We start from the raw sequence: 71,452 nt of genomic DNA, 5'->3' as shown, positions 1-71,452 counted from the left end.
AAATGTTATGGCGCTCTAAACTGCGTGCGCCTTCAGTGAAAAACGTTAACTTTCTTCTGACCTGATAGGTCTCAACTGCGTGCAATTTTAATTGAATCGCTTGTTTGTTTGTTTTTTTTGTTAAGTAAAACTAGGAGGCCTTACCTTGTCTTATGAAGAGATAGACCTCAAACAAATGGCTGCGTTCGGACCAACAGATGCTTGCCTTGCATGAAATAGCAGACTTATTTGCTGGCGGATATTTATAAAGCCGGCAACCGGACAACCGTGTATCCTGCTCAAAGGCAGTGTTCGCTCGGCAGGGAGCGACGATAAGCGTCTAGCGCACTGTTTTTGCAGGCGACGAAGCGTGATGCGAACGTGAATGGCTCACGAACAAAATGTAGGCTGCGTGCTGACGTCTCTTATTTCTTTGGATATGAGGGAATACGCCGCCGGGCACGTTTTGCCTCCAAAAACGGACATGCAACCAAAGCAAATACGAGCGCCTGTATTCATTTGATAACGTTTACGATTAGTGCGCGCGTCTTAAATTTGAGACTGTACCTTGTAGGTATAGACTTATCAGTTACGCTTGAAGAAAACGAAAACAATCTTTATCGTAATCGAATCTGACTGATGACAGCAATTGAATGCTCTCTTTACATATGAAAATCAAGGGCGCATTCATTAGTGATCATTTAAAACGTTGGTCAGCGGTGAACCGTGATGCGAAAATTGAGTGACTCACGCAAGTTAGACTGCGTGGCACGCGTAACTATTTTTCCCCCTTCCCATCTTACCATTAGGACACCCTCCCTCGCCATGTTGTTTAATTACGAGAGTTAAAAGTATTTTTCTGAGTTTTTCCACGTAGGCATGCCAGGGGAACAATTTTGGGAAACAATGTTTCCACGGCAGTGTTTGCGCCAAGCAAACAATTTTGTTCCTCTTTTGTGGGGGCCTTAGGGCAAAACGTTAGCAGTCACGTGTGTTATATTATTAAAGGGGCTATGTCACGCATTTTACGCAATTTCGGCACTGACCAACTGGTCATAGAATTAACTAAAACATCACAATAACGGCTTAAAACTGTAGACGAACTCAAAAGAAACACAGAAAGGCCAAAAAGGGGCATGGATGGGGAAAATTCGAGAAGATTAAAACGAATTGCGTTCGGGTAAACTTGAAAAACGTCGGCCCGACCTTTTTCAAGTTAGTGTATAATTTAATAATTTGTATAAAAGTGTCATTTACAATGCTCGGAAATCATCTTTGTTTGTTATGTGGCCGTGATTTTGTCAATTTAAGACTTTTGCTCTGCCAATTTAAACGTTACTTTATAGCTCTTGATTAACGAAAATAAATAGAATTGTCTAAAATATCGTGACTTAGCCCCTTTCAGTTTCCGATTCTTCTTAGTAATGAAAACCCTTATAAAACACTGTGTAACGAAAATCCATTTTTTTTTTTTAATAAGAATACTATTTAAAAGGATATGGAGACTAAAATATGCGAAATTTAAGAATATTTTAAGACTAAACCCAAGGCTAAGATTTTGAAAAGAATATAACTTTGTGTGTTAAAAATTTGTAAACGCAATGCTATTTTATGTTTTCGACTAAAATTCTTCCTTTCTCTAAATGGAAAAAGTAGCCAAAAGCAGCACTAACTGTATGTTTGATGCTTATAACGTTTCTGCAAGAAGTTAAACCCCAAATATTTGTAATTGATACCCCAATACATTTTGAAACGGAAATGTCATACGCTGTAATCTGAAAATGTTCACAAGAATATTTTCAGCCTAAAATTAATCGGCAGAAAAATAAGAATATTCAGCTTGGGTCGGAAAAACAATTTTCTTATATATGTACAGTTGAACTGCTCTAATAGCAAACTGTCTGTATTAGCGAGGTGTCCGTATTGAGAGGTCACCAATATGTCGTCACTTTCAACTCGAAAAGTTCAGCAACGCAATCAGTGGAGGTAAAAAAATAACTCTTAGTACAAATTTTAAAACGTCTATGATGAATAAAGCAGTTTTCAATTGAGTGTCGTAAAACTAAAGTAATCACTCTAGCCAATCACAAAGAACACAGACAATCCAGTAAACCAATCAGAACTCGTAGCAAATACATGTAGCTGGCACGAAGCGCGGGAAAACGTGCGCGAGCGCGTCATGATTGGTTTTGGTTTTACTTCTGATTGGCTGAGAAAGTGGCGCGAGATTTAAAACCAATGCAAACGCGAATTACTTTCGACACTCAAGTGAAAACCGCTCTAAAGCATTACGTTGTTGTTGTTTTTATACAAAAACAAGAAATTACATTACGAGCACAAAAAATCATCACCTGATCACCGGATCGGAGTGTGAATGAACAGGTTAAGTTTACATGAATTTTTTCCCTGTGACCGAGATTTAGTGTCCGTTGTCCGTATTAGAGAGGGTCCGTATTATAGAGGTTTTTTCTAAAGAGAATATATTCATGAGAATTTTGTTGGGACACCATCCGCAATGGAGAGGTGGCCGTATTAGACAGGTGTCCGTACCGAGAGGTTCGACTGTATATAAAAGAGTGTAGTAATGATTAACATACGCACAAGTCACGCATGAAAATTCAGAGCATTTGAAGACTTTTCGGTAAATTTTTTACTTGAGTGCCTGTGCCCCAATTCGGTTACTGGTGTAGTTTGAAAACGAATTCTGTTTGTCGACAAAGATAACATCAAGCCACTTTTTTTCATCGACATATTTACTCCGTTATTTCGTTTAAAATTATCTTTAATCGAAGGTCCACAATTTAAGATTTGTTTTGTGCCACATTTTGGACTTTTCCAATTACGATTTAAAGTAATAAAGATACCTATTTTGTGCATGATTCTGTCATCGGTTCTCTTTAAAATTATAAATTAGATGTTATTAAAATTTCACAAATATTCGTGTTTTTAGTCCGATTTTAGCCGCCACGTTTATTTCAAACAGCCTTTAAAACGCTCGAGATATCCTGTAAGCTTTTAAAATTTGCCGAAGGAGGTTACCCAGAACTCCCCCCCCCCCCCCCCGACCAAGCTTGTGTCTGTGGCACTCATTACGTCACGCCAACATCGCTTTCACAAAGCAAAACAAAGGAAAAATATTTTAAAAGTTCTTCCGGGTTGTGACAAACAAATTTGGATTAAAAAGTCCTCTTTCTATTTTTACCAAGGCACCACTCATTTCTACATGCCGATCTAACCCTCATTTATATCAATCCCAAAAGCAATGCGTGTCTGAATTTTTTTAAAAAAACTTGTTTCAAGCGGGAAACGACGCGGAAAACCAACTGAGTGCAGACGACGCGCGCTCAGCCAATCAGGTTCAAGTAATCATGCCCTCTTGATAACCAAAAGTGCCCTCGTAATTAAGAAAAAAATGCCCTCTGTCTCAACCAATCAGAATTCAGTAATTTTGCGCCATTTGTGATAAACCAAGAAATTCGTCTTTGAGAGTCAGATACAATGTCATGTAAGATGTTTTTAGTGTTGTGCAGTTCATCGATGTGCGTATAGTCTGCGAAAAGCTGAATGTCTAAACATCGGTTCGACAACGCCTGCTGAGCAATGCTACTTATCCAGTAGCGTCAATTAGCATCAAGGCGCGAATGTAACTAAAATCGGTACTTATTAAAATTAACATTTCCAAAGGTTCGAGTTGTCGGGGGTCAACTTTCCCCACGGGAGCCGAGAATAGGTTAAAATGAATGAATGAAAAACTATTATTAAAGCGTAAAAGGTGTAAAGCTTTGTAAAAAAAATATGTTAGAGGAACTTGTAATAAAAGCAATGTCAAAAAAGTTGAAACTACCTGTTTAATTAATAATGTTAAATATTTAAAATGACTAAAATTTTATTGGTTACACCATTTTTATTCTATAAGAATTTTTTTTGTCAGAATATCGGGGCTGAAATTTGCGAAATGCTGAGAACATTTTTAAGAATAAACCCGAGGCTGAGATGTTGAAAAGAACATAATTCTGTGTGTTAAAAATGTGTAAATACAGTACGTTTTATAACAAGACATTTTATAACAATATAGGAAAAAGGATAAGCTATGCGCGATCAAGAGCTCTGCATGGCGTCGCACTCGTTTGCTGAGGGCTACTTAATGAAACACAGAGTCTTTGGTTGGAGTAAATTTGGCCACCCAAGGTGACGAAGTTTATTTTCAAGATCTGCCGATATACACTTAACAAATATCTACTCAGCAAAGGTGGGGGGAAAACCGCCACCTACTAAAATTGTAAATAAAACACTAAAGCACAAAATATATAGGTAAACTACGGCAGTAATCCACAGGCAGGCGGAAGGGGAGGAGGTGGAAAATTAAAAATTCACTGACAGCGAAGCGATGTGACCAGTGAGATGGTGCGCATCTAAAAGGGGCGAGTGCAATGTAGAACACACTTAAGAACTGTGACATCCCGAGGTCGGTTGATCGTGATTGGTTGGAAACTTAATAGTCATTTTACGTCAAACGCCTTAGCCTGGGGGCGACTGCCTTCAAGGATGCCTTGTCATAAAATCCCATTATGATCTTGTCATAATGGTTTCTTTTTATAACAAGACATTTTATAACAATATAGGAAAAAGGATAAGCTATGCGCGATCAAGAGCTCTGCATGGCGTCGCACTCGTTTGCTGAGGGCTACTTAATGAAACACAGAGTCTTTGGTTGGAGTAAATTTGGCCACCCAAGGTGACGAAGTTTATTTTCAAGATCTGCCGATATACACTTAACAAATATCTACTCAGCAAAGGTGGGGGGAAAACCGCCATAGAGCCACAGAAATGTGGCACCCCCACCAAGACAGCGCAGAGCTCGACCGAAATTTGATCGGAAAGTTGCAGCCCTTGCGTGACCAACTTAACAGACCAAATGGAAAATATATATTATATAAAAGGTAATTGCAAATGCTGAATGGTAATTATATGTGAAAGCACATTGACTGTCGTACCTTCAAATCTAGCAAAGAAATGTAACTGTAATAAATTGCCGTGATCATGCATGCGGCGATGCAGCCCCTGTCTGACCATCGTCGCATACACGAACGGTATTTAAATGGCGTGAAATATTATGTGATACGGTAATACTGAAACCCAATGGTACGGTGCGGCCCCTGCCGACCCTTATCACGACTTACAGGCTTTGATATACACAAACAAGTGTAAACGACACCATAATAAGAAACAAGAACTGATTGAAACGTTCTACATTATAATATACCTAAAAAAGAAGCATGGCAGCCCGTGACTGACCCATGTTCAAAATGAGATACCTTAAAATATAGGGTTTCTAATGTAAACTCGGAAATGTATGGCAGACCGTTGCTGACCCATACAAAACAGAGACTAAAATAGGCAGTTGAAACGCTATGCAGGGCAGCCGTGACTGACCCCTGCTAAATTTAGATAGCTTGTAAAGTAGAATTTCTTATATAAAGTTTAAAGGCATCAGATTTCCATCGACCAAGAGCTCGGATCTGTGCGTCGGAGAAACCTTTGTCTGCCGCGAGGCAGGCCGCTCCTATGCGAAAGCTGTGACTTTTATAGCGTTGTGGGTCCAAACCGCAGAAGTTTAAACAGCGCCTAAGTTCTGTATTGAATTGGGTAACCAGAATGGGACTATTGTCGAGATGACAAAAAAGAGGACCGGGCTTATCACCTCGCATTTCACAGTACTGTAGCAATGACTTTACCGGACAGAATTGTAAAGTGTTGTCGCCCGTGATAATGATATCAACAGGGCGGTTGTTTATATTGTGTTTAAAGTGAGTAATGGTTATCTTAATCGAGTGGATCTTTCCGGCGGATTTTAGGAGCCGCAGGTTATCGTATTGGATGACCGCATTGGAACGCGCGCTCTTGGCCGCTAGTTCACTGATGCGAAAGAAACCGTAGAAGGCTGTCAGAAACATAGCAGAAAAAAGAACACGCTGGGCTGCCGATGAGTTGGTGCGTTGAAGAGAGTTTACGAGGTCATGTAGTATGGGTTTTGATATCGGTAACCTAACATCACTAGATTTCCGACGACTTAGCGAGGTTAATAGTTTTTGGATTAGAAATGCCTTTGTGGGATCACGCAAACCTTTCATCTTATGGACATAGCCGATGGCCGATAGATAAGAAAGAATGGTCGCAGGCGACAATTTTTTACCGTCGAGAAAGGAAATGAAAAGCGCCAAAGAGGCGGTGGACAACGGCAAATGTACTGCGTCTGTCTTATAAAATGTTGCGTGAAATTCTCGAAATAGTGTCCACGCTCTACGATAAGATTGACACGAACCAGATGATAATACAGAGCTCAATAGACTCTCTAAGTTGGCAACCAACTCGTCGGCAAAAGGTTCTCGGGCACAATGGTCGGTAATTTGTCCGCCTGGGGTGAAAGTTCCTTGAAGCGTGCTATCTGAAATCGGGAAAGACAATCGGCCCGAGTGTTGTTAAGACCGGGTATGTGACGCGCACGAAATAAAATGTTATAACTAAGACAAGTCAAAACTAAGTCGCGAATCAATATCATCACTAATTTGTGTTTGGATGTTTGTTGATTGATGATACTAACCAGCGCTGCGTTATCAGTAACAAACACGATACAGTGGTTGGCCATGTGGCGACCCCAAATACGCACTGCGACGGTAATCGGAAATAGTTCGAGAAAGGTGATATTCAAAGATCGCCACGTATCAGGAAAATGGCCATAGAACCATTTATGGTTTAAAATAGCGCCATAGCCCTTGGATCCGGCCGCATCTGTAAACAACTCAAGGGAAGGAGAGGTGTTCCAAATATCGGACAAGAAAAACGACCGGCCATTAAAGTCGGTTAGGAATTTTAGCCAGACCTCCATATCGTGTTTGGTTTCTTTACCAAGCCTAATGCGATGATGTGGGCGACGCACCCCAACAGTGAGATCAATCAAGCGGCGAAGAAAAGCACGTCCCGGGACTATGACGGAACATGTAAAATTTAATAGGCCTATTAGGGACTGTAATTCTCGCAGAGTGACTTTACGACGTTTTCTGAAGCTTTCAAGCAGTAAGCGGCATTTTTGAAGCTTATCTTCCGGCAAACGAGCTTCTTCTTTTATTGAATCGAGTGTTATTCCCGCAAACTGGATGACTTGAGATGAGCCAAAAGTCTTTTCGTGAGCAATCGGCACGCCAATGTAATCACACATGCGAAGAAAATTGCATAAATCATTTTGACATTTATCTTTGGTACTTGCGATAAATAGAAAATCGTCAAGTATGTGTAACACACTCGAAGCGCCAAATCGGTAGACCGAAATCCATTCCAAGCAAGAACTGAAAGCTTCAAAAATTGCACACGAGGAAGACAGTCCCATAGGAAGACAAACGTCAAAATAAAATTGATTATCCCATTTCATGCCAAGTAAAGGGAAATCGGACGGGTGAATTGGAATGATCCTAAAAGCAGATTTTATATCTTTTTTGGCCATGAAGCAACCAGCCCCTAACCTCTTTATAGCTGTAATTGCATCAGAAATTGACGCATAGCGAACCGAAGAATTCGCGTCGGGAATGTGATCGTTTACTGATGTACCAGGCGGGTAAGATAAATGTTGAATCATACGAAATTCCGAAGGGGCTTTTTTGGGGACAATGCCTAAAGGGGAACAGACCAGATTTTGAAATGGAGGGCAAGAAAAAGGACCAATGATTCTCCCGGCCTCGCATTCTTTAGTCAATTTGTTGAGCACTATTTGAGGCTGTTCTAAAGCGCTTTTAAGATTAGGTGATTGCAAAGCGTGCCTTTCCCCGACAAAACCGACTTGAAAACCAAAAGTAAAGCCTTTAACCAAATAAAGGAGAAGTGAAGCGTCATAGCCGCTGAGAAGAAAATTAAGCCGATCCACCTTTACGGGTGTTACTGGCTTGTGGCGCGATATTAGAAATGTTGGCTTTAACGGGGCTTCCTTTTTGTTGACTGAGTGCACACTGTGTGGCAGGGTGTTTTGAGCCACATTTGAAACAAACATGCTCAAACCGACATCCGTTGCACACCTTTCCCGCGTGGAAACGCCAACAAGTGCCCTTGGGAAATGACTGAGAGCGGAAGCGCATTGGTCCTTTGTCAGAGGGAAATTGGGTTTTTGGACGAAAATTCGTTACAGCCTTGAGCCACAGTTCCCAGTGGATGGCATCCCAAGGATACTGTTCCGGGGCTGATTGCCTGATGAAACGAAATTGTTCGTCATAATACAGCCAATCGCCTGGTTTGGCGGCGATATCACGAACAATTTCGCAGTACTTCATGAGCTGGGGCGTGTCATTGGCCTTTTTCTCTGAGTAAATAGCCACAAATATGTTAAAAGCGGAAAGCCACTGCTGTATAGTGTGAACTTTTTTAACTGATTGACTCGGTTCGAGGGTCAATTGAGGGCGGGTTGACTCACCATCCGAAGAGGCGAGGGTAAAAGAAAATTTTTGATTATTTGGTGAAAAGGAGAGTAAAGCCCCGAAATCAATATACTCATGGGACCAGATTTTGGCTTTGATTTTGGAGCTCACTCGACTGCTTAAAGGGACGGCTACACTAGAAAAAATTTGCTTGGGTGCCCGCGAGGCTAGCCCCGGCTCAGCTAACGTTAAGCCATTTGTCGTACTTGGTTGCGTACCTTGGGTTATCCCTGCCAAAGAGACGTTTACGACTTCGTCCACCACGGACTGCTCAGTTGCAGAAGCGGGTGTGGTACTTTGTACGGTTTGTGTCTTTTCCCCAAGGGCCTCAACCACGGCTTGCTTCACCGCCACGGAAATGGAAGCCGAAAGGGCTGTTAAATTTACTGCCATGTGGGGCTGTTCTTGCTGTTCTTCCTGCCCAACTTCGTGACTCTTGCTTTTGTCCGGGCGGGTTTCTGCCATCTCCGACAAACGTGGACGTGCCCGTTTTGCATTACTTCGTGTTGGGTAGGGTCGCTTCTTAGGCGGCATGACTTAAAAAATGAAAATTATGTAGATTAAAGGAAAAGCCGAAGGCTGATTGCCACAGGTTTCCGTTAAGATAAGATAGTAAAAAGGTACCTGACAGGAAACTGAGATTGTGGTTGTAGATTAAGGAAAAAATGTGTCATAGAGGAGCAGATTGAAAGTTGAGCCTTCAGATAAATGATAAAAATGTGTTCGATGGCAGAGAGGCGAGCTCCCCGCATGAAAAGAAATTTCGAGCCACATATATATTGAATAGGACCTCAGTGTCTGGTTGCAGAATACTAAAGTGCATTGAGGACACACCCAAATCGGGCGGCCGAGTATGATTGCACACTCATAATATTCACCAGAACACTAAAGGAACATAAGGCCAACGCCAGCATTCAAACAATTCTGCATAAAACAGATATCAGTTATACAACTGAAAGGGTGCAGCCATAATAAAAACGCTTGCCCACAGATAAGGGGCAGCGAAACATTAAACTGAAAGGCTGTCACAGTAAAATATCAAAGGCATGGCGAGGCACGTACTAAAATGAGGGCTCGATGTTAAAATTCGTTAAAATTCATCAAACAGGAATGATAGGGAACAGGCTCAATGACTCCAAGAATGCTCCTCTAAGACTACGGTAATATTTTTTCTGGCCCAACGAATTTAGATGCACACCATCTCGCGCGTAAACGTTCTGAGTTGGGCGCCAAAAACCCCTATGGCCCCAGAAAAAAGCGTACGGTATGTCCTCCAAGACTACTCTGAGATACTTAGTCAGAAGCTTGGCTTTACGGTTGAACGTTGCCGCGCCCTGACGCATAATAGTCTGGCACACGAAAATGAGGTTAACATTGTACACATCATGCAATAGTCTTACAAAATCATCAATGTTAGAGCCAACGTGTGCGGGGTCAGATGCCGTTAAATCGTTTGAGCCTAACTGCAGAATTACGATATCTGGGCAGAAAGACTTAACGACATTTAAATCGTGTTGGATAGTTTTGGCAACCGTACGGCCACCAATCCCGTGCCATTTAATCGTAGCACGTCGAGAAAGCTGAAAGTCAGCGCTATATTTTCGGGAATGGCCCGATAGAAAATGGCTCAAACGGCGAATAAAAGAGTCCCCAAGAACTAAAACACGTGGCACGGCCATTATTAACTAGAAAATTAAAGTGAAAAGTGTACTTGCCTTAAAGAATTCACTGAAAAATTAAAAATTCACTGACAGCGAAGCGATGTGACCAGTGAGATGGTGCGCATCTAAAAGGGGCGAGTGCAATGTAGAACACACTTAAGAACTGTGACATCCCGAGGTCGGTTGATCGTGATTGGTTGGAAACTTAATAGTCATTTTACGTCAAACGCCTTAGCCTGGGGGCGACTGCCTTCAAGGATGCCTTGTCATAAAATCCCATTATGATCTTGTCATAATGGTTTCTTTTATATATTTTTAAATAAACCGTTTAAATTCTTACCTTCTCTAAATGACAAAACTAGCAACAAAGCAGCACAAGCCGTATTATTGATGCTAATAAAATTTCGGCAAGAAGTTATTTACTTGTAATTGTTACACCAATACATTCTAAAACGGAAATGTCAACGCAATAATCTTCGCATATTCACAAGAATATTTCAGCCTAAAATCGACAGAAAAAAAGGATTTTTCAGCCTGGACCGGAAAAAACAATATTCTTATAAAACGAAAAGAGTGTATACTAAATTAAGAGTACAAATTTTCACACGTAAAAAAAGCTATCTAAAGTAAAGTTTGCGGACTGAAGATTAAAAGTGTTTTTGATCGCGTCCAAAGTGACCATAAAGAAATGGTTTACGGTTTGAGTTCCTTTTTTGACCTGAATTATAAGGAGAAAAAAAACTCGGGATTTTACTGTAATTTTGTAAAAGGGAAAGACAAGTTGAACCGTGATGCCAGTACGTGATGTGTGCGTGATGTGCTTGAACCGTGATGTGAACGCTGGCAAAACTAACAGGAGCGCCTATTTTTACGTTACACTCTATGAGCTCTAGATGCGCTCGTTGTGTGTAACGTTAACTTGTTGACTTCTCATTTAAGCTCTGCACAACAACGCACAAACAGAAGTGCGACTTTAGTTAGTAAAGATAGGAGCCCTTACCTTTATCCTATGCAAGAATAAACTCGTCAGGACGCTGATAGAAAAGAAATGCGATTCGTGTCTCGCAGCAGATGGCAGATCCGACCAATATATTATTTTTTTTTTCTCTTTTTTAGCCTCCTACCATCGTCAGCGCAGGAGGTTAAGGTTTGTTTACACTCTTTTTTTATATATGCAAAAACGTCTATTTTTCGACCAAGACTGAACGTTTTTAATTTTTTTCGAAGATTTAAGCCTGATTTTTTTTAAAATTGCTCTCATTGTAGTTAAAAGATGTTCCTGTCATCATTTTTCGTACATATATTTGTCACTCACAACAAATGGTATTAAAATAGAACTCGTTCTTAAGGCACGTTCGAATTCTTGAGATGTTCTTAAATATTGGCCTTTTTTCAGCCTCGACGTTCTTATAAAAAAGGTTCTTATACCAAAAAGAGTGTATTTATGGTAATTTATAAAGCCGGCATGTAAGCGTTAAACAATGTTGTGTGCGGGTAATTTACTCAGAGGTACTCAAGCAACTTTAACACCAAAATGGAAATAGTAAGCACCCGTATGTTTTCATTTTACAGTGCAATCCAGATAACTGAACAAAGTACCACGACACTGCGAAAATGGTTTCTTATAACGGTAGTTCGTTTTATGTTAATTATACCTCAGTAGTAATCCACCAGTCAAATTTTTTCAGTATGTTCACGTGCCTATCCATTATTTTATTTTAGTATATACCACACAAGTGAATAGTACTTTCCGAGCGCTCTGATTGGCTAACTCGGAGATGATTAGCAAAGTTCTATTCACCGCCGAGCAACCGAAGATGAAAAAGATGGCCGCGTGTTTCGTTTCGGCTACTGATAGTTTTTTTTTTTATATAGCTATATTAATCAGCTTGTGTAATATGTACTAAAACAATTATTCACCTCAGTGTCGGTGAAAGTGGTGGATATTTACCTCCACTTCGGTGAATAATTGTTAAATATTGGACAGCAAAATATTGGACTGAAATCATCCAGGTAAGCAAACATGGCGACATTTGCTGAATGGAATTTTTGTTCATTCGAAGGAAATCACTCCAATTCTGGGATATTTAAAGCATTGGGGATTTTGACAATCGTCTACAAATGATATGATTTTAAAATGTTCAAATTTATTAAATTTTAAAAACAAAGTGGTATTGCAGTTAATTCATTTCTAACCGTACATGTTCATGACACCAATAAGTTCGGCCACTGGACTCCCAAGATGTATCGGAGACACCATATAGAAGAACGGACTTGACATTGGTGGAAAATATCCTGAGCTTGGTGTTTAAAGAGAGCTGCCTTGACAGCCACACTGGTTGTAAGGCCCTAAATGCATACCTGGCCTTGCAAAGAATAAGTACAATACATGTGTATTTCTCGCCCGGGGGCTCCCATATGAAAGGGGTTGCAGGCTCGTCGTCTCGCTTTATAGGGGTGTAAATTTTGGATTTTTAGTCCCACTTAGGGTGTTCTGGGAAAACCTCAATATTTTTGCCCCCAAGGTCTCGTTTAGGGTTGCACAGGAAGAAAAACACAAATGTAAATTATATTTTTAGTATTTTGGTATCTTGCCCCCCCTTATAATTTTTTTTTAATTTTTTTTTTTTTTTAAATTTTTTTTTTTTTTTTTTTTTTTTTTTAAATATATTTTTTTTTAAATTTTTTTTTTTTTTTTCTTTAATTAATTTTCAAATTTTTTTTTATTTTTTTTATTATTTTGATGTATCAAATTTTTATTTTTTTTTAGATTTGTCAATATGTTTATTATTTTAAATAAACTTCAAAAACTTTTCATCTTATGAAATGAAAGTGGAAGCCTATACAACGCATGATTAATTATTGTTGTGGGCAAATGCTATTTAGACTATTATTTTTACATCCCAGAGAAGAGCTGTCAGATACGATAACAACGCCGTTGAGATGAATTTTGGAATTAAAATAAAATAAACAGCGGTTATGTTATCATTTCTAGTTTAAGATTTTTATGATTAGTGTTAATTTTGTGTATGTAAAGCCTGGTTTCCACTAGCGACGCAAGCACAAGCGCGATCACGCAATAAAGACAAATTTTGATCCTTGTGCTTGTGCTTGCACAGGCATCCCATGCAATGCGCTTGTGCTTTTGTTTGCGTCGAAGCCTTATTTTTTACGGAGAAATAAGAGCTGTTATCCTTGCGCTTGTGCTTGCGTCGCTTGTGAAAACCAGGCTAAAAGGCGAATTCTAAGAAAATATCTGAAGAGACATTTGTTTTTCGTTTTTAGAAACAATGCCGAGTCAGCATTTTTCTTCCAGATCAAAGCTAAAATATCTCTGAAAAATGCGTGGTTACCCCAAATTTTCTTTTTAGATTCCTATAGCCCTTGCTAAGATCTTCTTTTCTCGCATTGTAATGAACGGCGCAAAATATCTTTGTTTTAGGAGGCACCGTACTTAGGTGAAAACAATTGCAAAAACAAGCTTAAGTGCAAGCAGCTTGTTTGGATTGTGATAAATTTTGTCAAAACGTGCAAAACTTCGGAAGGGCCGTTGTGCTGCCCAAAAGCCAGACAATTTAGGACAATCCATATTGACTCCTGGAAACAATATGTTGTTGATTGGCCATTGTGCTTTTCTCTGAGAATTTATGCGCGACCTCAAGTTTCGAAAACAAATTAAAGGTTTACACTACCGCGTACCGATACCTCTTCCTCTTTGCGGAAAACTGTAATGAGAAAATCGCCGCAAGCTATGCCTTTATAATGCATAATGATTCTGAAATTTGTGTAAGACATACAGGCTGTGTAAGACATACAGGCTTTTCCACGGTGTAAAATACTGTGAAGCTCGTAAGTGACGTAAAACAAAGCCGGGACAACTAAGGGCCTGTTAATATGGAGGAGAGTTGTCCCTGGTAGGAGGGTTACTCTCCATACCGAAACACCCCAGGCGAGAGAGCTTTTCATACGTTTCTTTATAAATAGCTGCGAACTGTTTATATGAGAAATTGCAAAGTTGGCTCGGGGGGCAGGGTGACCCTGGGTGGAAGGTCTCTCGCTTTGAAGGTAGGGTGACCCTGGGCAGCGAGCCAACTTTTTTCCATATAAACAGTTTGGTTATTTTTGCCTCGCCCACCAGGGACAAGTTTACACATACGGAGCATGCGCAAATGCTGGAATCGACCAAAACAACATCGAAATCGGCGATAAATTTGTCCAAAATGGTCTTCGTCGACGTTTCAGCGTTCCTGATTTTAGAAAAGGCCGCCATAATAGATATTTCAAAATAACTCTCGCCAGTCTTTTGAACCGACAGGGCCAAGTTTTGGCTCGGTCAACAGGGACAACTTTCTCATATAAACACTCGGTAAAAGTTAGCGCGGGGGAGAGGGTAACTCTCCTACCAGGGACAACTCTACTCCATATAAACAGGCCCTCCGTTTAAATGGAGGAGAGTTGTCCCTGGTAGGAGGGTTACCCTCCATACCGAGCCACCCCGGGCGAGAGAGCTTTTCATACGTTTCTTTAAAAATAGCTGCGAACTGTTTATATGAGAAATTGCAAAATTGGCTCGGGGGGCAGGGTGACCCTGGGGGGGGGGCCCCCGCTTTGAAGGGGGGGTGACCCTGGGGAGCGAGCCAACTTTTTTCCATATAAACAGTTTGGTTATTTTTGCCTCGCCTACCAGGGACAAGTTGACACATACGGAGCATGCGCAGATGTTGCAATCGACCAAAAAAACATCGAAGTCGGCAATAAATTTGTCCAAAATGGTCTTCGTCGATGTTTCAGCGTTCTTGATTTTAGAAAAGGCTACCATAATAGATATTTGAAAATAACTCTCGCCAGTCTTTTGAAACGACAGGGCCAAGTTTTGGCTCGGTCAACAGGGACAACTTTCTCATATAAACGCTCGGTATAAGATAGCGCTGGGGAGAGGGTAACTCTCCTTCTAGGGACAACTCTCCTCCATATAAACAGGCCCTAAGAGCCTGTTTATAGGGAGGGGCCAACTTTGCAATTTCTCATATAAATAGTTCGAAGCTATCTATAAAGAAACGTATGAAAAGCTCTCTCGCCCGGGGTGGCTCGGTATGGAGGGTAACCCTCCTACCAGAGGGACAACTCTCCTCCATATAAACAGGCCCTAAGACAACAAAGAACCTCTAAACAATTAAGGGCAGGAAAACAATTGCTCCAAAACAAAGAAAAAATTCACAAGTTTTTACACAGAGATAAACCCGACAAACATATTCACCCCAAAAATTGGTAATTTCGCGCGTTTTTGCTTTGCATGATGCGGCTGAGAAAACGTACAAGGATGCCAAAAGCACGTGCAAAGCTTTTGTAATTGTCATTTCGCTTTCTGTTTTCTTCAAGATGTCTCTGACAACATTTTTGCGAAATGTTTTTCTCAAAAATGTCAGGACATTTCAAATCTTGTCCTCTAGTGCGAATCGGCCCTTGGTTTGATTTTTTAAAAACAAAAACATTGAAAAAATCATCCCTTGAGGGTCTGTCGTCAGAATAAGAAAACATTGTTCTCTGGCGGCTTACCCCTGAGGTATTGCATAACGTTTTCTTATTTTTCACATGGCTCGTTTTCCTTTGTTCTTCCAGGCTGCTTATATTGAATAAACCCCGCTAATTAGCAACTGTCTCAAAAGCTGGGGGCGGCTTTGATTGTAACAGGGGAGAGCGGGGCTTATATCTAATATTCCCCTAGGGTATTATCAACTTTAATAATCCCCTAGGGGAATATTACGATAATATTCCCCTCGTAGCGAAGCCACAAGCCTCGCATTACAAACAAAACACAACTTTACTTTAATAACGTTATAATTTATTTTACCTTGACTGTTGTTACATTTTAAATACTACTGAGCAATTGCTTAATTGAAAACACGAGAAATGCGTTCCGGTACTCATGCCTCGACGTTTGCTCTTTTTTAGGATTCCGTTGCAGTTCAATCCGTTCGGTTGCTAAAACACTCCAAACATTCAAACACCAAAAGGTTACCTTTTTTAGTGTTCTTCGGGATCCTTTCACTGTTCCTGGCCAGCAGCTCTTTAATTTGCCACCTTCGACGATAATATCTCTAGCCTCTTCGACGTTTTCTTCCCATTTGTTTCCGCCTGGTTAAAGCTAAACAACCCTTCTGTCGCCTCCTAAGTGCTAAACTGAGCGTTTTCGCAGTCCTCTTCGAGATTCTTTGAGGATAGCAATTTCTCCAAGTTATTGCCTGGATTTGTCGCAAAATAAAAACTTTCCTTCGCAGACTCGCTCACCTCTGCCAACTTTGCAGTAAAGTGGTGAAAAATGTGGTTACAAAGTTGTCGGAACTATCAGGCAATTGCAAAATCCCAATGCGTACTTTCGGAATCTTTAATCTATTGTTAAGCTTGTTTGGCAAGCATATTGATTGTTTTGGTCGGCGTATCAAAAACGAAAAAAATAACCTGTTTATTGTAAAATTTAACAATGTGGAAACCCCAGTGCGTCTTTTCGGAACCTTTTTCCTGTTGTTAAGTGTGTGTCGTGAAAAACATGTAGGTGCGCATTTCAGCGCACCTACATCAAAACAACGAAGAAAAAAATCTTTCTTATTGTTTGAGCCACTGTTGATACCTCGCCCATGTGAAAAATAAGCCGGTTATTTTTAGGCACCTCGGCGATATGTAATTTATTCACCTCGGGCTGCGCCCTCGGTGAATAAATCACATATCCCCTTGTTGCAAGCCTACTCCTGGTCATTGTCAACGTGTTTACGAAGTTTACATCAAAGCGGTACATGTGCTCAAGGCGGTACCAAATTGTAAACATGCGTCAATCATATGACCCGTTTAATCTTGCCGTTATAAAAATGTTTACTGCGAGAGCAAAGATCAGTTGGTTGATCAGTGACAGAGTGAACTACAACTGCTCTATTTCTACGTCAGTGTTCCAGTTCCAAGTCACCTTTTGAAGCCGTTCTTGCACTCGCTATGGCAAAGCAAGTAAGTGAATTTTAGCTCTCTCTTTGTATCGACTTTGCAAGTTGGGGCTTCGCTGCGGCTCGCTTACTGTTTCTGCGTTCGTTTTGTGAATTTTTGAGCCTAAAAGAGTTCTAAAGCGGGGAAAGTGTTACAGTGGCCCCGATATTTAAACCACGTAACCTAAATACGAAATTCAGTACGGTAATCATCTTTTTGCTTCTTGAAAATTCAAGTCTATATTAGCACTGGCATCCCAACGCTAACGATAAGTGCCACAGTACTCCAAGAATACTCAGCTTATAATGGTTAGTATCGGAATGTAACAATTTTTTTTAAAGAGGTATAAATTAGTATGTTTTACGTATAAAATTGACTTACACTGTTGCCATGTCGTGTTCTCCGTTGTTTGCCAGCTCCTTGGGCCAATTTGTAATTCATTTCGGCGAGTTTTTGCTTTGCGCAAATTTCGAACACGTGTAATTGATTTAATATTCCCAAGGCTGGAAATAATTATCGATTGCATCTCGCTCGAAGCTCAATGTTCTTCCATGAAGTTCGTCAAATCACTACAAAATTTCCACCACCGTAATCTCCGGTAATTTCTTTTTTCTTTCTTTATTTCTCGGGTTCCCAATGTTTTAATGAAGCTTTTCTTGCTTTTCTTGCTATGCGTAACCGGTCGAACCGCACGCAAGATAGATGGCGAACGCGTCAGGTCGACAAAATGGACCTCTCCGGGTCTCACAGCGTAATTTGGCGTATTTAGCGTTAAGCCTGGTTTTCACTAGTGACACAAGCGCAAGAATAACAGCTCTTATTTCACCGTAAAAAAACGGCTTCGACTCAAGAAAAAGCACAAGCGCATTGCAGTTTTGTGCTTGTGCTTGCGCTTGCGGCAAGCACAAGAACAAGGATCAAAATTTGTCCTTTTTGCGTGATTGCGCTTATGCTTGCGCTTGTGCTTGCGTCGCTAGTGAAAACCAGGCTTTAGTGACAATATCTTCATGCCCCTTCCTCGCTAACGTCGATTTCAACTCACCGAAATCACTTCAAATCGGACTGAGAAGCTGGCAAACAACAAAGGACACGACACGACAACAGTGTAAGCTTGTTTTACTCCTAAAACATCCGAATTTATACATCCTAAAAAAAATGGTTCATTCCCATACAAATCCTTATAAATTCGGAGAGAGTTATCACATGTTCTGTATCCGATCTTTTGGCTAAGTTTCGCTCGACAAATTCACTAGCAGTCTAAGAGGATTCTGGTGTATAATGCGCTCTTTGTATGATGAAATGTTGTAGAAAGAAGCAATTATCAAAAAAACCGGGAACAGTTGATGCTAAAATGTCCAGTGCGTAACAAATTTAAGCATGGCTCATTGTACCGTTCCTGGACTCTAGATAGATGCTGGATTTGTCTGGCAGTTTTCACCGCGTCGCCGACGCGAGCAGAAAGTGAAAAATGTCTAGTAACAAGGAAAGTGGCCAGGTCGAAATAAAATTTTTTGAACTGGTAGTTCACGTCCATATCCCAGATCTACTGAATGCAACTCGCAAGAACGCGTTAATTGAATTGTTAATTGCTTCAAAAAATGCGAAACTCACCTACCGGTAATTATGCGCGAGCAGTTTCTTTAAGAATAATTATGATCGCTTGCTCCAATTACAACAAAATTATGCTAGCACAATGGTTCAAGCTAGTTTGACAGGTTTTGTTCTCTTTATAATTAGTACCCAGGTTCTGTGTCCGTTGATGACGTCAAGCATGAATGCCCTGTGTTTGCCGACAAGGTTTGTCCATTTTCCAAACTGCCAGAGGAAAAGAAAGGCGTGGCTGCCAAGTGCCCTGCCTTTAAGAATGGTTGTCCTTTTAAAGGGTGCAAATCTGTTGGAGAGTTTCAAGACAAGCTTGGTCAGATGCGCGACCAGTGCAAGGGTGACGCTTCCTACGTTCAGTTTCTCCGGGACACTGTAAGGGTTGCCAAAGAAAAAGATGTCGACATTGGATCATCTTGCCCTTTTTTCCAGACTAAGGGTGGCTGCCCGTTTGCCAAGGACACCAGTGGAAAGCCTATTCTATCACCAGACTATATCGTGGTATGTTCTTAGAGCGGTTTTCACTTGACCCCCCCCCCCCCCCCCCCCATAATCAGAAATTAAAAACACATGAAACTTGTAGGATGTATAGATGTTCGAAAGTCTTAATTGCGTTTGCTTCGCGTGAGTGGTTTTGCATTACTACGCTTACTGATTGGCTAAAAAGCCGCATCTGGCGCCACTTTATCAGCCAATCAGAACTAAAATCAAAACCAATCGTGACTCGCATCGCGCACGTTTTCCAGCGCTTCGTGCCAGCCACATGTATTTGCTTCGAGTTTTGATTGAAGTTCACTGGATTGTCTGTGTTCTTTGTGATTGTGCCAGAGTAATTACTATTTGGTTTTGGTTTTACAACACTCAATTGAAAACTGCTCTATTATCGGTTTTAATAATTTACCACCCCCCGGTCTTAAAGGAGCTAGGACATGTCACGGAAATTTCGCAGATTTTTGGTCTTAACTGTTCTGAAATTAGCGATAGGCAACTTAACCCATGAAAAACATTATCTTTGAACATCTAAAGGAAGATATAACCTTAATCTGTGGATAGAAATTAAACTTCAGCTATAAATGTCAGTTTTTTTAAAGACGCACGGAAACAAATTGAAAAGTTTAGCTTCAATTTTTTCAAGTTGCAGGTCTATTTCCATCCTAGCCATCCGCAGCCAAAGACGCTTGCTAACAGTTTTATTGCTTTAATATTGCAAATTTTTAAGAAAAATGGACCATTATTGTTTAGGTTTCCTACGATACAAATATAAATTTTGGACGTTAAAATTCGTGAAAAAGCCCCTTTTAAGTTAGCCCTTTACAGCAAGGCGCCCAAAAGTGTGACCACTTTTAATTTATTCACATTCTTTCGTGCAGATTTAATCCAATCAAAAGTCAACTGCAAGCTATCCACGGCTTTTGATTGGATTAAATCTGCACGAAAGAATGTGAATAAATTAAAAGTGGTCACACTTTTGGGCGCCTTGCTGTAAAGGGAACCTCCACTCTTTAAATCCAAAATGGCAGCGCGCGGGAAATTTCAAAGCAATAATCTTTTCCACTTTTTCTTACTATTAATTGCTTTTCTCCCTTTCCTTGTAAAATTTGGAATTTAGGCATTATTTCAAACAACTCAACGTCAAGATTGGAGGTTCCCTTAAAAGCCCTACGTTCAACATAGGAATTTTTCTCACTGCTCTTCATTCATTCTCTACAGTCAGTCAGACAATAAATGCTACCAATACTTTGTCAATTTTTGGTGTCAGCTAGAATGTAATTGACTCTAAGAAACGAGAAGGGCAGCTAAAAATAATACGTCACAATTATTTTAAGATGTGAGAGCATTTTTGTGAAAATTTACATTGCTGAGCAAAATCCTTCTTTGAGGAGAGCCTTGAACTGTGTGCCTAAAACTGTGAATAAATTAAAATGGCGAAGTTGATCTTGCAGAATTTTTTTTTTTTCCAATAGGGTCTGAAATTGCTAAAATGTCAGTTATCAGTTAAATTTCGTTCATTTCTCAGCGAACAGTTCAATGTTCACTCCATGTCTTAACTGCAGATCACATATCTCCGCTATCTCGTCATTTCCATGGACGGCGGAGCATTTTTCCAACTGGGGGGGCTGACTAGTGACTTGAAGTGGGGGGGGGGGGCTTAAGAGACTCTTCTCTTATTAATTCTTCACTTTTTCTGTAAAAGTGGGGGAGGGGGGGCTGGGCTAAAGCCCCCCAGCCCCCCCGGCTCCGTCGTCCCTGATTTCCCGGCTGACAGTTTAAAGTTTGACGTATCTCAGACCTTCTATGTTTTTCAAGTTTCACAAATTTTGTTCAGTTATTTTTTTTAATTTTTATTGACTTGAACAAGCTACTCTTTTCTCTTCTCCCTTTAGACCCCCATGGGCGTCACCTTGAATGATGTAATGTTCAAGTGCCCAGCTTTTGGCAAAGGAGTGTGCCCGTACGCCATCCTTGTTAAGGAATGCAAAGGTCTGGCTGGAAACTGTCCTGCTTTTAAGGGGGGCTGCCCGTTCAAGAACTGCAAGACCGTTGGCGAGTTCGTCGAGAAGCTGACTCAGATGCGAGATGGAATTAAGGATAGCGCAAAGGGAAAGGCTGCCCTGGCCAAGTTTATGCAAGAGCTACAGGCCGTCAATGAGAGCGAGCAGACGAAGCTGGGCGCTTGCCCTTTCAACGCGCATGTCTGCCCATTCAGCCATGATGCCGAAGGCAAGGCAATTATTCCCAAGTGAGCCCAACAGGTCAGCGGCTGATGATTCATGGAGCCAACATATAAATGCATAATTTTTTTGATATTTCCTTTATTTCTTAAGGGTTAAAACATTTGGTTATATTATTTTGTGTAATTGCCTGTTGTGAAGAAGCTTGAAAAATAAATCTGGTAAAACGTTGAACTAGCGTACGTTCATATTAATATGATAAAAAGAAATGCGTGTTTCTAACTTTTTATCGTGTTCAGTCTAGAAACACGAGTAGAAGTTTGAGAGAATAAGATATATTGTGGGAACACTCCGGGGGTATTTGAACGTGTTCGGGTAGAGAGGCTGCCCTGGGATCTAGATAGGAACCCAATCGAACCCCATCTCGGGCCAAAAAGTTTGAAAAATGATTTTAAAATAATTTTTTGTTAATTGTATCCTCGCAATACTACAATATCCGCTACCAACTGTCAAAACGGTCTCATTTAGATAAGCAAAAAGATTAAAAAATTACATTTTTTGGCCATTCAGAGATCTCATTTCAGACTTTAAAAAAGGTAAAAAAGTGTTCCCCATCAAGCGGCAAGCAGTACAAGCCCCCCCCCCCCCCCCCCTCCCAAGAACAGCGCGATAAAAACGACAACTCTCCACAATTTCCCGCGACACCCTATCGACTATGCATGCGTCTTTTTGTGTACAAAATAGCGATAAAAATATTGATCTTTTGTATAAGACGTTTAGTCAAGAACTTTAACGACAGGACAAATCTGACAAACAACGGAATTCTGACAGATAAAGTTTTTTTTATAACTCAGTTTACCGGTATTTCAAGCGTTTTTAGATGTTTAGGAGCTATTTTGGCCGTCACGGATTTGTCACAGGCTTATAGCCGTCACGGATTTCACGGATTTTGTCGGTCGTCACGGATTGTGATGTTTAGGAGCTATTTTGGCCGTCACGGATTTGTCACAGGCTCAGCCGTCACGTCACGGATTTTGACGGTCGGCCACGCATTTTGGATTAGCGGTCACAGACACATTTTTATGTCAGACATATTTTTGGTTGACCGCTACAAATTTTACCAACAGCCCGAGATCGTTTAAACTTTTTCTTCGAAGAGCAAAGATTAGCGAAAAGATAGGCCAGAGGCATGGCTAGTATAAATTTGTAGGCCCGGTAGTAAATTTTTACGCCAAGCATGCACAGAACTAAAGCTTTAATTGGTTGATTTGGCGTTTACTATTTGTCCGTGATGCGCGCTGATGTGACGCGACATGGGGCAAGCGAAAAAGGAAGGAAAACGCAGGAAAAAGGCTGCCTCGTATCCAGGCGCTACCGCTTTATACGGAATCGCAAGGGATCATGGGAAGGGCGAAAGAAGCGGAGCGCGCTCCCGCCGCCTCCGATCACGCCTTCCCTTGACCCTTTGCGTGCTTTTTCACGCCTTCCCTTGACCATTTGCGTGCTTCGGCAAAAGCTCTCGCGGCGCCTTGGTACGAGGCAGGGAAAAAGGTGCTACAACTACCTCATGAGATTTTCTATTATCTTCGATTCAGTTCTATTGAACTTAAAAAGAATACATCCCTCGAAGTACTCAAACATTATTTACTTAACGCCACTTTTTCAGAAGTTTGATCTCCTTTTAGGTTTTCGACAGAGATTGCGCAAGTATGGACGCGTTGCTTCAAAATTCAGAAAGTAACTTTAGTACTTGCAGTAGTGTCGCAGACAAAAAGAAGTAGTACACTTTAAAGTTATGCTGTAAATCAAATGTTTAACTCTTGGGAGGTTTGCTGAGTTCTCAAGAAGCTAAAGTCGCTCGAAGACAAGTGTTTAAATTTCCGACGTCTTAAAATCCTTGTTTCTTTCAAAAATTATACCTCATTTCTTTTCAAAGTGCCCAAACCATACCATATTTTAGAACAAAATGGTCAAAATCTACACCTATTTTCGACGAAAATAGCTCAAAAACCAAGGCCTTTGGCACTGCATAAACCTATATAGTTTATATAAGAAAGTACCCTATTCCTGTGAATGATAACTATCCCACATCAGGTATTATGGCCTAACTGGGAAAAACCTTGTGCACCATAGGTTTATAGTACAACTAGCCCACAACACGTGGAAAGAGCTGAAGGTGCAATGTACATAGCCCTCTACACGCATTGCATGCCTACAACGCTAAGTGGCATTGATTACAAAAATTATCACCATGACAACAAAAATTATCACTTATGTCCAGGATTGAACGCAGGTATTGTTCACTGAGTACTTTGTGTTTGACTGTTATTTGGCATTTCCATGTTACTTCATATTTGACAGAATTTGGTGTGTTTTGGTGAATTGTTATTAATAAGGACACTTTGTGATGCCAGTCATGAGGAACGGGAATCTCATTAGCGTTCAATCCTGGACATATCTGAAAATTATGATCATAACAATGATGATGACGATGATGATACATTCAGCACAGATTGAACTTTCAGTACTGTGCACCGTACCATTGCCAACTGAGAAAGTTTTTGATTAATAATTTTTTGGCATTATTTGTGAAAACCTTTCGATGGTTTGCTTCAACTGGCCAATCAAAATTGTACACAAATTGAGGGGAGTGGAGTTAACAGTACAAAGAGAGCAAACATGGAACTTAACAACTCTGTATTTGATTGGCCAGCTAAACAAAAGCTACTAGAAAGTTGTCAAAAAGATGACATTAAGTTGTCAATCAAACACTTTGTCAAGTGGCAATACAAAGCAGCTTAGGGACGGACCATTATTTTCTTCGAGGGGGGGGGGGATGAAAAATTTTCCTGTGCAAACTTTTTTTTTTAGTTTATGCACCTCTGCAAACACTTTTTTTTCGAAATTCTTACTATTTTTTGTTATACATATCGTGTTTGCAAACTATTTATTTTGTCTTTCCAGGCCCTGCAAACAATTTTTTTCAATATTTTTCATCCCCCGCTCCCTCCAAAAAAAAATGGTCCATCCCTTACAGCTATACTGCAAGACAGTAAATAATAGTGTAACCACAAGTGTAAATTAATTATTTCACTAATAATCTGTTTAAAAGGTGTCAAAACATTTTACAGGTATTGAGGAAAACATTATTTTAATATTATATGCTTTGCCTAAACACTACCCGTAAAAAAAGAAACTTAATTTGACACCGTATGACAGTCCTGTCCAGAAACAAAATTATAAATTAAAACATCAGTCAAGAGATATTTACCTATTACATAATAAAGTGTATTTAGAAACACATTTTCAATTTATTTCTTCGGAGTGAATTAAGTGGTTTTATCATGACTGGCAAAAAAAAAAAAACAGACCAATCATTGGCCGGTTAATCACAGCAGATGCAGATAATATGCCTTCAAGCTAATCAGAACATTATGGAAAACCAATTGGCAACCTGTGTCAGACACAAAAATATGTACCGGTAACAACTGCGGAGTATGGGAAAATGTTCATAAGCAAAATCTGGGCCATGGTTGTTCAAGAGCCGGTTATAAAAAAAAAAAACTTGGATTTCAGTTCTTTTTAAAAGAACTGAAATCCATATCCACACTTATGTTAGATTCAACAAGTGACCCCTTGATTGGTCAAAAAACAATGTCTTTGATCTCGCTGGTTACAGCATGCCAATATTATTATGGAACCCAGCAAATGCAAAACTGAAGCAGAAACAATTATTTTTGGGCAATCAATCAAAAACCACTCTTACAGTAGCTGTCTGAAACCCTTTCACTTACAAGTTTGAAATACACTGTATCAGTTCTTCATAAAGATTGCAATAATATGTCTTTTTATGTCTGTTTAACGTTTTGAGAATTCAGTAGTTTATCAAAACAATATCCTGTATATAACTGTTAATTTCACTTTTTCTTGATGACGTACAGTTTTCCTGTTATCACAAAAAGAAAGCACTAAATAATTAATTATTATAGCATAGAGCAGTTTTCACTTGAGTGTCGAAAGTAATTTGCGTTTGCTTTGGTTTTGCATCACTACGCTTAGTGATTGGTTTAAAAATCTCACGCCATCTTCTTAGCCAATCAAAAGTAAAACCAAAACAAATTGTGACTCGCTCGCGCACGTTTTTCCGCGCTTCATACCTGCGACATGTATTTGCTTTGAGGGTTGATTGGCTGGCTAGATTGTCTGTGTCCTTTGTGATTGGCCAGAGTAATAACTTTGGTTTTGGTTTTACTACACTCAATTGAAAACTGCTCAAGTATAGGAGCGTAACAATTACTCAAACTCACCATTACTCATTACAATAAAAGATAATTTTCAAAATTATTTTTTTCAGATTTGGAGATTAAGTCTTTAGTCTCTCAAGATAAATGGATGCAAATTATATTAAGTACTGTAACAATCAAATTATGACTTCCAAATACTACCCAGGCTGCCTATCGACGTCCAGGATTGTTTGGACATTTAAAATTACAGTAGCACCTTAATGTTGGCAGAGGTATTTTTGGCTGAAGCAGTTTTTGAATATATACCAATACATACCCCCATACCGGTACCGGCATTGGACCAATAGCGAGGGCATTTGAACAACTCTATTGACTGATTAAGAAGTAAAGGGATTCTAGTCACCAAATTTTGTCAGTTAATAACACACATACTGAGAAGGTATTTATACAGAAGCAGGGATGATATTCAGTAAAGGTTTAGTAATAATCACATAATATGTCTTCCACTAAGTTAAACTACATTTTTTTTATGTCACTTCATGTTTAATACATGTATATGTAGAAATAAGACATTCAATTATTATTTTTATTAGTTATTTTTTGTTTGAAACAACTTCACTCCAAAGATAAAACAGCACATCCACAAGTGTATTACTAAGTCTGCGCATGAAACTCTGTATGTGAACATTGAAATGAAAGCTATTGAGGAGTACTTTCATGCAGTGCAGTATACATGGTCAACTTTTAAGACTGTGAATAAAATCCTAGTGTGTGGCCACTCAAATTAAAACTATTAAGCAGTACATGTACTTTCATGTTGTACTGTTAATCACTGTGTAAAAATAAATAAATCTGTGAATTAGAATACTGTTCAGTAGTGTATAAAAATGTAAATGAAAGCTATTATTTTAGTAGAGTGATTTCACTAAACCCGTGAAATAGTTATTACACTTTTTGATACTATTAGACATTTGTTCCATTGCTTTCTTTTGTTTGTTTTTGACTAAATATTACGCACTGACTAGTAGATAGTGTTTCACGGGTTAAATGAAATCACTCTAGTACTTTCGTGCCATGCAATTTGTTTGTCAATATTTTGAAAACTGAAATTTGAGAATTTTCTTCCAATTGGAACTTTTTTAGCAATCTTGGAAGTAAAAGGGTTAACAATATTAGTAAAAAAAAGGAAGTGGATCTTGCTTTTTTATACACTCCAGAAGTCATCACATCTCCCGGTACTTCTTTTCTGGCGAAAGCTATAGTTTGTTAATTTTGTGAAAAAGGATTTCAGACTGAACACAGGCTTCCCAAGCTCAAAAGTCGTCTTTTTGATGTGTTTTTAGAGCCCTTCAGGCGGCCGACTCTATATACGTGGTGTATGCGACAGCTTGTGTATATAGAGAAATGTATGGGAAAATCACGGATTCTCTAAAATCGGGTAAATAACTATCTATTTTGAAATAAAGTTAACCTACCTCAAATGTGTCGCTTACTTGTGTCTTGTGCCGAATTTGAAGCCATTCCGACGCCATTTAGCGAAGTTATTCGAAGTCGTTGTCTCCCCTTCTAAAAAGAAGGAAAGGCAGACCACTCCATCGATCGCTGGCCAGAGCTCACTCCACAAATCGCTCTCCCCTCAAAAGGAAAAGTCCCGAATCGCAATAAAACCAACAGTTCCATAAAGCCCAATAAATTTCACTCCACATACGTGTGCTTCGGCGGTCGAAAGTCTCGTAAAGAACGAGAAATTTTGCTTTAAATTCGCCTATTCGGCTTTCCAGATGTGTTTGTGACCGACCTCGCGCCAACGGTCAAGTTTCACGCTAGGACTCCCAAGGGATGTTTCCTGAAAGCTGTATTGTTCGCTAATCACAGCCATGTTTACATATGTCAGGGAAAAGCCGCATAAATATAAATCTGGCACCTCCACGTGCAGAATAAAGCAAGATATTCGCGAGCATTCAAGACAAGATAATATCCCAAAGTCGCAGGAAATTTTGTTCGAACACCGCGTCGATCAAAAACTACATTTTGTATGATTGCGGCTTCAGGGCTTCAGCCCTAGCGTGAAACTTGTTGTTGTGTTGTCAGCGCGCGACTTGGTTCTAATGGACCAATCAGAGTTGGGGATGAAACCAGATACTTGTCGTTGAGTAACGACCGTTGGCGCGAGGTCGGTCACAAGCAAATCTGGAAAGCCGAATAGGCGAATTTAAAGCAAAATTTCTCGTTCTTTACGAGACTTTCGACCGCCGAAGCACACGTATGTGGAGTGAAATTTATTGGGCTTTATGGAACTGTTGGTTTTATTGCGATTCGGGACTTTTCCTTTTGAGGGGAGAGCGATTTGTGGAGTGAGCTCTGGCCAGCGATCGATGGAGTGGTCTGCCTTTCCTTCTTTTTAGAAGGGGAGACAACGACTTCGAATAACTTCGCTAAATGGCGTCGGAATGGCTTCAAATTCGGCACAAGACACAAGTAAGCGACACATTTGAGGTAGGTTAACTTTATTTCAAAATAGATAGTTATTTACCCGATTTTAGAGAATCCGTGATTTTCCCATACATTTCTCTATATACACAAGCTGTCGCATACACCACGTATATAGAGTCGGCCGCCTGAAGGGCTCTAAAAACACATCAAAAAGACGACTTTTGAGCTTGGGAAGCCTGTGGACTGAAAAGCTTAAATTATACATTACCTACTCCATGACCAGTAGTAATGTGAAACTGCACTCTTTGAGAAAGAGAACAGTATATACATATAGGGTTACCCCAACACTGACAACAGTCATCACAATTCCTATTACTTCTCTGGCAAAAGCCACATGTTATTCGTTCTCAGACAAGGATTTCAGACTAAAAAAGCTTACATTATACGTAACCTACTCCATGACTGTAACATGAAACTGAACTATCTCTAAGAAATAGAACAATACAGTATCACCACAACTGTGTTATATGTTAAGAGGTTTTCTTCCATATTCCTCCTTCTAAATTGCGGTATGCACCCAGATTAAATATGTATTGTTTATGTTTTGTTTTATCCGAGCACCAATCATTACGGCCTCTTTCATAAGTGCATTTGACACAGATAAATTGCAGGGTGTCTCCAAGACGTGAGTGCGCAAAAGTGCATCCAGCTGGTGCTTTACCCTCTACGTGACGCCAGCACTCCTCTGATTTATCAGACCCCCTTACACGTATCCCATGACGCATACGTCCTTCGTTATCCCAAAATATTGGTTTGAACGCGACTTTTTTACCAGATGTTATATGCTTGCCATCGATGGGTTTCCATCCCTTCTTGGGGTTCCTGCTTTGCATTGCCTCTTTATATTCCTTTGATTCTGGTAAACTATCTAGATAACCTTGTAGCGTCTGAGGGCCGACACTCTGTAAACTTGACGGCAACCTAGCTGTACCACTCTCGAGGGTTATATCATCACATTTTGCAAAGTGACTGCTGTCTGGTTTGTCGGACAGCATTGGTCTTGAAACAGATTGGGTTTGCCAGGTTGGTGGCTGACTGATAGAACTTGATGGAGGTCTTTGACTTGATTGTGTGAAATAAGGAGTGTGATCTGTACTTGAAGCATAGCTATGCTGGCTCTCCTGGCTAAGGCCTGCTGTCTCTATAAAAATATAAATACTGAAATTTAAATTATAAGAAATTGTTATCATTGTTATTATCTAACCACAACATTAACACTGATGTCCTTTAAGGCCATGTCACACAATGCAATTTTTCCTGCAACTTCCAATGCAACAGACATTGCATTGCATGTTGCAAAAAAATTACACGTGTAACACCCCATTTTCACAAACTGCAATGCAACAAAATGTTGCGTTGCAAAAAGCAGAAAAGGTTGAACTATCCTCTACTTTCAAAACATTGCAAGATAAGTTGCTGCATGTAACAAATCAACCCAACCTGCAACACAATTGTGTTGGAATCAGCCAATCAGAGCGCATCCACGGGAGTGGTAACCACTGAGATTTTAATTATTCAGCGGGCGCATTGCAAGTTGCAAACAAAACTTGCATGCTTGTGGCAACCCCTCTGCAACTTGCTATATTTTTAGTGGTCATCATTGCATTGCAAGTTTCAGAAATAATTGCCTTGCATAACTTGGCCTAAGGATTCAGTCACAGCAAATAACCCTTAGAACATGACTTACCAGCTGCATTTAATGCAGAGGCATATGAATGCTGAGATTCCAGCTCCATGTTTTCAAAGTCTTTCAAGGACTGCTCGATAGCCAGATCCTCTCTCTCATCAACGATATCCTTATGTTCTGTGATGCCGGCTGCCATTCTTTGGTGATGAGCTGCATCCTGAGCTGGCACGTGAGAGGGTGCAGTTGTAACATGGTTCACACCACCAACATTATGATTAAATACATTTTGACTTCCAACACTTTCAGCTACCATATTTCCTGGAACACCCACAGGTGGAGCCTGCTGGAGGAAGGCTCCATATGTGGCATAATCTGGGTACTGACTTATATTGGACCACATTTGTGCAGCCGTATAAGGGTCCACTTGCTGTGTACCATAGGAAGCAGTAGCCTGAGCTGAAGATAGCGACCCACTTTGTGGCTCATTTAATTTTAAATTATATTCACCGCTGGCCAGAGCAGCATAGTGATTAAGTAATTCTTGTTGAGAGTTCATATCAGCCATACTGGCAGACATATTATTGAGAATTCTGTTATAATCGGCGGCAGTAATGAAAATATCGTCAGTCTGTATACTGGCATCAATGGCGTCCATGGAAGTTTGTGAGGATTTATCTGCTGTTGCTACCTTTGCTGTGTTCTTCACTTGTTCTAACAAGATGACAAAAAAAAGGAGGACTTTATAAAATTATATTATGTAAAAATCAATTATTGGCAGTTTTTATGAGATACATGTATGTACAATGTAGCTAGGCCTCATATCTCCGACAACACAGGGAAGTATACACAGGTAAAATGATGCACAAAATGTAGTCTTCTCCCCCACAAATGTACATCTTCCACAGTGAAATGCAGTCACACCTTTTTGTTACTACAAAAGGCATGGTGATCTAATGATTAATGCACTGAACTTCAGATCGAGGGGCCTTCATGTAGGCTCACGCCTCACTGGCGTCATAAGGATTGTGTTTTATTATTAGACAAGACACTTTACTCTCACAGTACCTCTTTCCACCCACAACAGCATCCCATCCAGGAGGAGGATAGAAAATAAAATACTCCTCTAGTCCCTTTATATATGTAGGCTTAATACAGACATGTACATGTAACGGCCAACCTTATGACTCAATATAAGACTTGAACACAAACTTTACTTTCCACCAACTTAATAGTACAGTGTACCTACATGCAAGTGCACTACGAGATTGACTCACCTTGACTAGAATAACGTTTACTCCATGATTTCATTATTGGAATACACCTTCCAAGAGGAATCCCTATCTCCTAAAAATAGACAGATGGCAACTATCAACTTGTTGTCTATTCCATTTAATACAATCATTATGTAAAAATTGTATGTTTTTGTATCTTTATTTACTAATTATTAACTATACATGTACCTTGATATAACGAACATTTTGGTTGTTTTTCCAAAAATTTGTTATATCTACACAAATGTAAGTTTCTCGATATAACGAATCCTCGATATGACGAACCCTCGATATAACGAACAAATTTCCCCAGTCTCTTGGCACTTCGTTCTGAAGTTGAGGTTTCACTGTAAACTTATAATAAAGTAATTCAGATTCATCTTAACAAAAACTGAAAAATTGCCACATTTTTCACAATGATGATTCATTTTCATTGTCTTTTAAACTGCAAAACAACAGATTATAGGATGGAAATGCAGAATTTTTGCTGTTTGTGAAAAACACAAACTTGTCAGTTCAGCCTTACCCTGAGGATTTGTTTAAGTTCATCTTCTGTTTCAACATAGCGCAGTGTCTGGTCCTTTGGGAACAAATTAAAGATGCAAAAAAATTAAATCACTAACACAGTAAACACAGTAAGAAGCATTCCTGAAGATGGTTGATCAAATGTTCCCCTACACCTCTCCATGAATGTGTGATCAGAAGTTTTGTTGGGGAGGGGGGGGGGGGGGGGGGATCTCAGGCCAAACCAGCAATGCCAGCTATCTTACCCAAAAAGTTACATCTAAAAATCTAGAATTCAAGCAATTGGGAATAAACTAGCAGTGTTCGTCCCAGTTAAGCAAATCCAAGGAAATGACTTTTGGTTCAAGTTATCGTGAGATTCAAGAAACTGATGGTTTGAGAAGTTGGGATTCTATAAATTGCATTTTCTAAAGGATATTGCAGCCATAATATATTTTGTGTATTATTTCTTAATACCTGAATACAATGTTCCTGAAAAGTCATTTTTAAGTCAGCCATTCCAAGGTTATCAAGAACTCGGAACACCTCCTGGTATAACTCAACACTTGGACCAAGGGAGGGTCTGTTATGGTAGGAATTAGACTGCATCATCTGAAAATTGCAAGAAAGAAGCAAGTATCACATGCATTGCCATGGATAGAAAACAGATTATTTTTCAAATGGTATTTATCGTAAAGTTCCATGTAAAAGCCGCACCCTCTATTTGGAAGCTCAAATTTAAAAAAAAAAAAAAAAAAAAAAAAAACAAAGTTTGAAGTGATTAATTCTAAGTTTACCAACTTGGTAAACAAACAACAGAAACAACGACAAACAAGCACGGTTTCAAAATACATGTACTTATACGGCGGTTGTTGCAATGTTTATTATGAAAAAGTCTTACGAAAGCAAAATTTCACTTGTCATACATGTACCTCTTTTTTAGTTTGAGTTCACAATATCTTAAGCTTAAGATGCTCTCTTGATATCATTTTTTCAAGATAATCACTTCTAAATACTCGAGGAAATTCGTACGCGAATGAATGCTTAGTAGCCAGCCAAGCAATAAATGTAGAGAGTCTAGGCATCACAAAACAAACATGGCGGCACTTTCTTTCGGTTTGGCTCTCAGAAGAAACCATGCATGTGTGGTTGGCAACTGCTACCCACAACAGGATAAAACCTTCATGCAGAATAGGAGTTTGATAATCCAATAGATGTATTTGCTGTAAAGTTCAATAAGAAAGCAAAGCGGCCAGCCATTTGCCTCGTGAGTACTTGCTATTATCTTGGTATTTTCTCGCACGCAGCTGAAAGACACTTGTCGGAGTGACCAGCAGGCGTCACTGCAAACAGCTTTGCAGAGGAAAGAAAAGGTAGTCAGTTCAACAACAAAGTTTTCAGGTTGTTATATATTTATTCAGTGAGGTATTAAGAAGTTTTTTTTTATGAATATTAATTAGGCCTTTGGGAACTCCAACCAGAGATGTTTCCATAGATAAGCCGCACCCCTGATTTTTGAATAAAATTTCGAGGAAAAAGGTGCGGCTTATACAGGGATCTTTACGGTATCTCCTAAAAACAATGACACCAATTTTAAATATAACATTTACCACAGGAATGTAAAAGAAATACAATTTTAAGAAGCTATGTCACAGACAACGCAGCTTGAAAAAACTGGCAAGTTTTTTCAAGTTTGTCAATCGCAATCCGTCTTAATTTTCGTCAGTCAAAACTATCCTTGTTTTTTTTTTCGCATTTTTATTACTTCTTTGTTGTTTTTCTACGTTAGAAAATTAATATTTTGAGGTTTCCTTCAGTTCTAAAGTAATCAGAAAAATGACTTAAAATAAGGCTGAGGGGAAAAATAATAATTATTGCACAAATCTCATAGAGGTGAGGAAAAATTCAATGTTTAATACAAGATTTCTGTGTCAATGTCCTTAAATGGGTACTTTTTGCTGTTTCCTTGCTTTTACAAAACAAATGAAAACAATTATACAATGTATGTTACAATAATGATCCTCAGTCATTCCAATTACTACAATAATATTGTTGTGAAATGAATATATGACATTCATATATTTGTACTGCAGATATACATTTTAAGCAAATGAAAGATCATCGCAGTAATGCATTCAACTTAAGCAGTTGAGAAAAGCAAGCCTAAAAAAATTCAGGCTTGAACGGGAATTAAACCCATGACCTCTGCGATACTAGTGCAGCGCTCTAACCAACTGAGCTATCAAGCCAACTGGGAGCTGGTCACATGTGAGTTCGTAATATACCCGTGGATGGAGAAAATTTGAAATGAATATATTAAATTCATATATTTGTACTGCAGATATACATTTTAAACAAATGAAAGATCATCGCAGTAATGCACTCAACTTAAGCAGTTGAGAAATGCAAGCCTGAAAAAAATTCAGGCTTGAACGGGAATTGAACCCATGACCTCTGCGATACTAGTGCAGAGCTCTAACCAACTGAGCTATCAAGCCAACTGGGAGCTGGTCACTTGTGAGTTTGTAATATACCCGTGGATGGAGAAGATGTGAAATGAATATAAGAAAATCATATATTTGTACTGCGGATATACATTTTAAGCAAATGAAAGATCATCGCAGTAATGCACTCGACTTAAGCAGTTGAGAAAAGCAAGCCTGAAAAAAATTCAGGCTATTATTGTTACTAAGAATTAATGATGTACAACATGGTAACATGAATAATTCAAATGATAATTAAAATTCCCACAATAACAGTCGATACATACAACAAAGAGTGCACAGTATTAATAAAAAAGGCCTTCTAAGAGCAAATGTAGATGAAAATAATGGATCTTTGTAGGAGAATTGATGACCCGTAATAATAAATGCATGATCTAATTACTTTAGCCCTAGAGATCTGATTAGAAACGCGTCGATACATTAGTTTTTCTTCCATATAAACTTTCGTTTAATTCACTAGGACCTTTAAAGGCAAACATATTGCTAAAATAAACTCTTTGGTTTGGCTCGAACCTCTTCCTGTACATAGATATGATCGTTACTCATGCTGTTTGAAAATCGAAAGTCGAAATGTTGAGATTTTGTTCGGGTTAAACGGGTGCAATTTCGACATTTCTTCGAACAAATACCAAACTATTTACTTACCGTTTGTGCACGGAAGCTTTATGCTTCTCCTTGGATATTTTGATTGCGAAAATTCGGTCCTACAGCCGGCAAATTCTTCTGTTCGGCTAAAGGAACAACATTCTTTCACTTTGTAATACAGCACGCCGCCATGTTCGTGTCTGGGAGGAGAATGGTAACTAGCATAGCCGCTGAAAGCATTGGCAGAGTACGCGGGCGCGTTCTTCCTGTAATCGGCGTGCAAATGCAATCAAAATGGGTATCTCTATTTATGAGTAAAGCGTGTGATTCTTCGTATTAGCTGGAACGAAGTGGCGAACAGACTGGCCATGTGATATGTTAAATCCGGTCCAAGTATGCTTAAATGAAACGGGGAAAATATAGGCTAACAATAACTGGCCAGCAGAATTCTCGTGCACTCATGCATAATAAGCGAGGGAGGGACGCAACTGAAACAAATTCTTCCAAAACTTTACCGGAAAACTTTTTCTACGGAAGGGTATTATCAACAAAAAATGTTTTGGTGAATTTTTTTTTTTAAATAGTCGCTCTGTCAATTATCTCACTTCTTGCTCATGGCCGCTAAGGTCAATAATTATGTGGGTACTCAGTGGGTACTTGTACGAAAGTTCCGCAAAAACTCGACTATTATATTATCCACAACATTTATTTGTTATTTTAACTTTAAAGTTGTGAAAATGTGTTACTTTATTTCTTCTGTATGCCCCCTCTCTATTACCCACCTCCTCCTCCCTAGCCCTCCTCAAGATAGACTGCTTGAGTTCACTATTTCCATTTACGTCACAAACCCACACTTCAGTGCTTATTTAAGTTAAGGGAAATTTAATTGCGAACAAAAGACTCATAGTCACGAGATTGGTCGACTTTAAAGCTTTTTTGCATGTTCTCGGAACTGGTGGCTTTTATCGTGCTGCTGGGTCGAGTTCCCTGAAAGAGACTGACAACGAGGCCGTTTCCAAAGGGAAAATTCTACATAATTTCTATTCCTGTCGAGAATCGCGAACAGATGAGTTTTTGTTTTTCAAAAGAATGCTGAACGGTAAGTGAGTAGTATATTGTAAATTAGGCAAATCATATTTTATGCGGAACAACAAACCGTGTAGTTTTCGTTTGCTATACTAAGCCCGTGACTATAAAATCCTTTAGAATGTCTCCTTTTTGATGAGACAAAATGAAAAGTTCGATTATCTATCAAATTAAATCGAATACAATCGCTATTTGCGTTCGATTGCGTTATTTTCAATATCATAATGATGACAAAATTCGCCCAATTATTTCCGCCTTTGGAATACAATATGAATAAGCTTCGAAAAACGTCCAGGACATCAATAGGGGTGGCGAATGGGACCTTAAACGTCGTTGCGTCGAAAACTTTTGATGCGATCTCGAAATCTCGGAAGCCTTTTCCGTGAGTCATGAAGTCTCGATCGTTTTTGCGAGTTCTTTTATACGTCGCTCTCGGAGTCTAAAATGTTAATAGGTCTTAATAAGTCTTCCAATAAACGGTCTCAGCATCTCGATCTCGGCGAGTCTTAGACTTTATCATTCGCCATCCCCAACGGTGACTGCAAAGACAATCGGCCGCATATATAATTGCCGCAGTTAACTCAAAAATAGGACATTATAGAACTCGGCGACTTCAGATTGATGTCTTCGCCCATGCGTAGAAAATCAGTAAAGATTAAAATTACAGTTGCTGTGATTTTGAATATTCAGCATGGCTGCGTTTTGCACGTTTTGTTTTTTAGCCTGCTCTAGATGTTCGCTTAGTTCCACCCAGGGTGGTAGAGGGAGGGGTGGCGGTGGGGGGTGGTTGGGTTACTCTGGGTAATTTTTTGGGTGGGGTTATACCACATGGACTCTAACACCCTTACCCTATATTCTTACCACGTTCGGCTGCATTTTGCAACCCTGTACTAGATTAGATGCCAAACTTGTCTACCCTACCCCAGACTTGCTTTTCTCCAGAAACCCTATCACTATCGTAAATTTTCATTTTTGGAAGATTCTTTCCATTTCAAGAGTAAAATTCTTAGTCTAGACTTTATTTTTCATATCAGTGGTCAGTTTTTCCGGTAAATGATAGCTTATCCACTGTAGATGAAAACTCTCTCATCCAGATAAAACTGCTTGAAAACCATACTTTTCACAGCGACACATACCCATAGAGGTCATATATGGAAGTATCCACCCCCCCCCCCCCCCAACCTATCCCCTTATTTTTAAACCCTCTCGTTTTTCTTGGAATGTTCTGTTTTAAGATATTTTTTGAAAATCACTGCGAATACGATTTGGGGGAAGCAATTTTTGTATTCAAACTGACAAGAGAGGCCTGAAGGGTAAATGGGAACTGGGTTTTACCTATTTTTTTACTGGGGAAAAATGGGACTAGGGCGACTGGGACTGGGAATCACAAGCAAAAAAATGGGAATGAGACATAGGGTTTGGGCAAAAAGTAGGCTGAAAAATGGGATTTTGTGCAGATGATATTAGTCAAACAAACGTGCGATCACTTGAAAAAGAGAACAGACATCCTCACTGTCTCAGAGTTACTGCTGTCAGTTTAGTTCGACACGTAATAAGTCGGATACCACTCAAAGACGAACAGTGAATGTTGTTCCCAACTGCGTCCATCTTAGAGAGAGTTGCCTGTAATAATTCAAGTACGGATAGATATCTCTTAGCCTGAATTTTAGCCACGCAGTGGGTTAGTAACTTTGGTAAATGTTAGTGCATTTAAATGCACTAACATTTACCAGTTAAGATTGAAGATTACTTGAAATGTTTTTTTTTTCCTGAAAACACACTGACCAGTGAAAACAGTAGGTTTAGGCGTCCCTTATGATAAATCAATCGTCACCAAGATTATCGATCACGATTACAGTAACTGAATTTTGGTAAGTGCTATTAGGCTGTAAATAACTGTTCGCTGCTGCTTTTTTTTTTAACAGGAATAGTAACACCATGCTGATGATAGAAACACACATTTTTTACTGAGATCAGTTCACCACTATCAATAATGGCTCTACTACCATTTACCAGCGAACAGTTGAACTATTTCAAGTTTGCTTTCGTCGTGCTCAATGAGTTCCCGAAAGCCTTACGCCAATCCTTCAAACACATGTGGGACAATACCTTTTCGTATTTACCTGGTTACCAACCCTGGGATGACTCCATCACTGTGCGAAACATGTTCCTGAGCACAGAGGGTGGCACAACCAAAGTGCCCGTGCACCTTTCTTATAATGAATGGGATTGCACCGCTTTGTTCCAGGCCACTATCTACGCGCGGTCCTTCGCTTTACCAGACAGTACAGGTCATCACAGGACACTTAGTGATTTGTACGTGAAGCACTGTAAACCACCTCTTAGAACGTTTCATTCTTCTGTGGTCAGCCCTGGCGGTAATAATGCTGAAACGTTTGCACTGGCGATTGATCAACTGCGTCTTCTAAGAAATGCTTTCTGTCACTCCTCCAGCTCGGAGTTAGACAAAAAGCCATTTGATCAATACATTCAACTCACCAAAGAAGCGATCTAAGCACTTGGAGTCAAGACTGACCCTGTTGATGCCGTTGGAAGTTTGACTGAGTCAGACTTCCCTACAGAAAGAGTTTGTAAACTGGAAGATGATATCAGAAAGGAGCTCCAGACAGAAAGCACATTTCTCAAGGAAGATGTGAAGGAAGAACTAACTAGTGTGAAAGATGGACTGATGGGTGTGAGGTCAGATTTTGCTCTGGCGAAACAGGAACGACAAGAAGACACTTTAAAACTGAGGAAGACAATCGAAAAGACGACTGTTGCTAGCCAAGAAATGATAAATGAGAAAATTGCCGAGATTGGCCAAAAGTTTGAAGAACTGAAGATTGAACGATCAGGTAAACCTGTGAATTCCAGGTTTTTTTCCAATGAATTTAGAAATAATTTATAAAAGTATAAACTTATGTTAATCACGTGCGCTATATATTAATAGTTCCGCATGAATCTTTCTTTCTTAATGAAACTGAATTGGCTTTCAAACAAACCGGGGCAAGAAGTATAAATGTGTAAAAATATTTGTTCTGTTATAAATCATTTCTTCAGCAGAATAGCTCTATCAACCTGCAGTATTTATTTATCTCTTTACCTACCTACATACCTACCGTACTTACTTACTTACTGACTGACTGACTGACTGACTGACTGACTGACTGACTGACTGACTGACTGACTGACTGACTGACTGACTGACTGACTGACTGACTGACTGACTGACTGACTAACTGACTGACTTACTTACTTGGTTGCTTACTTGCTTGCTTGCTGACTTATTTATTTATTTATTTATTTTTTGAGTTATTTTTCATTTATTTATTTGACAGGACCTAAAACTTTTCTACCAAGACCTAATCTTCCTCCAAATGTTCCCCAGTTTACTGGCCGCGCAGAAGAATGTGACGAAATCGTTAATCACTTGTCTTCTGAATCAACCCGACTCGTATCCGTCTGGGGTTCACCAGGGTTTGGAAAAACGTCCATTGCAATCGCTGTGTGACATCGCCTTCAAGCACGAGGTTTGCCAGTCTACTTTCTGTCATTACGTGGTTTAAAGTCAAAAGAAGATTTAACATCAAAATGTCTTGGCCTCTTTAGACAGTCTGCGACAATTGAGGCTGGTAGGCTGCACAGTTCATCACCTGATGAAGATGACCTTTGTTTAAGTTTTAACAGACTATCGAATCCCTGTGTTATAATCCTAGACAATGCTGATGATCTATTGGAATGTGGCGAGCCAAACGTAAAGGAGGACGTCATCCATTTGATTGGCGAAATTCTCAATCGCAGTGACAAGGTCAAATTCCTCTTAACCACAAGGGAATCTTTGTCCTTTTTGAATTTGCATTTCCAGGGACATATGTCTGTCAGAATAAGAGAACTAGATCAGTTGTCATCTCAAATTCTAACTCGAGAATTGCTCCCAGAAGCGAGCACGTCTGACTTAACAAAAGTTTTGCAAATCTGCGGGCAGGTGCCCTTAGCCATAAAACTATTGTGTTCCTCCATTTCTCAGCAAAGTTCCGCTCGATCAAGTCAGTATGTCAATGAAGAGTTCATGGAGTCTACAAATAACATCATCGAAATGTTGGACAACCCAGATTATCCAAGCAATTTGAGATTGAAATCCTTATTCGATTCGGCATTTAAAAGACTCTCTACACAAGAACAAGAAGCACTTGTGTGCTTGAGTATTCTTCCGGCGCATTTCGACTTAAAGATTGCCGCAGCTGTTTTGGGGATAACAAGAACAACTGAAGCAGAGAAAGTGTTGCGAAGACTTCAGAGGAAATCCCTTATTGATTGTTGTTCAGATTTTGATAAATTCACTATCCATAAGCTTCTTCAGTCTTTTGCAAAAGAAAAGGGAGAAACTGAAATGAAAGAAACGGTTCTCACCTCAAAATCACGCTTTTATTCATTCTACATTTCCCTATTTGAGAAACTCAATGGGAATTTCCTTACTGGGCGTTCCATGTCGGCATTCATCGAGTTTTATGAAGACGAACCAACCATTGTTCAAAGTCTAATTGATGGTTGTTTAGATCCAAGGACAGCTGATAGAGTTTTCGATGTTTTGGCAAAAGCAGAGCTGTTTCTTGATTCACTCTTTTGGAGTGAAGGAGCTAAGTTTGAAAGAATTTTCGATTCAGCAATTATAGCGGCAAGTCAATCTGGAAAAAAGGTTTTCTACAGGCGTCTACTTAATTCCAGAGCATTTGGTGAGGTGACCTGGGTCACAAGTGGAAATACGAAAAGGCTGCTTACCGAATCCAAAGAACTTCAAGCCTCTACTTCTTCCGATTGTTATGCAGAGAAAGGAACAAACCTTTGCTACTTTGGAATTCATCAGCTTGTTATGGGGAAGACAGACGATGGAATGAAAGCTTTACAAGAAGCCCTTCCATTCATGAGCACCAGTCCGGAGCACACCATTTTAAAGCTTATTATTTTTCAAATTTTTGCTGTTTATTATCACTGCAAAAATGACTCAGTAAGCTCATCCAAGTTTTGCGTGAAAGCACTGAAGGAATGCAGGGATGCGAGGGACACTTGTTTGCTGGTGATCCCTTCGATAGAGACGGCACCAACGAAAGGCGGCCAACAGAACCCATTGAGAAGAGAAACCAATCCTCTGGTAAACCAGCCACTTGAAATTGAAGTTATCTTTCTTGTGAGCGAAGCGGTAAAGAAATTCTCTTCAACCGAAACCAATCAATTTTTTGGCAACTTGTTGCTAAGAATACTGAAAGACTCTGAGACAGCACTCCCACCAAGCACACCTGGCTGGTTCCATTTTCTTCGCAATGCCGTTCATTTGTTAAAGTCATTAAACAAATACGACGACGCTATAACGCTTACCGAGGAAAGAATCAGTTTTCATCGAAAAGCATTGCAACAAAGCATGGAAGGGGAAGAAGACATTAAAGAAAACCCAGAGCAACACGAAGAGGCGCTAGCGCAAAACTATTTAGACCTTGCCGCCATTCATCATAAGCGAGGCAACTACTCCGAAGCACTTGAGTCAGACAGACGTGCACTTGAAATCAGATTGAAACTGTTTGGCAAAGAACATTTAAAAACAGCTGAAAGCTACCATTCAGTTGGGGTTACACAACTTTCAATGGGAAACTACATCCCCGCTCTTGTGTCAGAAAATCGTGCACTTGATATCAGGCTTAAATTGCTTGGTGAAGACCATCCAGAGACTGGTGACAGCTTTCGTTCAGTAGGCGTTATACAACATATACTGGGAGATTACATATCCGCTCTTGAGTCAAAGAAGCGTGCACTCGACATCAGAGTAAAAACGTTTGGTGAAGAACATTCTTCGACCGCTGACAGCTACCATTCAGTAGGAGTTACACTGGATTCACTTGGAGACTACATCTCCGCCCTTGAGTCAAAGAAACGTGCACTTGACATTAGACGGAAATTGTTTGGGGAAGAACACCCAAAGACTGCTGACAGCTACTATTCAGTGGGGGTTACACAAGATTCACTAAAGAGACTACATATCCGCCCTTGAGTCACACAAGCATGCGCTTGTCATTAGAATGAAACTGAGAGGTGAAGAAGATTCAGACACCGCTGACAGTTCTTTTTCAGTAGGGATTGCAGAACATTCACTGGGAGATCACATCTCCGCTCTGAAGTCAAAGAAGCATGCACTGGATATCAGACTGAGACTATTTGGTGAAGGACACTCTTCCACCGCAGACAGCTACCATTCAATAGGGGTTTCACAACATTCACTGGGAGACTACATGTCCGCTTTTAAATCACACAAGCATGCACTTGGCATCAGGGTGAAACTGTTTGGTGAACAACATCTTAAGACCGCTACCAGCTACCATTTGGTGGGAGTCACACAACATTCCCTGGGAGTCTATGCGTCCGCTCTGGAGTCTGCCAGACGTGCCCTCGACATTAGAAGGAAACTGCTTGGTGAAAAACACGCAGAGACCGCTGACAGCTACGATTTAGTGTCTTTCCTTGCCAGTCTCTAACTCTCTTTCAGTCAATCGGCGAGGACAATGAATCATGACAATTCACGTAAGACTCTAGCAAGGGCGTATATTAATTTAATTACCGATCAGAAAATACGGATCAGTTAAGATGCCGTTAATATCACAAGTGCTACGAGGCTTCATTATCATGCACTAATATAGAATGTTTCTTCTGGTGGCTGATGATGGTTTCAAGTACTTTCCAGCATTCAGATTTTTAAGGATGAATGTCAACACCCTTTATCAGTTTATGCCGCATTTTATTATAGTATCAAAAGCATCAACGCAACGGATAAAGAATGGTAGCACTGGTTTACCAAAGTGTAAGTTTGGAAAGTGCTGAAGAGTGCTAGAATCTGTTACCAGCCACATTCATCTTAGACGCAAAGAAAGACAATCAGTTCGGTAATAAGCCCTTTGAATAAAAGTTCTCAGGGTATGCTTGGATTGACGAGTTTCGCATCACAAAGCCCCACTGTAGGGGTTGATTAGTTTTCTTTCATTACAACATGTTCGGGGAATTCAGAGACAATTCATGTTTATTCGTTGTCGCTTTTCTATGTTTTATATCGCTATTTATTATATGGTCGCAAGTACTGGGAACAATTCATGGATCTCATTAGCTAAAATCGAAAATTACTAAGGTAGATCGAGAAAACCATTGTCAGAATTCTTTTACAAACTTTGATCCAGCCCTTGTGTGTTTACTACTTTGTCTCGCAACTTTAACATTTTATCACAGCTTGTCCAAAAATGCTGACGACGAACGTTTTCGGGCCCCCGAACGGCCGTCCTCCAGGACCCTATTGTAATGGCGGTGCAACAGGCCTTATCTAGAACTCAATTTTTAAATCTGTTTTTAGAACTCCTATATCTTATTTATTAACTAGGCCTGGGGCGAGCCCAGTTCATAAAATGGGCCGATTTTTGTTTTATCGTCGACTAGACCCACACCCCGTGAAGCAAAACACGCGGAACATTTTTTAAGGGCCTGTTTACAAGCAGGTAGGGTAACCCTAGTGCTAGGGTTACCCTAGCAAGAGGGTTACCCTAGCACTCCCACATTTCTTCTTTTTTTCATCGACGTGTTTACAAGGCAGCTAGGGTTACCCTAGCACTAGGGTAACCCTAGCTGAGCGCTAGGGTTACCCTAGCGCCAGGGTAACCCTACCGCCTTGTAAACGCTCTGCTAGGGATAACTCGCCTACCCGGGACAACTTTATTTTGGCTCCAAGAAGCTAAATATGTTTAAAAATACCGACAAAAACAGCGAATTGTGACCAAGAAACATCGTGTTCATTCACAATTTGTCGTATTTTTGCACTGGAACAGAATTATTTTCGAATAACAGCTTCTTACGACAAAATCTTACAAGGTTAACTGAAGCGTAACCGGTGTAAGTTGACCCGGGTAGTAGGGTTACCCTACCTGCGAATTTTTGCTTGTAAACCCAGGCTATCTTCTAACCCTCTTGCTAGGGTAACCCTAGCACTAGGGTTACCCTACCTGCTTGTAAACAGGCCCTAAAACATTCCTTACTTTCCAGAAAAATATCAGCTCAAAACTCGAAGAGCTCGGAGTCAATCTTCTCTAGTTTTCCAAAAGCGAAGATGATATTCATGCAAAGACAGATTTTTCTGGACGTTCAGCAGCTCAATAGATTACCGAGGATCCAAAACCGCCAGAAAAACCACGACGTTTACAAAGCTTCATCTTCTAGCTTCTTGTTAACTGATCAGAAATATATGTAGCGCGCAACCTCCAGGTTTTTTGACGTCAGCTTGTTTATAGCATAAGTCTTGTTTACCAGCAACGTTTCTGACTTATTTCCTTTTCGTATTAGGGAGTCAGACCCGAACAGTTAACATTTGTTGTTTTGACTTCTAGGTCCGTAAGATATTTATTACACCCACTGCTCATCTTCCATTGGTTGTTGTGATACAAGATCCAATCTGCTTCTCTGTCGTTCCTGATAGGCTGCAATTTAAACCGATAAAATAAACATGATAGCACAGCATACGTGCGAAGCTTACTAGCTGTCATGGTACTCATCAGATCAAAATATCCATCGAACGACGCTTCATTGGTGGGTTTTAAACCCAACAGGATTTTCTCAGACGTTCAATCTGAGTAATCAAGTGTCTTAATTTGTCCGCTCAAGCAACGCAATATTTTATATTTGAGAAACATATCTCCCTGATCCACGAAATGATGTAGACTGGAGATATGATGACGTCATCACACGAGTCAGTTTCGTCAGTATATTTTGTTGGTCGATGATTCGATGGCTGGGTAAAATATTTTGGATGAATAAAGCATTAGCAGCTTATTGAGGTAGAAAAACCGCTCTTCAACGCAACAATTAACCAACAAGGAACAAGAAATTCTAATTTCCCTCCAAATACGCATAAAAACAGCTAAGCTTCTTTAAACCCTGGTATATTTTGGAATTTTCTACACAATTATGCCAAATTTCTTGATTCGCACTATTAAAGACACTAATAGAATAGTTTTTTATTATGTTGTTTTTGACTGAGCATGACTTGACTTACCTAGTTTTCTCTTTAACCAAAGAATGACTCTTTCATAATAAGCAATGCTCTTCCTCAAATCTCCCATACAGTGATACGCATTAGCGATGTTTGCACTGGCCTTCGCTTCACTGTCGCCATCTTTTAAAACCTCAGCTATTTTTCTTCGCTTTGAGTGGTAGTAAATGGCACCTTCAAAGTCTTTCTGCATTTCGCAAATGTTTCCAAGGTTATTGTACATTCTTCCTTGACATATCGAGTCTTGTAGGTCTTCGGCAATAACTAAACCACTTTCTAAATATTCTGCAGCCTTGTCGTAATCTCCAAGCCTTCTGTAAACACATCCAAGATTGCAATACGCTCTTTGTAAACGCGGTAGTGAACGAGTTCGTTTGACAAGCTTAAAATACTGTTCGTAATAGTCTTTGGCGGTTTGAAACTTGCATAATTTATAGTATGCGTGCCCTAGATCCAAGCACAATTTTTCTCTCTCCGGCTTATTGCAACGAAGATTTTGAAGTTGCTTCTTTAGATCAACTATCAACTCTTCTAAATCTCCCCTAGTGTATGGAACAACTTTCATGTCTTCGTCGCCCTCTTCGCGAATAATTTGTCGTATCTTTTCTGTCGCGAATTCATCTTCATTTATACCCTCGCCATTAACTTTCAAAGAGGCAGTTTCTTCGTCAGCGTCTTTCTTTTTCGACAAGCTTTTTCTCCACTTTCGCAGTCTTGAGCAAATGCTGGAACCCATGTTTTGATAAAATTATCTTTTATTAATGATACTTGTTCGTGTTTAACGTTTGCTTTGCATATATACTTGACAGGCCACCTGTTGTATCATAAATTTCTTTCACACGCTGTATTTTTAATGAGGCCCGTTTTATCATCACATACGGGACTTCAATGAAATACATGTACTTCACAGATGATCAATCTTAAAAATACAGGATTACACGTAATTTGTTGCTCATTTATAATTTTTTACTTTAAAAAAGTATTATTATTGTGCACTGTTACTCTGAAACAAGTAAGTGAAACACAGTTTTTAGGTGTTTATATTGATAAGCATTTCACATGGAAACCTCATATTAGCTTTGTAAGTAAACAAATCTCTTAGTCAGTTGGTGTATTACCTAGGTCTAGATATAACTTTCATAACCAATTATTGCCCCCGATGTTTCGTAGTTTGTTTTCTACAAGTAATTAAAAAACAGAGTTATGACACAAGATCGACACAAGAATTGCCAAGTGTGACCGACCACATCACTGTCGTACCAATCTTAAGCAGTTAACAATTCTTTACCAGTTTCCTAAAATTTGGAATTCTCTCCCAAGCTACGTTTATAAAATTTGTTATATTACTTGGCTTCACACTAGAGCTCTAAGTGCACTTGGAACCTACTTTAAGTGTGAAGGGGTAAAATGTACTTACTTGAGCTTTACTTGGTGACCATGGAAACTTTCGTAGTTCAAAGAAGCCGAAGTACGCCGCCAAGTATGGTCTACACCACACTTGAAAACGCACTTGACCAATAAGAAATGGAAGCCAAATGAAAGCGGCGTGCAGCGTTGTCACGATTCTGAAGATGATTGACAGCTTGTACCTCAAGTAATATACTTTGTCCTCAAGTGTGAAGCCAGATTTTGTAAAATGCGACTTGAGATTTTCAAGTGCACCTGAGTCAAGTGCTTATTTGAAACTAACTTAGCTTCTAGTGTGAAGCCAAGTATTATACACTCAATGACTGGTCCCAAGGGACACGTTTTTACACTTTTGTTTTTGTTTTCCGTCAGAGTAACAGAGCACTGTTACTCTGACGTCATAGATTTTGCAATGTTGCCCGCTCAGAGACTTTTCATGTCAGAGACTAAGATGTCGCAGATAATCGTTGACAGGAATAAATGAGTTAAAAGTGATCATTTGGGGTTATTTAATCTCATTGCTTTAGTATATACTTAAAGTGCCTATGAAGTAAAAAATAACTTTGCTCAATTTGCTTGTTTATGTCTTAGTTAGCACGAATATGCGTGTTTAAGATATCAAAAGCGCTTTTTTCTAGTATTTTTTGAGCCTCGAAGTTTGGATTTCGCAATTTGAAGTGGGTCCTTTTCGCGCGCGGCCAAACGCTCCGGTTTCACCGGAAATGACGTACTTAGTGGTTCTAAAGACACCAGGATTATGGCGTAAAGAGAGCAAAGAGGGCTGACGAAAGCTATATTTCGGCTTTTGAGTCAAACAAAGGCAATTGCACAAACGAAACTGCATCAAATACACTTATTTCCTTTGGTGAAGCTTCGCAGAGTAAATGGAAGCGAAATTTCAATGTGTATAGTAAAGCTATTCTTTTATTATGAGACTTCGTTCCTCAAAATTTAATTTGTATGGTATTTGTATGCACTTTTAAACAATACACTGAGATCTTGCAAAATCTTGGACAAATTTTACGGCTGCCTTCGCCGGAATTATTTGCTGATAAACACGCACTGTAATCAGGATTTATCGTATCCGGATAAAGAAGTCGACGGTTGAAAATATACCGTAGAGCTAACGAACCATAAAGAGCAACCACTGCAGTTCTGTTTATTCTTGAAGAGGAAATTTTTGGTTTCGTTCAAGTCAAAAAGTGCTAATCTTGAGTTTGAAGAAGTGTTATCTTGCCGTGTTGTCAAGTTTAATTATGTCACTCTCACGCTTCGGAGAAATATGTCAGTCCACTGTACTTTCCCACACAAGAACACAATCAAAATGAAAGCGAGCAACTGATCGCTACTTGTATTAAAATCATCAAATCGTTATATAATACCGAATAACCACCGGGATAGGCGTACCGTAACCTGAATTTACACATTCGACAAGCAAGCAACCTCGGCGCGGCAAGCAGCGCTCGTGTCAATTCCGAAGCACATTGCGACACTGCGAAACCACTCACAAAATCAAAGCCCGTCGATGTATGTGCTTTTGGAAACAATAAAAATTCTAGTTATTCATTTTTTATAGGGAATTTCTCATTTGAATCTGCTTCGCCGAACTTCGATCGTCCTAGTCGACCCGCGCTTGTGTGAAAGAGCGCTTGATCGGCTTGCGGCGGTTGGACAGGTCCGACTGACTACTTCAGTCCATTTAGTGTCACGATATTTCGTTGTGCGATTCATTTCTGTTAGAAACCCGCTCTGCCAAGTCCGCAGATGGCAACATATCGTTCTTGTTGGACAAGATTTCGATTTATCAACGAAAAAGCAGCAACAATCTCAGCTGAAGTAGTGAACTTCACTATGTATCAACAAAATCTAAGTGTAAACTGATCCGTGGAACCACTAACTACGTCATTCGAGCCAAATTCGTGTCCAGTCTCCGGACCCACTGTTTTGTCTTACCGAGGGCACTTTAGGCGGCAAAAAGTCCGATTTCTCTCTCTTTGACATTATTCTTTTTTTAACTTTACGGAAAGTAGACATAATAAGCTACCAAAAAAAGCAAAAAAGTTTTTTACTTCATAGGCACTTTAAAAAAAAAACTATTAACCTCAGTGTCAGTGGCCAGAGATGGATATTCCACCATAAGCCATCTCCACTTCGATGAATAGTTGTTAATTATAAGCACAAAGATTAGTCTAGACGTGGTAAGTTCATCAAAACATACAAGTTCGTTAAGTAATATATCAAACACGAGAGGCAGTGTTTCATCGGGATATCCAAACACCGAGAAGAGAGTTGAAAATACGACGCGCAGCGGAGTATTTTTGACGAAATTCGAGGTGTTTGGATAGCTGATGAAACACTGTCTCGCGAGTGTTTGATATATCTTCTCAATCGAAACAAAAACTACGTAAACGGAGTAAACGGAGAAATAAAATCGTAAAAATCTATGCTAATTGAGATCGGGTTTCCAAACCACCGTCACGGCTATGATTTTCTTTGTTTTAACTTGATGTATTATTAATGAGTTTGAGAAAATACATTCTTTAACCGTCATCAGGGCCTCCTCTGACTATCATAGTTAATTGGACAACTTGCTTCCAATCCAATGTTGGGTGGTTGAGTCTGGATTAGACGTGCATCGAAATGCAGGATTTGTGTACTGATAACGACCAAAATTTTGTTCATGAGTGACAGATCCTACAGTGCCGTCATACTCACACCCGCTGATGCACTTTCATAGCTGTTAATATGCCACGAGCGGCCCGTTTTTTGCCATGTACCTGCAGTACAGTCGCGGCACTCAATTCCTCGGATGTTGACAAACTCGTACATGCAGCACTCACCTACCCATGCGCCAAACAAGTCATGCCCTTCCAAATGTGCGCGTGCGTTATCAGTATACACAAGACCATCCCCAGGGAAGTTGCACGTGGCTCTTAAATGGGTTGATACGCCAGCAATGGACTGCATCCGGGACAGAGATAATCGATAGATTTCCCAATTAATCGCTCCGTCATCTTCATTGACAGGAAAGTCGACACCAAACCTCTTTGTATCAAGCTGGTTGACGTTACCAAGAGAGAAAGACTCAACAAGTGTCCAAACAAAATTGACCTCAGAATCAAAATCGCAATAAACTTGAAAAGTGTTATTCTGAGAGTCGTACACGTAGTGCATTCCAGATATTTTGACACCATTAGTTACCAGGTCCTTCCAACTGCGGGGGTGTTTTATTTTCTCGCACCGCTGACCAGTGTACTCATCAGGGCAAGTGCAGTTGAACCTCACAGTGGTGGGGTCACAAATCTCCTCACAGGTCCCCCCATTAAAACACGGATCGGGGCGACAACATCTATTGACACAGCGGTCTTGTCTTCGTCCACGCTATATAAATGTTAAACGTAATTAATTGTAAAGTTTGTTTATATTTTTAGCTAAAATAGTATTTTTTTGGTCCTGGGAACGAGGTTGAACTGCGGAAGCGTTTGCCAATCGCCAAGGGAAAAGCCCTGGGAACGAGGTTGAACTGCGGAAGCGTTTTTAAAATCTGCGCCAGTAAAAAAAAAATTGAAAGAGCTGTGACCGTGGAGTAATTTGATCGCTGAAACGTGACCTTGCTGTGCCGGCATGGTATAAAGAGAATTATTTTTCTAAATTATCTGTAAACCGTCCAGTTAAATCGGGTTTTCAAACGTAGAAGATTGTAAACAAAAGTTTAAGTGTCACCAAAAAAAAACTTAAAAAAGCCTTAAAAGTTAAATTTGATAGCTTTTGATCGAATTTGTGTCAGCATATAATATTTGAAGGGTTTTGCGTTGAATGGTTACTTCATTCAATGCAAAACCCTTCAAATCGCCCAAATTCGGCATTCTGAGACTCAATAACGACAAAAACATCAGCTGAGGTAAGTTTACGTTTAGTTTGACCTTAAACATAGACATTACTCGCCGGCGAATTAATTTTTCGATAATCAGACCCTTTCAATATCTCCATACATTTCTTTATACGTATTTCGAACATACAAACAGTCACGCCGCTTGTATGGGTGCCCTGTGATTTTATATGACATTTATCGCCAGTTCATTTTCATTTCTTCGAAATTTGGGACCCGCATTGAAAAATGGCTTTGTGACTCGTATTTCGTTACTTTACCCTCGGTCTTCATTTTACCCCTGGTCTGCAGTCTGCATTTTACACTGACCGGATTGAAAAACAATAATAACATAAAAAATAACTCATTTCTAGAATTCGCATTCCCGTAGTTTCTTAAATTTCACAACATTTAAGATAAGTCTATAAGTCTAGATAAATCTTTAAGATAAGTCTATAAGTCTAAATACACATGGTCGCACTACTTAACGTATTTGTTTTATGGAACTGGTTGGTTGTATGGAGCATAGTCATGTGTTCCACTTTTGGATTTTGGTTTATCGTGTTCTCTTTTGTAAAGGACGATAATATGTCATTTATAACTCCACGAAAACCATCAAGTACATTCAACTTCAAGTTAGGGAAGGTACGTTTTTTATTGGGGGTGGGGGGGAGGGGGGTGGGCCGCGGCCTCAGAGGGGAGGGTCATCAGTAAAATTTTTAAAAATTGGGGAGGGCCAAACCTGTTTTTTTCACAGGAGGGGGAGGGCTACACTTTGTTTCGGCATTGAAAAATAAATTAACAAGAAATAAAACATAAACAGCGGCAACAAACATAACACATGGACAACACATGGTTTGAAAAAAGACCCTAAAATGTCTTTTTCGTTTCACAATGCTTTCATTATCCTTCAATTCATGAAACAGACCGCCATTTTGTTTTCAAAGCATGTGATTTCCCTTGCATAAATTAGTTTTTCAAAAATGGAAAGTGGTGCCCAGTTTTTCCAAAAGGAAGATAGTTCGTTTTGTTTGGCTGGTTTCCGGCCATCAGTGATGGAATGGGATATTTTCTGCTTGGCCAGAAAACTGGCCGTCTGTGGTCAAAGGGTTGTTCATGATTTACCACTATCGGCTACAATCAAATATATGAAAAACATTTAAGAGTACTCACGTATTCTAGCTGAATAAAATGACAATGTACAGTTCTGTTGGAATAAACTAATTCTTCAGGAAATTCACTCTTAGAGGCCCAAATTTTAAAATTTTCCCGGGGGAGCATGCCCCCCAACCCCCCTAGAAGGTCGAGCCTTTGGAGCTGTACTCCCTTCTCCGCCTACTCCAAAACTTTTGCTGTCTACTCTGATTCTTATTAAAAACTCTGTAATAGCTGCTTTGTGTTCAGATGGAGCGACCAGAACGCATTTAGGTCAGCAACACTTCCGGTTATTTTTGTTTCCAAGGAACCACTGAGTAGGTGGGGGGAGGGTCACATGTTTTTGTGCGGGTGTTTGTGAAGGGTCATGCATCAAAACATTCTAGGAAGTGGGAGGGCCACAAATTTTTTCGCAAAAAAATTCTAAAATACCGTGGCCCACCCCCCCCCCCCCCCTTATAAAAAACGTACCTTCCCTTACCTCGTTTCTAGCCTTCTACGCAGACGCTCTTTGTACCTGTCACGTAATCTCTCCTGAGGAAGGAACGCGTGACGAGTGCAATTGTCGTCTAACCTCGTTCACCTTTATTCATGTTATATTGTTATATTTCCAATGAATTTTAGGCATTTTGACCAAAAACTATTCCAGTTTTCTTTTTTTTTCGTTTTCTTTTTTTCCTCAGTTCGACTGGCGTGATGTTCTGTAAAATAACCCCCGGAAATGCCACGCGTGAGCAATTTACGCTTCACTGGTCTTGTTGCATGAACACAATTGGTCACAATTTAGTACAGCAACAAACTTGTCTGCGTGGGTTCTAGAATCACGATCCCGAATTTATTCTATTTCAAAACCATGGACCAAACAAAGTACAGTGCAGTTCGTAACTTGGAAGTGCACGGCTTCTTCGTGAGTCGAGTTAAAGCGTTCGTGGCGCTGCTCGTCTTTTTGTCGCTGGTGATTGCTTTAGCCGCGTTGTTAGCGGAAATGTACGCTCGAGTAAAAGACGATCCTGCACGATTAGGTAAGAGAAATATGCATTCTATATATAAAATTTTCTGAATGTGTCTACGTTTATATGTAGTCTGACACCGGAAAACCTCGATCATTAAGGTAGCTTCGATTGAGTGAACTTGTGAAGAAAATCTTCCGTGCTGTAAAAATATACATATACCAGTCTTCATAAAATTACTTTAAAACAGTGCCCCAAATGCTTCGTTTCGCCGATATTCCCCCCCGCTTCGGATAGAATGATGATTAGTAAGGAATTAACTGCATATTTCGCGATTTAATCAAAAGCCGCGATAGTCGACGGTTGCCATGTGGAAACCTCCCGTTGCTATACTGGCGGTTTCCTGATCTTGACACGGAAAAATTGTTCACGCAATGATCTGCATTCGATCACTTATAACAAACTTATTATTAAACGTTCTTTTAAGCTTTATTTTGACAGAAGCTGATAGAGTTATGATTATTAATTGCCTTTTTCAGTGAATTTTAAGCGACTTTATAATTAGCAACTAACATGATGCTATCAAGGGTTTACAGGAGGACGAACGTAAACAGCTAGAGTTGACCTCATTCCGGTATTTCTGGTATTAATTTGTTTGTTTTATTTAAAGAAGAAGAATCGCCCTTTACTCCAATGTCATGTGACGTAGTAGTGGTTGGAGGAGGTATTTCAGGAATGTACATGGCGGAGACACTCATGAGAATGAAGAAGGAAGACAACGTGTGTTTGTTTGAAAAGGAATCCAGATTTGGAGGACGTAACTTTGACGTCAGGTTTAGCCGAGCTCCAAACATCAGCATAAGTAAGAATTAGTAACGAGAGAATAATATCCATTTTTTCTTTGTCGACAAGCTGGGGAGAGGGAGAGTTACTTAAAAAAATTCATAAGGTGAGGCTTCCATTCAGAGTTCCAAACCATTACCTTTTCTTTGCCATTTTTGACAGAAAAAGTAACACTTTCGATGAATTACCTTCCACAAAAAATGGTACTCCTTTCAAATACCTACCGACTGTATCCCTAGAGAATCGAAGGTCATCGCTTTTGAGGCCTCGATGTCCTTTTTCCAAGCGGTCCAGTTTTCTTTAGGTCAAATTCTTACCACTTTGAACCCAAAACCTTACAATTTAAGCTGAAAACCAGGTTTTACTGCTTTTTGCTCAAAAATGTTTGGCTATCAGTCGCATTTGAAAACACTCGTGCGAGTCACATAAACGCCTGTGGATTAAGTGACTTGCAGTCCGTATTTTCCACTTAATTGCCTATGAAGTAATCTGTGCACGCGGCAACACGTTTCTCTTCGCGCTGAGGATATTTTATTTTCGCTCCTGTCAAACACAAAAATAAGAAAGTTATTTTACCCTAAAAAAATCAAGTATTCGATCATGATCACCAAAAGATCATTTTACATTATACTATACTTGATCTCAACAAATCACAACTAATTCCGTTGCACTGTGCATAAATTTCATTACCAAAGCGTGAAACAGAGATTTGCAGAAAATTAAAGTCGGCTTAAATCTCCTTTAAGTTGTTATCCAACTTAACGCTTTCAATTAAATGGTGTTAAATGTCGTTAAACCGACATGTACGCTACCATGCGTAAATAATATTGGACATAAATGTTGGCGTAAAGTTGGCATTTAAAACACTTTAAGCCAACTTAAAGTTCGCTTAAAAGATTTAGTTTGTTTAAGCAAACATTGAACATGAGTGTAAAGCTGCTGGTATAAAAGTTATGTTTAAAATGAAAAGGCAACGTAAAGCTGCTTACAATTAATAGGCATTTTCATTTCAGCTTTACGTTAGCTTTACACTGCGGTAAAGTTACCTTTTCATGCTGTGAATATTGGCAAATCAATCCCTAAAACCTAACAAGTAAACAATAATGGCAATTCATGATCATCATCACTTACTAGACTCTGTTAGCGATTAACGAGAAAGTTTATGAGTAAGCGAGACAGCAGACTTCCAAACATTGACATTGTGCCAGCTAACTACATAGTTATTCTCCCATAAACGGACACCTCTTCTAAGCAGACCCTTAGACATGGTCCAAACCACATACAATGCTATAATTTTAAACTACCATGAGCAGACAACACTCCTAAGCGGACACTTAGTCATGGAACCAGCCGCATACAACACTACATCTTTAACCTCCCATGAACGAAAACTTCTCCCAAGTGGCCACTTAGTTTTGTTACCGTACCCAAATTCGCAAGTAGCCATCAGAAGCGCGATCTACTATCCTGATATCCTACGATATCAAGTCACTGACCTGATATGCCACCATATCGCGATTACTTTGAAGTAAAGTAGTGCTACTGTACGATGAATTGAAAAGAGGTTTTACCAATAAAACAGAACTTCGTAATTAAAATTAGCGGTTTAAAGCGGTCGTAAAAAGAGAAAAACTTTCCCGCCAAAATTAAACTTGAGCGCGCTCGCCAATTGCGCGATATTTGCCGACGAGTTCAGAATTTCCAAATTTTTCGCTTAATTTTGATTTTGAAAATTTAGAGAATGAAACTGTAAACAAACGAGTGGAAAAAGGCAGAAGAGGAACTTGGTAAAAGTATTGAAGACCAAGTCAACACAATTTGCAGTACGTACCTTGCAAGCATGGCTTCAACAGAGCGATGAATATAGCCGGAGTTTTGGTGAATTTGGGTACGGTAAATACCTAATCGTACCTTTTTGGTACGCTTCGGCTGCATATCAGGCTCGTTTGGTCTGGCCATGGGTATTTTGTCTCGACTGCGTCTCGCCAAAATACGAACCATGGCTCGACCAAACTCGCCTGATATGCTACCGAAGCGTACCAAAAAGGTACGATTAGGAATAAGTACCACCCACATACAAACACTACATTTTTTATCTATCATAAATGGAAACCTCACCTTACTGGACACTTCTTCAGCTCCCAAGGATGTCCGCTTACGGGAGTTTCGACTTTTCTAAAACTAGTTTAGTGCGCTTTGCACATTCCGGAGTTAAAACGTAAGGGGTTTTTGTTAACTTTGTGCTTATATTTATTGCTTTAGTTTTAGGAGCCTGGCGTTTGGATAGAGAACACAAGAGAGTAATGTAAGGAAATATCGTTATCTATATATCTTTGAGACTTTGAACGAACGTTTTTTCTGTCCTCTGAGGATAGCGTGTCCTCCTTTCAGTGACCAAAAGGCGTTTAGCCAGTATGGGGTAAAGGGTAAAATCATCAGAAATCCAAGGCTCTAGCCTGGGACTGGGGACTGGATGCATAGAATCCTCTTGCTTCGATAGCCTTGGTAGCCTGCGTAGCTGACGGTATTGTTGGGTTTTTAAGTGCCCACTAGCAAGCGGCGAAGCCGCGACAACGAGTGGCGCAGCCGCGAGTGACTTCTCCTCCCCAAGCCACTCGCGGCTGCGCTGCTCATTGTCGCGGCTTCACCGCTTGCTAGTGGGCACTTAAAAACCCAACAATACCGTCAGCTACGCAGGCTACCAAGGCTCCAGAGACCCTTTGCATTTGTAACTGAGTATAGGTTGCCTTATGCAACCAATATCAGAATAACTCTTGTGTGCTTTCATGGCTCAATTTCATTTAGAGGCCCTACTGGAACTCCTTTTAAGTAACAAGATAATGTGGTTTAACATTTCTTTCTTTTTTCAGGGACCTAGCGAGACGATTGAATATCACGATGTTGAAGATGGCTTCTACAGAAGATTCATTTATCGAAGCAAGAGGATTCTATGCATCCAGTCCCCAGTCCCTCAAGGAACAAGCTTTCCCGAGTCTATTGTCAAGCCCCTTTGCAAACATGACTCCGTACGAAATGATAAAGTATGCTTGGATTAACATTACTAGAGAGAAAGCACTAGAAATTCCGTCTTACTTTGATTTTGTGAGCCAACAACTTGGAAGCGAAGGATGCGAGTTCTTCTTGGCCAAGTATGCCATAAAGAGAGATTATGGCGAAGAAAGCACTTTGTTTAGATACGAGAAGAGTAAGGCTTTCCGCTATTTCTCGTATGATTATTTCCAACCACCTGGTGGGATATCGGACATCACCACCGCACTAGAAAGCTCTGCAAAGCATTTTCAGGTTAAGATGTACGCCAAGGAGGAAGTAAAAACAATCAGCAGAAAAGGAAAACTTTTTGCAGTTCAAACAGATAATTTCACGGTGTCAACCAAAAAGATCATCATCGCTGTCCCAAGCTTTCCATTTGAAAAGATTACCGGAGATGTGGCCGCAGATATCAAAAGTAGCTACTTCTTTGAAGCAATTCTTCCAAGGTCTGCTTTTAAAGCCGTACGATTTACAGTTATCCTTGGTGGGAAAACAATACTTCCTCTCACAACCTAACACTAAAACCTCTTGAAATATTTCGAACAGGAGCTACGTGTCTGGTTTCCATTATGCCGTACAGGTAAGCTATCTAAAAGGCAATTTTTCCACATACCCAAAGGCAAAACGCCCCTCTTATTATTGCACTCAACGTGTTCTATTGGAAATCCGCCAATCTGATTATATTTCTCACTGTTGTCTATTCGCTAATGCAACACGATCTCTCGTGCGTGTGCTTTGAAAGTAAATTACTCGAATTCCCTAGTTTTGGCTCAGAAATACCTAAACTGTACGTTTCTGACTGTTACCGACACTGGTACCCATTGTGGTGTCTAAAAAACGAGAACGCGTTGCCAAACTGTTTTGGAGGTGGAACTTGGGAAGGGTGGCTTCTTGCTATTATGATGAAATTCCCAGCTGTCCTATCTAAGCTGTTTTAAAACATTAGCAAGTAGTCTGTATGGGAAGAAAAATAACGTTTACTGTTTTCAAATATCTCTTTTCTTTCCAGAGATACTCAAAATGATGTGCCACTGAAATTAGCAAAATGATGACGTAAGAAAGACTCAACCAAATTTGATCAATTATGAAGAAAGAGATATCTCAACAATTTGTATCGCAAATGAAACAATCTACTAGTTGTGTTTAACAATATAAGCTTAACAATGTTGTTACCAAAACAACATACTGGATTCCAGACCCCCCGTGCTAATGGCTTTTCAGGCCAATTCTGGCCTTCCATTTTTATATCTGCCAATGATGCCTCATGTGCATGATCTGGCAAGCATTTACATGGGTTGAGTAGACGTCTTGGCTTTGATTCATTTTTCCAAGCTGCAAATTACAAAAAAATATTGAAAACAGTTTGGTTGGGATTGGAAAAGAGTGGGTTACCATGGTAACAGAATTTTATTACAACGGTAAGTGCGGCACCTGTAGAACTATTAGTCTGCCAAGTTTCACTGGTCTCTGCAGCGCATTAACCAAGATAGCTCTATTTTTATACTTGACATAAAATTGAGTTGAGTAAATGACGTCATCAGACCTCTAATTTGCATATTTTACTCATTTTTAAAGCTTAAATATCTCCAGAACTGAAACTGAGTTTTGAAAACAGTAAACGCCATTATGAATCTCCCGTGGAACTATCTGTCACACGCCTAAAATTGGAAGGGGTGAAAATGTGATCATAATAGCACTTTAAGTGTTCCCCCTTTTTCAAACATATTGAAAGTAATAGTGAAGAAAAACGTATGGTATTTCAAGCCTCGTAAAGGGTTTATTACCATGATCAGCTCACGCGTCAATAATGACATCATATATTGTGCTCAAAATGCCGTTACTTATTCTAGAATCAGACATCTTGGGTGCAGCGAAATGTTGAAAAACTAAAAAAGATCCTGGATATGGTGTTCAAATACTGGGAGAAAGTAGCTTGGTAAGTTGATAATTAATTCGAGAAACCATTTGAGATTGATTCTGTTTCTCCAGGGTCTATGAATTCTAGCTAGAGCTAAGTATGACCTGACCTATCATATCGAACGCTATTACTAAGGTGTCCAGGACCAGGATACAATTTTACCATCAAATGCTTGTCTACTCATCAGGCATCACACAAAGGCAGGCTCCAACGTTAGCCGACATGATCTAGCAAAATGGGCCAAACGTTCATTTCCTGGAAAAGAAATTTACATGGTGGGCGAAGCGTATTCAACGATACCTGAATGGAATGAGGGAGCTCTTCTGTCCGCATACGACGCTCTAAAGGAAGGCTGGGATATAGTACAGCCCGAGCCTTATTAAGTACCAGAGACAATGTGATACTCTATGGTTGTTTATGTATTGGTAACCCAATGCAATGACTGGATTTTAGCGTTTTCCAGTACACACGATTTGAGTTGGGCCGTCTAGCATCCAAGACAACCCCTCTTTCCGGAAGGCAGATAGTGAGAGACGGATCGGGTCGACCCGTCATAGAAAAAGTCAATCCGACTTCCTGGCAGTCAGGTTATGACAGACTTCGAAAAGATCGCGATGTGATGGTTGAAGAGGAGAGTGCAAAAATGATGACGGACAGTGACGATCACTACCTGAACTACAAAAAGTAGAATCGACACTAACTGTATCGGGTCCTATCGTCACGATCCGTCAACATATTTCAATCCTCTCTCCGCTCTGTATGTGATAGCCAAGGGTTCTTCAGCCTGTAACGAACTGAATTTTCTCTCACTGTTTTTCACTTTTGCTCTGACTGGTCGTCACGTTTTGTTCGGATCGTCGCGATCCTACCCTTCTTCAAACCTTGTGTCGTTTTTTTCTTTCAACTGGCTTTTTAGTAGGACCCATCGATCGTCACAACTTGGTCGAATCATCACAATTCGTCAATACATTCGGGCGACTTCCCTTACTTAGTGTGTGTGTGTATGTGTGTGTGTGTTTTTCTGAGAGAGCTTTCCATTAGACAGAATAAACTGGCCGGCTCGGTCAGTTATGACTTATGGAAAGCACCCTTACGAACTGACTTTTCAGGAGGACGGATCGACTATTACAGGGACGGGTTGTCACGACCAAGTCGGACCGTCATGATCCGTCAACATATTTCCTCCTTGTTTTTACCATATTTATGACTGACTTCCGGTAATTCAAGTACCGTTCCCTTCCGTTCCGAACATGACGACCTAAAGGATTTTTAGGAATTATTAAAATGGTGTTACGATTTGAAGTCAGCATTCAGGATAAATATACATTAATACGCATCATCCCCTTGAAAACTGACGCCCTTAGTCTTCCCCAACTCAACAGGTTTTATTGTAAACCTCTTGGCCATTGTTTACAGAATATTGGATCACAAAGAACCTCGGCAGGAAATCTGTTTTTATTATTGCAAAATCGGGAATTATTAAATTGCTGAAAGAAAAGTAAATAGACCAGTTTACGGCATTCTTTTACTGCAGCAGAGTTCTTTCAGTTTAACATCTTTTTAGCGACCTACCCTTTCATCTTTCAATAAAAACAATGACAAAAGGTCAGTGTCGAACAATAAAGACGTTAGAGTGTTTCTGCCTCAGGCCTATGAGCTGATAGTTTCCCCTAAAAACATTTATGTACTAAATCTACATCTACCTCTACGTATAATTTAGTCGGTAAAGTCGTGAGACATAACACCAACTAAATAACCAAAACAACCAAATAACTACATGTACCATCCCAATTGAGACAAACGCATTTCACAGAATTCGCGAATATCTTGACTGGCAAGCTTGTTAAAAACATGTTATCCTCCTCTCCCCCAACTTAATGTTGTTTATGGGGTTTGCAATCCACCAGGCTTTGTTTCCATAAAACGACAACATTGAAAACATTGAAATAGGGGAGGGGGGATTGACAAAAATGAGCTGTAGTACCAAAATTGGTGAAAATCAGCAAAGTGTCTCAACCGTTTTGGCCGGGATTGTAGCATATTAGCCCCCAAAATCCGTTCTCAGGTTAATATCTATTCAGGAATACTAGGCAGCACGCATGATCAAAAAACTTTTGAAATGGCAAAGGCTGGCGTTCATCTCTGTAATAATACTCCTACTTAACGAGTAATGATTCAAGGATGCATCTCACACTACGAATTATTACACTCCTTCTTATTAAACCGTGAACACTTAAAATATGTCTGGAATGTTCTTTGTGTTGTAACCAATCACATGCGAGACCTTCAGACCACAGAAACCACAGACAGCGAATGGGTTTCCATTGGTCTCGAATCGGTCACGGAAAAAAAGGCTCTTGTTTTGTTCCAAAAGACACATTCAGTCTTTCTTTGCAGGAATTTACTGGTAAATAACTGCTGTTCCCCATTTCATTTGAAAAAAAAAAAAACATGCAGTCTACTAGCCAAAAAAAAAAGGTTTTATTGAGCGATTTTTAGTGATGCGCGCAGGCCGCCGACGCGACAGTTCCGCCTGAGTTGGCGCGCGAATTTTCAAAATTTGTAACGATCAAAATTTTCAGTTACGCAAGATCGCAAGTTACAATGTTGCAAGGTAAGCGAGTGTTCTCTGATTTTTATCGCACTGCTACTACCGTAGCAGATGTAAACACTATTTTTTTTTTCGTTAGAAGAGGGAGTTTTACTTTTTTCGTTTTATTTATTTTTTTGTTAGCAAATGTACGCGTGAGGGAAAATCGACATGGCCAAGTCTACGACATGGGAAAGTCATATCCTCAAGTGATCAGGGAAAACGTTTTAGATCTGCACAACAACGGTCTCTCAATTAGACAAATAAGCGCGCAAGCACGAGTTAGCACCGGATTCATTACGAAAGTTATAAAAGAGTACAATGAAAACAATTACTCTGTACCGCGAAATGCCCTTAGTGGACGTAAACATTCGGTTCTGCATGATGATGTTTGCTCTTACCTTGAAGTTGAAAAACTAAGTCAGCCAAGCCTGTATAGTGAAGAACTTCAAAGAAGAGTATTGTTGGATGGTGTCTGTTTACCTGGAGAAATACCGTCACGCGCATCCATTAACCGATTTTTTCAAAAGGAACTCGTGATGACTAAGAAAAAAATTACTCCTGTTCCTTTAGAGTCAACTAGAGGTCCAAACGTAGACAGTCAAAACGCATATCTTGACGAAATCAGCCGACTAGATCCAAGCACATTGCATTTCTTCGATGAAGCAAGCGTGATCCGAACTGAGGGAAATCGTAAATACGGCAACTCCTATATCGGAGAGAAGGCATTTGAATTTCAAAGATACGCGTCTAATGCAAACTACACGGTTAACTTAATGCATTCAGCCTTGCGTGTTGATCATTATAACATATTAGACGGTCCCTCAAATGGAAATGAATTGCTTTTATTTTTTGAAGATGTCTTAACTATGGACAATCCTGATGGGAGTGTTGTTTTAGAGAGAGGAGACACAGTCGTCATGGACAACTGCGGCTTCCACCACGGGCATTTTACAGAAGGGATGCTCAGAGATATGTTCGATGAGTTTGGAGTACGTTTACTGTTTCAGCCTCCTTATTGCCCTCATTTAAATACATGTGAACTATGCTTCAACCAGTTGAAAAGTTTTCTTCGTCGTTTTCCTTTCTTTGCTGAGCAAGAAACCAAAATTGCCATTGCAGAGGGAATTTCTTGTATTACTCAGCAAAACAGCTTATCTTATTTCAAGCACTGTGGTTACATTTGATTTCTTTATACATGATGAAGAGTAATTTCATTGAAGTATTAGAACAGCAACAGTGTGCTCATTTCCAGACCAGAAAAGCAGTGAACACAGCTATTCCATTAATTAAAGTTTAAGATGCAATAGTCACGTATGAGCCAGGTGCAAAAACCATTGCTGTATGTAACGTTTGGTATACTAGTAAATGATCTTTTGGATCACAGAAGACGATGTAATTACACGGTACGACAATGCCTCCACTTGGCTCCCACATCCAGGGCCAGGGTGCACGGCTTGGTACAGGCAAGGTTGTTATTTGGCTAAAAAGAAAATAAAAAAATCTTAAGGTTCCCACGGGGTAGGGCCAAGCAAAATATATTTATATACTTATGACAACCCGGTCATATAGGGTTCAATTTTTCAAAATTTAAGTTTCATAAAACCTAGTTTATGCATGTTAGACAGTTCTTCTTCCCAACACTTGTCAACTAATTGATATCATGAATGATGTTTGAGCACTTACCACAGCATTATTAATTTTCCCGGAAAACGGGAGAAGAGGTCCGTCACGTAGTCGCATAAATTTATAGGCATGTGTCCAATGATTTCATTTGAAGCACTTTGCACTGCAATCGCTTTCCCATCGTGCAAATTATTCCTTTCTGGAAGACACTCGTAAGTATCTCCCACGTTCACTACATGATTGTAAGCGTGTTGCCCTTTCATAACACAGTTGTTGATGACAACTTTGCTCATCTTACTTACTAGCCTGACCGCTTTAGTAAAATTCAGAAACAGCAATATTGCGTGACTAGAAAGTAGACATAAAAGCGAGACAAACCCAGACAATTGTGACAGCTGTCAATGAGACAAGTCTGATATTTATTTCCCGCCTTTCTTGTGCAACTAAAAATACACATTGTTATCGAGTGCGCGGGAGAATTCTTACACTAGCCCTCTGTTCACTGTTGAGAAGAAAACGAAATGTCCGAGGTCAAAGAGTGGTTACAAAAAATGGGGATACCAGGTATAGAGAGGTTAGCAGAGGAATTTGAATCTCGGGGATTTTCGACGCGCAAATCCTTACAGTACCTACAGGACGGCGATCTAGACTACATATTCTCATCGCCGAAACGTTTGCTTCTCGCGGAAAAGCGAGCGCTGGACCAAGAACTGCGACGAATCAAATCGCAAGACAGTATAGTCCATCAGCTAGTGGGGTTGTATGGCTCACTTAAGGGGAACAAACGAAACTTGTCTAATATTACTCTTTGACTATTAAGCATCATAAAAATGTGTGATAGCAAGGATAAAACGGTAGCTTTCACTGTGTAAATCGAATTTGAAATTTGCTCTCATATCCTTCATTTGGCCGCCATCTTGGATTTTAAAACAAAAATCCTTAATTTTTTTTATTCGTTCTTAAATACTTACTGATTCTTTGCTTAGATATATATTTGAGAGGTACAACATATTCGGGACATTATTTTAGCATTGTTTACGGTAATAAAAGCAAAGTACGCAATAAATGAGGTCGCAATGTCCGCCATTTTGTTTTTCAGCTCGTTTTCCTTTTGCTCCTCAATCATCTAAAATAACAAAATTACCATAAAGGCGTTCCATCGCAATGCTACGTTTTTTTAAGTATACTACACCATTAATCAGAATACCACAAATCAGATTACATAGCTACGTCCACGCATAAGGTTAGAATAGGGCTCAGTTAAGAGATTGTTGAGTACAGAACAGACAGAATCGCCACACTCGTATAAAGTCCTCCTTCACTGCTGCTATGCTTCTGTCAACTCTTCTGGAGCGGTGAAGGAATTACCGGAAGGGAATCAGTAGCTCTTCTCTAGATTGTGGCTTGAAAATTTCCTCTTGTAACATTGAGTTCGGTTAGTGGAGATGCCTCGCGTGGTGGGAGAACCTCTGGCTTTACTTTCCCGGGCGCCGTTCACTTTTCTCTGGCTTCACTTTCCCTGGCGCCGTGAATCTCATAGCACAGCACATCCACACTCTGACACGTCTTCTCGTACAGCTGATACACTTATGCTTTCGTATCTTTAATGATCACCTCGGATACTGCAACTCCTCCCCGCTAATCGCCATAGCTCGGACGTACGTTTCGTACGTTGGCAAAGCTTCACTTTTCTGGTCTTCGCACCTCTTCCCTCTTTTTTAAAGTACTTTGCATGTCCGTGGGACCATATGTTTGAAATTAAGGGCTGGGTTGGAAAATGACGATTGTTTTTTAGGGGAATTTATTCAAGACACTTGAATGGCAATGGTATTTTATCTACGCGCTCTCTTTTCTTCGTGAAATAATTTTTAAATCTGCACTTTTTGCTTTATTTTGTGGTACAAACAGTCATATTGTGAACAATAATCAGCCGTGGCGACGTCACATATGACATCACGTTGTTGTTTTTGAAACACTAGAATGAACGAAATCATGTTGTTAGTTCCAATAAGTTTTAAATTTGCGTTTGAAAGCGATTCGTTTACGTTAAAAGAATGCAGGCAGCTTTGTAGCTTTTTCACCCCAAAAATCCAAGATGGCGGCCAAATTAAGAAGCGTATAGGGGAGCCAATTTAAAATTCGATTTATAAGTGAAAGCTACCATTCCAACCTTGCTATCATACATTTTTGTGATGCTCAATAGGCAAGGATTAAGATAAGACATGTTTCGTTTGTTCCCCGAAAGTGAGCCATGAACCCAAATTTTCGGATCTCAGCTGATGGACTAGTAGTGCACATTTGATGCCAAAACAACTCGAATTTAGCAAAGGACAGCAAACTTGGCCAGCCAAAGGAGCGACAACTGCATCATACACAAGCAGCACAACTACAAGCGCAGCAAGCGAGATCGATTCTCCTCTCGACCGCCGTAAAAAGGAACTTGTTGATAATGTAACTTTTTTGGAGGCACAGTGCACAAGTGCAGAAGAACACTTGGCAAAGCTCAAAGGCGAGAATGATTTGCTACAGCAAGTGACGCGTGGAAGAATTTGCAGTAATTGTCATCAGCCTGGCCATAACAAAAACAATTGCCGCGGTGTAGCTTGTGATTCTCACACGAAATGTAAATTGAAAGACAGACATCCTGAACTGGGAAAATCAATTAGCGAAACGCAAAAAATGCTAACCTTATTGAGGAAAAACAAGGAAACTGCTAAGCAAACTCTGGATCAGTTTATTATGCAGCTACAACGTTCTCGCGGGAATTTTTTCGCTATTATGCGGCCGCGCCTGAAACGCCTGAATCCAGTGAAATATCTAAACCGTCAAGAACTTGACAAAGATCTGCTTTACCTACAGAAAGCTCTAGAAAATAAGGTTCCCCCAGAGTCCGAAGATTGGCGTTTGCCATACCTAATTGATACCTCTAAAGGCCAAGTAAGTGCATCGATAACTTCAAATTCTTCGCATGTTAACCCGCCCGAAAATTCATTTCATGGTGCGGGTTTCAGTCTAGTAAACAACAGTGGAGCACATTCAAACATGTCAGTGCGATTCCATCCATACATGTTGTAATATTATTGTTAAGCCGTTAACAACTTTGTGTTGAGATTTAGTAGTAACATCTCAAGGTGTACTTTTTTGCTTTAACTTGGGATCGGGCTACATCAAAGGATATAAGCGTTGTGTTCTGCAAGCAAACCGAAAGTGTTGGAGATACTGTTTCCCTGCTTTTTCTGTTAGAAATTTCCTCTTGACATACATGTAACTTTGCAAGTGTGAATGATAGGAAACTGAAATTACAAGGTTTAAAATAAAGTTGAATGTTTCAAGTTGTTGTGAAAATTTATCTACGAAAACGAAAAGTACATGTTATATTTATAGATTTGTATTGACCACTGTGTATATAGCAGCGTTACATATCCCTAGGCTTTCTAGTATGCGCATTTATGGACAAGTAAACGACGGACTTTTGGGAGGCAGGTCCGTTTATTATATCTGTTATATTAGCGGAAAGAGATGGCGGGATATTCACTTTCCTTTCGCGTAGTATGCATATCAGGTGAAAAAGGCATTCCCTCGCGAGACTTCATGTCAGGTCGGTTGTTCCGAAGTCTGCTTGCCGCTCGCTTCCCATTGCATGTAATCGCCCTAATATCAAATAGTTATGTGTCAGATAAAACGTATTTGGGAAGGAAGTAGCGAAAATTGGGGTGGGGGATTACTTTGCGCAAATAATACCAACATTTCAAGTACCGGTAATCTTCGTTGGCGGTCTTTGCAGTTTGCACCCTTCATATCACGGAAGCGTTTGCCTCAATATGTGGAACTCCATGGTCTATCAAAATCAACATCGAGGTTCAGTATGCTACCTTTATTTATGTACCTTATTTTATCGTTATAGTTCATCTGTTATTTTTTAGTTGTGTCTTGCAACGCAGTTCAACCGTGTCGAACGACTGCAACGTCGCTTGAGTAACCGTAATTTTTTTTTGTATAATCCCTAAAACCATGTTCTGGATGTGGCTCTCAATATGAAGGAATAAAAGTTACATTTTAGTTCTCGAAAAAGACGACGGGTCTCCTCCAACAAAACAATTTTTTTTTTTTCGAGACAGAGTAGCCTATGGAAACCCATTCGCTGTCTGTGGTTTCTGTGGTCTGAAGGTCTCGCATGTGATTGGTTACAACACAAAGAACATTCCAGACATATTTTAAGTGTTCACGGTTTAATAAGAAGGAGTGTAAAGAATTAAGGCACAGACATAAACCCGGCTTCTCTATTGCCAATTTAGTAGAGCGACTTAAAAGGAGCCCTTCTTTCGGTATCTTACACTACAAATTAAGAATTAGAGAATTAAGGCACAGTTATATTCATGACTATGTACACCCACAAATCCTCGTCATCGACGATTCAGTAGAGCCAAATAAAATTAAACGAGTCCTTCTTATGCTATCTTATCATTTAAGATTCCTTATGTAGCATAAAAAAAACACTAATATATAGATTTAGCCAAGCCTATAAGCGGAGCTCCACATATACATTTTTGCCTGAAAATACTGTCATTAAAGGCAACTATTCATGAAGGATCCATAGCCAAATAAATCTTGTACACGAATCGCAGAAATCCTGCCACAAGCAGTTAGAATACAGAAAAAAATATAGAACTTGAAACCGCGATAAAATGAAAAATAATACCTGAGCAGCTGTTAATTTTAAAAAACAAGTGACCTCAATCTAAACGTGAGCCTGCGATATGGTCACGTGATACTAGTCAGCGGATACCTAGTTTTGACACCTGTCAATTGATCATAACATGGATACCCAATATCAAAGATGTAAGCCGATGTTAACGTTAATGTACGTCGGAATAAAAGATGACATTTACTTCCCCCGTTAGAGCTGCCTTGGGATTCCCCTCCCGCTTCCTCTCCGTCTGTACGGCGGGCGCGCGGGCGTACACTAACCAAAACGAAAATTTCTCAGCTTGATGTAGTCCATCAGCTGAGATCACAAAATTTGGGTTTATGGCTCACTTGTGGGGAACAAACGAAACATGTCTTCTCTTAATCTTTGACTATTGAGCATCATAAAACAACCTCGTCCCCAGGGTGCTTTTCACGAGGTTGATCATAAAAAAAACGTATGATAGCCAGGTTGGAATGGTAGCTTTCACTTAGTAAATCGAGGACGCTTTCCATTCGACCAAAAATTCCGGAAATTTCGGAACAAGCGTAAATGGTACAGAAATTTCCTCGGAAAAGCTCCAGAAAATCCGGAAAGTGTTGACTTTCCGAAATAAGAACCATTCAACCGAAAACCCCGGAAATTCCAGGAGCAAAACCGAATGGAACTGAAATTTTCCGGAAATTGTTTTCGGAAATTTGGGTCTACCTTGCGAGGTTGTCCTCTTTTCCGGAAATTTTGGAAAAACTACCATTTTACACTCAGCCCAAGTTTCTTTGGCAGAACGTTAATTAGCGATTAAAGCAGCTGAAAGCAGCTACATGTGTTAAGAAAGCATTCTTGAAACTCCGTGGTTAAGGTCGCGGGGACACCTTTGGCTAATCATTATGCATTTATTTAAAGCGTATGCACGAAGTACAACGACTGTCATCGACAACTTAACGAGCGAGTATTTGCATAAAGACATGAGCGCGCGTGTGATTTGATGTGTTCGCGTGTGAAATTGTTTGTGAACAAAATGTTTACTCAAAAGTAAATTAGGGTTCTCAAAAAAACACATTTTTATTTGATTTCTAAAACATAAAAATGCTTGAACTATTAAGAGATTTTACCCAATTTACAACAACAACGCTTACCTTAAGTCGTTAGATTGAAGGAAGTCTATGGCCTAACATTCGTGTAACTCAGAGTTATCATAATAATATTCACTGATAAACAATCGTGTCTTTTTTGTTACAAAACGCATTGTTCTCACAATTAAAGCGTGGAATATAATTACCATAATTTCCATTTGGAAACCGTGTTTTAATCGGGACACCTTCGGAAATCTCAAAGTTTGGACTTTTCCAACAATTTTGGGGCTAAGAATAGAGCGCGGATACAGAACTTCATGAGCTGCCACTGCAGAGAGGTAAACTAGGCATACTGTAGTGTGTCATAACAGAAGCGGAATTCTAAAAGTGCGCTTTTAGAGAAGGCATTATATTCAAATTTGCACATTTAAACCACCAGAACTTGCTGGCAAACTTTAAATTAAAAAATCCGCTTCTGTTATGACACCCTAGAGGTATTGACTGATTAGTTTTTGACAAGATCACAGTGTGCTGTCTCCTACTCGTTCCTCAAACTCAGCCCCAAAATCAAGTTCTTCCCAATTTGGAACTAACGAGGCTGTTACATCGCCGTTAAGTGCAATCTACCAAATAAAAGATCACATTTATAATCTTCTATCATTTCTGTATGTCTCAGTAAAATTTGAGCCTAATCGCACCCATAACAGCCGAGAAATAAGCGTGGTCAAATGCAGGTCAAGCAAAATTTCGCTTCATGAATTTATTCATGCTGTAGGTGTCCCCCGCGACCTTAAGGTCGCGCAGGACCCTTGCTCATTTATATATTCATTAGCCAAATTTCTTGTTAGAGTGCTGTCTTGTAAAGCTTTAATTCACTACATTTTGAATATCGATTCCTCTAAAATTTAATAAGGATACCCAGGGATGATGGAATAACATCATGATTGTCCTTTTACTGAGAGATGACCGTTGTCTGTGATGTTACAAGCCCTTAAAAGTTTAACTGAAGATAATGCGATTTTGTGTCCAAGTTTTCAGCTAGCACAGCGCACCAAATTAAATGATTATATAGCCTAGTGATAAATCGTAACTTCTTTTGTGTTCCCACTAGAACGAAATTTTCGATTTCAAAAACTGCTACAAGTTAATGGCTTCTAAGAGAGTAAAAATGTGAAATCTAAACTTTGAAACATGCTCTCTTCATTTTGAGAAGGAAATTTAAAAATTCGCTCTAGCCAGAACACAATAGAGTACACCAAGTTTATGTTCCTCGCGAATCAACTCTTGAAATTCTATATCGGCGGAGAAAACTTGGACACAAAATTGCAGGTTTTGAGGCTTCCGAAGACCTTCCGAGTCGATGTTTACAACAACGTGTGCTTTATTTAAAGCTGTGAATCTAATTATGATAATTCGCTATGTTCCAGCGCACGGGATGCGAGGCTGAGAACAATACCGCGTAATTACTTGTACAAAGAACTCTGAGAAAAAAAATTCTCATGAATATTTCGTTTGTTGTCGGCTTCAGTCGTCGCAGTTCGTGCATACTCTTTAAATAAATACATACATAATGATTTCAAGGGTCCTGCGCGACCTTAACTCGGTTGCTTTTCGTTGTTGTTTTGCAGGCGGCAGCAAAGAAATGTACAAATATTTATAACGCGCGTGCAGGCTACGACATTGTATTGCTCATTAACCCTATTCAGACCGGGGGGGGGGGGCTTTTGAGGCCCGCGGTGACTTTGAACTCTTATAACTTTTTTAAGATTCAATCAAACGCTGCCAAACTTTCTGACTGTTCCTAAAATTTATCTGGCAATAATTTGGTAGGGTTGCATGATGTGTCAAAAACTTGACATCGCCATGGCAACGGCATTTTGACAGGCATGTTTTCCCAAATTTGTAATTTTGCGTGCTTCTGTTAATAAAAATTAACTTTAATGGAATTATTTTTACATTTTTACGGTTTTAAAGCACAGTTTTATTGCTTTTAAGTACTTTGCAGTAATTTTGGGTGGTTTTCTGGCATTTTGGAAAAATTTTGAAATCAAAGATGGCGGATACAAGATGGCGGCATACATCCTATAAGTTTCATTGTGATTGCTTAAATATTCTGGAAGTTACATAGGGAGAGGGGGGGGTGGGGCTTCCGGACCCCCCCTCCCGGTCAGAGAAGGTCCAAAAAAAGCCCGGTCTGAATAGGGTTAATTTCTAAAATTGATTAAAACTGTTTACTTTTGGGAAAATTTGATATGATCATTGCTTCATTTTGACATAAACACTACGTGGTATGCAAATATTATACAAGAAAAAGGCCGAATACCACTAAAATCTCTATAACAACATTGATTTTTTTTTTCAGAAATTAAGAACCTTTTAAGAACCTAATAAGCCTAAATTTGTGTTAATAATCTTTCATGTAAAAACCTGTTTAGGCTAACCTGAAAAACAATAGGTTCTTACTCGCGGGTTTTTACTTTACCACAGTGAGAGCAAGGAAATTTTCTGGTTGCGAGTCCCGGTCAGAGGTTCCATAGATAGTCAATAGAACATACACTAGAAAATAACATATAACTAATGCTATGTAAAACACGCAAGTGTTTATTGCACTTCCCTTTAATTGTACCATGATTAAGTTATTTTCAGCGTTGGAACTTTGCACTGCCTGCTGTTGAGCTGGTCGCGAGGTTTCTTTAAGGTTATGATGTAATGAGCATTCCTGGAAATACTCTTGGCGTATTTACCCGGTGGGAACATGACACAAAAACATGACGGTGATATTATGATGATGAGAGTGTTTAATTAGTGAATAAATCCAGTAGCTCTTTATCTTCACTTCCCTCTGTCATGAGATCGTCCAACACAAGGAATCCACCATTCGGAAACCACTTTCGCAATAATAATAATAATAATAATAATAATAATAATAATAATAATAATAATAATAATAATAATAATAATAATAATAATAATAATAATAATAATAACAGTTCTTAGCACGCACTTTACATACGTCTCAGTGCGTTTACATTTGAAATTTAAAAGTAAAAATATAAAAACCCGATTTAAATCACAATCAGATAAAAATGGGAGGTCGTAGGAACACCTTCGTGAAAATGTACCCCAGCCTCTTGCATGTTTCGGAATCCATCTTGCCGGGCTCCGTAGCAATAATTAATGACCTCAGGGGTGTACTAAACAACTCTTCTGAGTGACCCAAAAGTAACCACTCGGTAAAGCAAGTCTTGCCACAGCCAGATGGACCAACGACCAGAAACGTTCATTCCTTGTTCAGTTATAACAAAAAGACACACCGGTTTTCAAAAGGCCCTGGAGTGTCGCACTCGTTTATTTACAAGCCTTCTAAAACTTTCAACCTTTTCAGGGTTCTCTTCAGGACATTTTTATATTTCCTTTTTATTCAAATAGATGGTGTCTAGTTTTCCGTTTGTTTACAAAACATCTTCCTTTTTTAATGTATTTATTTTCATTCTAAAAGAAGATAGTTCCTAGTTTTGTTCTGTTTTTTACATAACATCTGCCTTTTTAAAGTGT

At 39.7% G+C, this 71,452-nt stretch overlaps 4 protein-coding genes and 4 pseudogenes across 7 annotated transcripts in view; 3 read left to right on the top strand and 5 right to left on the bottom strand.

The window, feature by feature from the left end:
• Positions 1 to 524, bottom strand: part of LOC144638606 (transient receptor potential cation channel subfamily A member 1-like) — a 141,110-nt pseudogene extending 140,586 nt beyond the window's left edge. Inside the window, exon 1 of the transcript XR_013567977.1 lies at positions 145 to 524. The product of XR_013567977.1 is annotated as a transient receptor potential cation channel subfamily A member 1-like (transcript). The remainder of the gene's footprint in view (positions 1 to 144) is intronic.
• A 3,614-nt stretch (positions 525 to 4,138) lies between these two features.
• Positions 4,139 to 10,399, bottom strand: LOC144639381 (uncharacterized). Its single transcript, XM_078498694.1, has 3 exons — positions 10,154 to 10,399; positions 8,657 to 8,974; positions 4,139 to 6,424 (listed from the first exon to the last, which is right to left on the bottom strand). The coding sequence occupies exons 2-3, from the start codon at positions 8,970 to 8,972 to the stop codon at positions 5,424 to 5,426; spliced, it is 1,317 nt and encodes a 438-aa protein (XP_078354820.1). The 5' UTR covers positions 8,973 to 8,974; positions 10,154 to 10,399; the 3' UTR covers positions 4,139 to 5,423.
• A 6,596-nt stretch (positions 10,400 to 16,995) lies between these two features.
• Positions 16,996 to 21,579, top strand: LOC144638660 (uncharacterized). Its single transcript, XM_078497878.1, has 3 exons — positions 16,996 to 17,095; positions 18,809 to 19,174; positions 21,058 to 21,579. The coding sequence occupies exons 1-3, from the start codon at positions 17,084 to 17,086 to the stop codon at positions 21,415 to 21,417; spliced, it is 738 nt and encodes a 245-aa protein (XP_078354004.1). The 5' UTR covers positions 16,996 to 17,083; the 3' UTR covers positions 21,418 to 21,579.
• Positions 21,580 to 28,127: 6,548 nt separating this feature from the next.
• LOC144638628 (uncharacterized) lies at positions 28,128 to 34,770 on the bottom strand. The gene is made up of 6 exons (XM_078497834.1): positions 34,634 to 34,770; positions 31,962 to 32,096; positions 31,507 to 31,560; positions 30,984 to 31,053; positions 29,770 to 30,420; positions 28,128 to 29,223 (listed from the first exon to the last, which is right to left on the bottom strand). Exons 2-6 carry the CDS (start codon positions 32,094 to 32,096, stop codon positions 28,553 to 28,555), a joined length of 1,581 nt encoding a protein of 526 aa, XP_078353960.1. The 5' UTR covers positions 34,634 to 34,770; the 3' UTR covers positions 28,128 to 28,552.
• A 2,882-nt stretch (positions 34,771 to 37,652) lies between these two features.
• Positions 37,653 to 43,147, top strand: LOC144637926 (uncharacterized; annotated as a pseudogene). The gene is made up of 2 exons (XR_013567825.1): positions 37,653 to 38,514; positions 38,998 to 43,147. The product of XR_013567825.1 is annotated as an uncharacterized LOC144637926 (transcript).
• A 572-nt stretch (positions 43,148 to 43,719) lies between these two features.
• LOC144637925 (uncharacterized) lies at positions 43,720 to 46,534 on the bottom strand. The gene is made up of 3 exons (XM_078497013.1): positions 46,461 to 46,534; positions 44,733 to 46,087; positions 43,720 to 44,157 (listed from the first exon to the last, which is right to left on the bottom strand). Exons 2-3 carry the CDS (start codon positions 45,463 to 45,465, stop codon positions 44,084 to 44,086), a joined length of 807 nt encoding a protein of 268 aa, XP_078353139.1. The 5' UTR covers positions 45,466 to 46,087; positions 46,461 to 46,534; the 3' UTR covers positions 43,720 to 44,083.
• Positions 46,535 to 48,711: 2,177 nt separating this feature from the next.
• LOC144639004 (uncharacterized) lies at positions 48,712 to 50,002 on the bottom strand (annotated as a pseudogene).
• Positions 50,003 to 52,805: 2,803 nt separating this feature from the next.
• LOC144639003 (uncharacterized) lies at positions 52,806 to 60,092 on the top strand (annotated as a pseudogene). The gene is made up of 6 exons (XR_013568050.1): positions 52,806 to 52,971; positions 55,215 to 55,257; positions 55,823 to 56,583; positions 57,336 to 57,399; positions 57,854 to 57,939; positions 58,109 to 60,092. The product of XR_013568050.1 is annotated as an uncharacterized LOC144639003 (transcript).
• The last annotated feature ends 11,360 nt before the right edge of the window (positions 60,093 to 71,452 follow it).

This window comes from Oculina patagonica, chromosome 14 (genome assembly GCF_052425735.1).
Source record: "Oculina patagonica isolate OP01 chromosome 14, crgOcupat, whole genome shotgun sequence".
Lineage (NCBI taxonomy): Eukaryota > Metazoa > Cnidaria > Anthozoa > Scleractinia > Oculinidae > Oculina > Oculina patagonica.
Note: the sequence above shows the minus strand (reverse complement) of the source record. Positions and strands in the feature narration are given on the sequence as shown.

Excerpts from the sequence above, each read along its gene's own strand:
- LOC144637925 (XM_078497013.1), bottom strand. The coding sequence starts at position 45,465 with ATGGGTTCCAGCATTTGCTCAAGACTGCGAAAGTGGAGAAAAAGCTTG. Across the intron at positions 44,158-44,732 it reads TTGGTTAAAGAGAAAACTAG|CCTATCAGGAACGACAGAGA; the intron begins GTAAGTCAAGTC and ends TTTAAATTGCAG.
- LOC144638660 (XM_078497878.1), top strand. Across the intron at positions 19,175-21,057 it reads TATCACCAGACTATATCGTG|ACCCCCATGGGCGTCACCTT; the intron begins GTATGTTCTTAG and ends TTCTCCCTTTAG.
- LOC144638628 (XM_078497834.1), bottom strand. The coding sequence starts at position 32,096 with ATGATGCAGTCTAATTCCTACCATAACAGACCCTCCCTTGGTCCAAGT. Across the intron at positions 31,054-31,506 it reads AACTTAAACAAATCCTCAGG|GAGATAGGGATTCCTCTTGG; the intron begins GTAAGGCTGAAC and ends GTCTATTTTTAG. Across the intron at positions 30,421-30,983 it reads TAAACGTTATTCTAGTCAAG|AACAAGTGAAGAACACAGCA; the intron begins GTGAGTCAATCT and ends TCATCTTGTTAG.
- LOC144639381 (XM_078498694.1), bottom strand. The coding sequence starts at position 8,972 with ATGCCGCCTAAGAAGCGACCCTACCCAACACGAAGTAATGCAAAACGG. Across the intron at positions 6,425-8,656 it reads TTTGGCAGGGATAACCCAAG|ATAGCACGCTTCAAGGAACT; the intron begins GTACGCAACCAA and ends TCCCGATTTCAG.